This window comes from Ranitomeya imitator, chromosome 2 (assembly GCF_032444005.1).
Source record: "Ranitomeya imitator isolate aRanImi1 chromosome 2, aRanImi1.pri, whole genome shotgun sequence".
Taxonomy (NCBI): Eukaryota; Metazoa; Chordata; class Amphibia; order Anura; family Dendrobatidae; genus Ranitomeya; species Ranitomeya imitator.
The window spans coordinates 252,654,271-252,715,218 of record NC_091283.1 but is presented as its reverse complement, the minus strand read 5'-3'; the positions used below and the strand labels follow the sequence as shown (position 1 = coordinate 252,715,218).

General features: G+C 44.8%; 1 protein-coding gene across 1 annotated transcript; it reads right to left on the bottom strand.

Annotated features, from left to right (window-relative positions):
- Nucleotides 1-5,762: 5,762 nt before the first annotated feature.
- Nucleotides 5,763-28,467, bottom strand: LOC138662943 (oocyte zinc finger protein XlCOF8.4-like). Its single transcript, XM_069748956.1, has 7 exons — nucleotides 28,429-28,467; nucleotides 24,565-24,714; nucleotides 16,246-16,416; nucleotides 16,040-16,163; nucleotides 15,856-15,956; nucleotides 15,567-15,657; nucleotides 5,763-5,982 (listed from the first exon to the last, which is right to left on the bottom strand). Exons 3-7 carry the CDS (start codon nucleotides 16,267-16,269, stop codon nucleotides 5,849-5,851), a joined length of 474 nt encoding a protein of 157 aa, XP_069605057.1. The 5' UTR covers nucleotides 16,270-16,416; nucleotides 24,565-24,714; nucleotides 28,429-28,467; the 3' UTR covers nucleotides 5,763-5,848.
- Nucleotides 28,468-60,948: the final 32,481 nt, after the last annotated feature.

Genomic DNA, 60,948 nt, shown 5'->3' with positions numbered 1-60,948 from the left:
AGGCAGAACTGTCCCAAACTTGCTGTCCCCTGTGGACCCTGCATCCACAACATTCACCCAGTGTGCCGTGATGGACACGTAACGTCCCTGGCCATGCCTACTGGTCCATGCATCTGTTGTCAGGTGCACCTTTGTGCTCACAGATTGCCTGAGTGCATGGACGATGCGCTCTTTAACATGCTGGTGGAGGGCTGGGATGGCTTTTCTGGAAAAGAAGTGTCGACTGGGTAGCTCGTAGCGTGGTACAGCGTAGTCCATCAGGGCTTTGAAAGCTTCGCTTTCAACTAACCGGTAGGGCATCATCTCTAACGAGATTAGTCTAGCTATGTGGGCGTTCAAACCCTGTGTACGCGGATGCGAGGCTAAGTACTTCCTTTTTCTAACCATAGTCTCATGTAGGGTGAGCTGGACTGGAGAGCTGGAGATCGTGGAACTAGCGGGGGTGCCGGTGGACATGGCAGACTGAGAGATGGTGGGAGATGGTATTGTTGCCGCCGGTGCCCTAGATGCAGTGTTTCCTACTACGAAAATGGTGATTCCCTGACCCTGACTGCTTTGGCCTGGCAAAGAAACCTGCACAGATACTGCAGGTGGTCCAGAAAATGGTGGCCCTACACTGCCGGAAGGGATGTTGCGTTGATGACTAGCTTCATTGGCCGAGGGTGCTACAACCTTAAGGGACGTTTGGTAGTTAGTCCAAGCTTGCAAATGCATGGTGGTTAAATGTCTATGCATGCAGCTTGTATTGAGACTTTTCAGATTCTGCCCTCTGCTTAAGGTAGTTGAACATTTTTGACAGATGACTTTGCGCTGATCAATTGGATGTTGTTTAAAAAAATGCCAGACTGCACTCTTTCTAGCATCGGATACCTTTTCAGGCATTGCAGACTGAGTTTAACCGGATGGCCACGCTGTCCTCCAACAGGTTTTGGCTTTGCCACGCGTTTTGGGCAAGATACGGGCCCGGCAGATGGAACCTGTTGCGATGTTGATGCCTGCTGCGGCCCCTCCTCCTCCGCTTCAGAACTGCTGCCGCCTGCACCCTGTTCCCCCAATGGCTGCCAATCGGGGTCAAGAACTGGGTCATCTATTACCTCTTCTTGTAGCTCGTGTGCAACTTCGTCTGTGTCACCGTGTCGGTCGGTGGTATAGCGTTCGTGATGGGGCAACATAGTCTCATCAGGGTCTGATTCTTGATCATTACCCTGCGAGGGCAATGTTGTGGTCTGAGTCAAAGGACCAGCATAGTAGTCTGGCTGTGGCTGTGCATCAGTGCACTCCATGTCAGATTCAACTTGTAATGGGCATGGACTGTTAACTGCTTCACTTTCTAAGCCAGGGACGGTATGTGTAAAGAGCTCCATGGAGTAACCCGTTGTGTCGACTGCTGCATTCTTCTCTGTTGTTGTTTTTGCTGAAGAGGACAAGGAAGCGACTTGTCCCTGACCGTGAACATCCACTAACGACGCACTGCTTTTACATTTACCAGTTTCACGAGAGGAGGCAAAAGAGCTAGAGGCTGAGTCAGCAAGAAAAGCCAAAACTTGCTCTTGCTGCTCCGGCTTTAAAGGGACTCTGTCACCTGAATTTGGCGGGACTGGTTTTGGGTCATATGGGCGGAGTTTTCGGGTGTTTGATTCACCCTTTCCTTACCCGCTGGCTGCATGCTGGCTGCAATATTGGATTGAAGTTCATTCTCTGTCCTCCGTAGTACATGCCTGCGCAAAGCAATCTTGCCTTGTGCAGGCGTGTACTATAGAGGACAGAGAATGAACTTCAATCCAATATTGCAGCCAGCATGCAGCCAGCGGGTAAGGAAAGGGTGAATCAAACACCCGAAAACTCCGCCCATATGACCCAAAACCAGTCCCGCCAAATTCAGGTGACAGGTTCCCTTTAAAAGCGGTTTTCCTACTCCCAGAAAAGGGAGCGTTCGAGGCCTTGTGTAGCCAGATGACGAACCTGGCTCCACAGCTCCAGACTTAGGTGCAATATTTTTTTTCCCACGACCACCTGATGCTCTACCACTACCACTACCCTCATTACCAGCTGACAATGAACGCCCCCGGCCACGACCTCTTCCACCAGACTTCCTCATTGTTTTAAAAACGTAACCAAACTAACGGTATTTGTTGCTGTCACACAACTTACACGGTGAGCTATAACTTCAGTATGATTTAGCTACCCCTTTACAGGTGGGTGAGACCACAACGAAAATCAGGCACAATGTTACACACTCTGTTGTTGGTGGCAACAAATGAGAGAGATGCCACACACGCAGGACTGTCACTGAAGCACAAATGTAAATATTAATCTCCCACTGATTTGATTTGATTTTTTTTTCAGGGAGACTTTAGGAAAAAAAAATAATAGAATAAAATGATTTTTTCAGGAAGAATTTAGAAACCAAATAAAATAAAATGATTTTTTCAGGGAGAATTTAGAAAACAAATAAAACAAAAAATAGGTTTTCTATGGCCCACTGAGTGAGAGATGACGCACACAGGAGTCAGGAGTGGCACACAAGCCCAGAGGCCAATATTGTTCTCCCACTGATTGATGTAGTGATTTTTTCAGGTAGATTTTGGAACCCAAATCAAGCAAAAAAATAAATAGGCTTTCTATGGCCCACAATTGGAGAGAGAGAGAGAGAGAGAGAGATGGCACACCCAGGAGTCAAGACTGGCACACAAGCAGAAAGGGCAATATTAATCTCCCACTGATTTGATTTTTTTTTTTTTTTTCAGGGAGACTTTAGAAAAAAAAATAATAAAAAAAAATGATTTTTTCAGGAAGAATTTAGAAACCAAATAAAATAAAATGATTTTTTCAGGGAGAATTTAGAAAACAAATAAAACAAAAAATAGGCTTTCTATGGCCCACTGAGTGAGAGATGACGCACACAGGAGTCAGGAGTGGCACACAAGCCCAGAGGCCAATATTGTTCTCCCACTGATTGATGTAGTGATTTTTTCAGGTAGATTTTGGAACCCAAATCAAGCAAAAAAATAAATAGGCTTTCTATGGCCCACAATTGGAGAGAGAGAGAGAGAGATGGCACACCCAGGAGTCAAGACTGGCACACAAGCAGAAAGGGCAATATTAATCTCCCACTGATTGATTTATTGATTTTTCCAGGTAGAATTTAGAACCCAAATCAACCAAAAAAATAAATAGGCTTTCTATGGCCCACCATCTGAGAGAGAGAGATGGCACGCTTAGGACTGGCACACAAGCCCAAAGGCCAATATTAATCTCCCTTTTTTTTTACAGGGAGAATTTATAAAACCAAAAAAAAATAAAAAATAGGCTTTTTATGGCCCACTATTTGTGAGAGAGATGGCACGCTCAGGACTGGCACACAAGCCCAGAGGCCAATATTAATCTCCCACCTTTTTTGTTTTTTTTCCAGGGAAAATTTATAAACCCAATAAAAAAAATAATAAATAGGCTTTCTATGGCCCACTATCTGAGAGAGAGAGATGGCACGCTTAGGACTGGCACACAAGCCCAAAGGCCAATATTAATCTCCCTTTTTTTTTACAGGGAGAATTTATAAAACCAAAAAAAAAAAAAAAATAGGCTTTTTATGGCCCACTATTTGTGAGAGAGATGGCACGCTCAGGACTGGCACACAAGCCCAGAGGCCAATATTAATCTCCCACTTTTTTTTTTTTTTTTTCAGGGAAAATTTATAAACCCAATAAAAAAAATTATAAATAGGCTTTCTATGGCCCACTATCTGAGAGAGAGAGATGGCATGCTTAGGACTGGCACACAAGCCCAAAAGCCAATATTAATCTCCCTTTTTTTTCAGGGAGAATTTATAAAACCAAAAAAATAAATAAATAGGCTTTCTATGGCCCACTATTTGTGAGAGAGATGGCACGCTTAGGACTGGCACACAAGCCCAAAGGCCAATATTAATCTCCCACTGATTGATTTATTGATTTTTTCAGGTAGAATTTAGAACCCAAATAAAGCAAAAAAAAAAAAAAATAGGCTTTCTATGGCCCACTGAGTGAGTGATGATGCACACAGGAGTCAGGAGTGGCACACAAGCCCTGAGGCCAATATTTTTCTCCCACTGATTGATGTAGTGATTTTTTCAGGTAGATTTTGGAACCCAAATCAAGCAAAAAAATAAATAGGCTTTCTATTGCCCACTGACTGAGAGATGGCACACACAGGAGTCAGGAGTGGCACACAAGCCCTGAGGCCAATATTTTTCTCCCACTGATTGATGTAGTGATTTTTTCAGGTAGATTTTAGAACCCAAATCAAGCAAAAAAATAAATAGGCTTTCTATGGCCCACTGAGTGAGAGATGGCACAGACAGGGATGGCACTCTAGCAGAAATGCCAATCTTAATCTCCCACAAAAAAAAAAAAAGGAACTGTCCTTCAATTACTACCTCCCTGCAGTAATCTCAGCCAGGTATGGCAGGCAGCAATAAGGAGTGGACTGATGCACAAATTAAATAAAAAGTGTGGACAAACAAACAAGATAGCTGTGCAGAAAGGAAGGAACAAGAGGATTTGTGCTTTGAAAAAAGCAGTTGGTTTGCACAGCGGCGTACACACAGCAATGCAGCTATCAGGGAGCCTTCTAGGGCAGCCCAATGAGCTACAGCGCTGAGGAAAAAAAAAAATGTAGCTTCCACTGTCCCTGCACACCGAAGGTGGTGTTGGGCAGTGGAAATCGCTACAGCACAAGCGGTTTGGTGGTTAATGGACCCTGCCTAACGCTATCCCTGCTTCTGACGAAGCGGCAGCAACCTCTCCCTAAGCTCAGATCAGCAGCAGTAACATGGCGGTCGGCGGGAACGCCCCTTTATAGCCCCTGTGACGCCGCAGACAGCAAGCCAATCACTGCAATGCCCTTCTCTAAGATGGTGGGGACCAGGACCTATGTCATCACGCTGCCCACACTCTGCGTTTACCTTCATTGGCTGAGAAATGGCGCTTTTCGCGTCATTGAAACGCGACTTTGGCGCGAAAGTCGCGTACCGCATGGCCGACCCCGCACAGGGGTCGGATCGGGTTTCATGAAACCCGACTTTGCCAAAAGTCGGCGACTTTTGAAAATGAACGACCCGTTTCGCTCAACCCTAGTGGTGACAAATGTGGGTTTTTTATCCTCCTGTGTTTTTGGTCTTTATGGAATTTTACCAGGTCAGTTCTGGGGATTTTTTCCAAAGCCCAATTCTGATGACCTCTTTCCCTCCAGCGTGGACAGATGTCTACTCTCTCTTTCATATAGGATTCAGGGTCGCTGCGGATTCTTTTAGATCTATATAATTCTCTCCTAGGGATATTAACCCTCACATGTCAGGGATGACAGGAATCGGCTCTCAGAATGGTGTTGCCCATAGTTTCCTTGCGGAAAGAAGTAGGTAGTTTTTACCTTATTCCTGTCCAGTGTCAGACTGGAGTACCAAGGGCCCACCAGTCAGTAACATTGACTTTGGGGGGCCCACTTTTCACCTGCTTACAAATATTCAAATATTACACTAGCCTTGTTCACATATGTACCTATATCTCTATTTAATAATAAACCTGGAAGTTGGGTTAATAAATGATGAGATGCTGCTTTTTTTCTGTAGAGTGAATCAACTGAATTATTCCAAGTACTGTCCATACAATGGGGCTGGTGGTCCAGATCTGCACAGGGGTCCACCGGAGGATTCCCCTGCGGTCCAGTCTGAGCCTGTTCCTGTCATTCAGAGATCAATAGATCCAGAAAAACTGATGCTAGTTTTATTATGGGTGTGGTTAAAAATGGTTACAGTTATTATAGTTCAGATAACTCATGAATTTGGGAATCTCGGAAACGTCAGTGCCAATGCTCAGAAGCGATCCTGCTCTGGAGAGTATTCTTCAGGAGGGGGTTTATTCTCCACAAGGAGAGCTCCCACCTTCCTAGTCTGGTGATGGATGGTCCTGGTAGAACGTCCTGGTTGTCTACTAAAGGTTTCTTCAGCTGCGGGGGCAAATGTGAAGCATGTAAATAAGCAGGAAATACCAAGCAATATATTAAGTGAGGCCTGAAACAATGGTTATTGGTGACTTTATGACTTGCAGTAGTACATGTGTCACATACATGGTTACCTGCAGTATCTGTGATCTCTCCGGCAGCCTCAGTGAGCCTCTCAGGGATCAGTGACAAGAGACCTAATCCCTCTAATGTATTCAGACATTTTATCAGGTGCACGGCGGTGATCTGAGCGGTTTCCAGTTTTTCGGAATGGAAAGGGTCAGACAGCCCAGAAGGGGCAGAGCTTGGCAACAAAAACTCCTTAGCGGAGAAACCCATTGGATCCTGATGGAGACCGCCCGTCCCACCGGTGTAAATAAGCGCAGATAGAATATTGTGTTATTAATATTGTTCACCGACCTCTTGACTGTGTATAATGACAGCAGCAGATTGTTAAGTTTAAGTTTGTATTTTTATACTGGTGAAAGAGTTTTAATGTTTTGGGTGTGAAATAACTGAACCATGTGATGGGGCATTTTATATAAACCCTGACTGACTGCTATAACACTAGGTTATGACTAAGGGGCATATCTGGCCCTGAAACGTGTAAACCGGTGTCTGGGACCCCTGCTATTTATGCCATTTTTCTACTGTCGGTTGTCCAGGCTTTTAATGAAGATTTTGCAATAAAGCTGATTGGACTGCAACCTCTTGGTATCTCATTGAAAATCTTGTTTTTGGAAATATTGTCCCCGTCAATCCTTTAGAATCTGAAGATGTCAGAAGACTCACAGAGCGACATTTTATTGCCCTCATTCCAGCAACTGAAACAAGAAAGAACCCCAAGAGAAGATGTCGTGCATGTTCCAAGAGAGGAATGAGGCATGATACCCGCTATTATTGCCCACAATGCCCATCATTGCCGGCCTTATGCCTCCATGACTGATTTACAATCTTCCACACAGAACCACGTTTTTAAACTGTTTTGACATTCAAGCATTTGGTTTATTTAGTGATTTGAGTAGAGCTGGCTTAACAATTTCCGGGGGTAGGTGGGGCGATGTCTCCAGAGACACAAGCTGGGAACAATATATTGGGCACTACAATGACAGTTTTGCTCTAAAACTTCCACTACGTGTTTCTGGAAATCATCCGTATAGTGAAAATGGTCACTATATCCACAGATGAATAACCAGAGGGGTGTCATTTCCAAAATGGGGTCACTTTAGGGGGGGATTCTGTTTTTCTGGCACTTAGCAGCTCTCCAAAGTGCCATAACATCAGAATCCCCCCTGAAATGACCCCATTTTGGAAATGACACCCCTCTGGGAATTGGAAATGACACCCCTCTGCGAATTCATCTATGGGTGTAGTGACCACTTACCTATCTACCTACTTTCCAATGTAAAATCTGGGGTTAAAACAACATTTTAGTGGTTAAAATGTAACTATTTTTTATTCACTGCCAATTATATAATTTTCTATGGAGCAGCTGTGGTGTCAGTATGCTCACTGCACCACTAGAAGAATTCATTCAGGGAAGTATTGTGTAAAATGCAGTCACTTTTGGGGGCTTATGCTGTTCGGGCACCTCAGGGGCTCTGACAATGTGACATGTCACCCACAAACAATTCCAGCAAAATCTGCTCTCCAATATGGCGTTCCTTCCCTTTCGAGCTCTGCCATGCGCCCAAACAGTGGTTTACCCCCACATATGGGATGTCAGCATACTCAGGACAAACTGCTCAACAACTTTTGGGGTCCAAATTCTCCTTTTACCCTTTGGAAAAAAATTGAGGGTGAAAAGATCATTTTTTGTAGAAAAAACATGATTTTGTATTTTCACGGCTCTACGTAATTAACTTGTGTGAAGGACTTGGGTTTTCAAAGTGCCCTCCACACATCCAGATAAGTTCCCTAAGGAGTCTAGTTTCCAAAATGGGGTCACTTGTTGGGGTTTCCACTGTTTAGCCATGTCAGGGGCTCTGACCACGTGACATGTCACCCACAAACCAATTCCAGCAAAATCTGCTCTCCAATATGGCGCTCCTTCCCTTCCAAGCTCTGCCATGCGCCCAAACAGCAGTATTCCCTCACATATGGGGTATCGGCGTGCTCAGGAGAAATTGCACAATAAATTGTATGGAGCAATTTCTTTTGTTACCCTTATTAAAATGCAAAATATGGAGCTAAAAAATGTATTTGTGAAAAATGTTATTTCCACGGCTCTACGTTATAAACTTCTGTGAAACACCTGTGGGTTCAAGGTGTTCAATACACATCCAGATAAGTTCCCAAAAGGGTATAGTTTCCAAAATGGTGCCAATTGTGGGGGGTTTCCACTGTTTAGGCACATCAGGGCTCTCCAAACGTGACATGTCAACCGCTTATTATTCCAGCATATGTTACGTACATTCAAAACGTCAAATGGCGCTCCTTCCCTTCCAAACCCCGCTGTTCACCCAAACAGTAGTTTTCCCCCACATATGGGGTATCGGTATGTTCAGGAAAAATTGCACAACAAAATGTACAGACCATTTTCTCCGGTTACCCTTGTGAAAGTAAAAAAAAAAATAGGTCTAAAGGAAAATTTTTGTGAAAGAAAAATGTTTATTTTTTCCTTCCACATTCCATTCATTCCTGTGAAGCACCTGAAGGGTTAATAGGCTTCTTGAATGTGGTTTTGCGCACCTTGAGGGGTGCAGTTTTTAGAATTGTGTCACTTTTTGGGTATTTTCTGTCATATTGACCCCCCAAACTCACTTCAAATGTGATGTGGTCCCTAAAAAAATGGTTTTGTCAATTTTGTTGTAAAAGTGAGAAATCACTGGTCAATTTTAACCCTTATAACTTCCTAACAAAAAAAAAAATGTTTCCCCAAAATTGTGCCGATGTAAATTAGACATGTGGGAAATGTTATTTATTAACCCCTTCGGTGCCAATCCGACCTGTGACGCATATGCTGTGTCACAGAATGATCGCGTCCCTGCAGATCGGGTGAAAGGGTTAACTCCCATTTCACCCGATCTGAAGGGAAAGGGGGAGTGGTAGTACAGCCCAGGGGGGGGTGGCTTCACCCCCCCGTGGCTACGATCGCTCTGATTGGCTGTTGAAAGTGAAACTGCCAATCAGAGCGATTTGTAATATTTCACCTATTAAAACTGGTGAAATATTACAATCCAGCCATGGCCGATGCTGCAACATAATCGGCCATGGCTGGAAACACTGGTCTGACCCCCCACCCCACCGATCGCCCCCCCCCCCAAGTCACTGATCTGTCCGGTACACAGCTCCGCTCCCCTCCGTCCTCCTGTCCGCTCCCCCCCGTCCTCTTATCCCACCCCTGTGCTCCAACCACCCCCCCTGCACTCCGATCCACCCCCTTGCACTCCGATCCACCCCCCGGTGCTCCGATCCACCCCCCCGTGCTCCGATCCACCCCCTGTGCTCCGAATTACCCCCCCATGCTCCGATCTCCCCCCTGTGCCCCCCACCCCATCATACTTACCGAGCCTCCCGTGGCCCGTCCGTCTTCTTTTCTGGGCGCCGCCATCTTCCAAAATGGCGGGCGCATGCGCAGTGCGCCCGCCGAATCTTCGTTTCACCCCCATAGGTAGGGACAATAATAAAATAAAGAATTTTTTTTTTCTTCCACTAAGGTTGGGGTAAGAACTAGGGTTAGGGTTAGGGTTTCGGTATGTGCACACGTATTCTGGTCCTCTGCGGATTTTTCCGCTGCGGATTTGATAAATCCGCAGTGCTAAACCGCTCCGGATTTATGGCGGATTTACCGCGGTTTTTCTGCGCATTTCACTGCAGTTTTACAACTGCGATTTTCTATTGGAGCAGTTGTAAAACCGCTGCGGAATCCGCAGAAAGAAGCGACATGCTGCGGAATGTAAACCGCTGCGTTTCCGTGCAGTTTTTCTGCAGCATGTGTACAGCGATTTTTGTTTCCCATAGGTTTACATTGAACTGTAAACTCATGGGAAACTGCTGCGGATCCGCAGCGTTTTCCGCAGTGTGTGCACATACCTTTAGAATTAGGCTATGTGCACACGGTGCGGATTTGGCTGCGGATTCGCAGCAGTGTTCCATCACGTTTACAGTACCATGTAAACCTATGGAAAACCAAATCCGCTGTGCCCATGGTGCGGAAAATACCGCGCGGGAACGCTGCGTTGTATTTTCTGCAGCATGTCAATTCTTTGTGCGGATTCCGCAGCGTTTTACACCTGTTCCTCAATAGGAATCCGCAGGTGAAATCGGCACAAAAAACACTGGAAATCCGCGGTAAATCCGCAGGTAAAACGCAGTGCCTTTTACCCACGGATTTTTCAAAAATGATGCTGAAAAATCTCACACGAATCCGCAACGTGGGCACATAGCCTTAGGGTTAGGGTTGGAATTAGGGTTATGGCTACAGTTGGGATTAGGGTTAGGGGTGTGTTGGGGTTAGTGTTGGAGGTGAATTGAGGGGTTTCCACTGTTTAGGCACATCAGGGGTCTCCAAACGCAACATGGCGCCACCATTGATTCCAGCCAATCTTGTATTCAAAAAGTCAAATGGTGCTCCCTCACTTCCGAGCCCCGACGTGCGCCCAAACAGTGGTTTACCCCCACATATGGGGTACCAGCATACTCTGGACAAACTGCGCAACAATTACTGGGGTCCAATTTCTCCTGTTACCCTTGTGAAAATAAAAAAAAATGCTTGCTAAAACATCATTTTTGAGGAAAGAAAAATGATTTTTTATTTTCACGGCTCTGCGTTGTAAACGTCTGTGAAGCACTTGGGGGTTCAAAGTGCTCACCACATATCTAGATAAGTTCCTTGGGGGTCTAGTTTCTAAAATGGGGTCACTTAAGGGGGGTTTCTACTGTTTAGCCACATCAGGGGCTCTGCAAACGCAACGTGACGCCCGCAGAGCATTCCATCAAAGTCTGCATTTCAAAACGTCACTACTTCACTTCCGAGCCCCGGCATGTGCCCAAACAGTAGTTTACCCCCACATATGGGGTATCACCGTACTCAGGAGAAACTGGACAACAACTTTTGGGGTCAAATTTCTCCTGTTACCCTTGGGAAAATAAAAAATTGCAGGCTAAAAGATCATTTTTGAGAAAATAATTTTTTTATTTTAATTTTCATGGCTCTGCGTTATAAACTTCTGTGAAGCACTTGGGGGTTCAAAGTCCTCACCACACATCTAGATTAGTTCCTTTGTGGGTCTAGTTTCCAAAATGGGGTCATTTGTGGGGGATCTCCAATGTTTAGGCACACAGGGGCTCTCCAAACGCGACATGGTGTCCGCTAATGATTGGAGCTAATTTTCCATTTAAAAAGCCAAATGGCGTGCCTTCCCTTCCGAGCCCTGCCGTGCGCCCAAACAGTGGTTTACCCCCACATATGGGGTATCAGCATACTCAGGACAAACTGGACAACAACATTTGGGGTCCAATTTCTCCTATTACCCTTGGCAAAATAGGAAATTCCAGGCTAAAAAATCATTTTTGAGGAAAGAAAAATATTTTTTTATTTTCATGGCTCTGCGTTATAAACTTCTGTGAAGCACCTGGGGGTTTAAAGTGCTCAATATGCATCTAGATAAGTTCCTTGGGGGGTCTAGTTTCCAAAATGGGGTCACTTGTGGGGGAGCTCCAATGTTTAGGCACACAGGGGCTCTTCAAACGCGACATGGTGTCCGCTAACGATGGAGATAATTTTTCATTCAAAAAGTCAAATGGCGCTCCTTCCCTTCCGAGCCTTACCATGTGCCCAAACAGTGGTTTATCCCCACATGTGAGGTATCGGTGTACTCAGGAGAAATTGCCCAACAAATTTTAGGATCCATTTTATCCTGTTGCCCATGTGAAAATGAAAAAATTGAGGCTAAAAATTTTTTTTGTGAAAAAAAGTACTTTTTCATTTTTACGGTTCAATTTGTGAAGCATCTGGGGGTTCAAAGTGCTCACTATGCATCTAGATAAGTTCCTTGGGGTGTCTAGTTTCCAAAATGGGGTCACTTGTGGGGGAGCTCCAATATTTAGGCACACGGGGGCTCTCCAAACGTGACATGTTGTCCGCTAAAGAGTGGAGCCAGTTTTTCATTCAAAAAGTCAAATGGCGCTCCTTCCCTTCCAAGCCCTGCCGTGCGCCAAAACAGTGGTTTACCCTGACATATGAGGTATCAGCGTACTCAGGACAAATTGGACAACAACTTTCATGGTTCAGTTTCTCCTTTTACCAATGTGAAATCAAAAAAATTGTTGCTAAAAGATAATTTTTGTGACTAAAAAGTTAAATGTTCATTTTTTCCTTCCATGTTGCTTCTGCTGCTGTGAAGCACCTGAAGGGTTAATAAACTTCTTGAATGTGGTTTTGTGCACCTTGAGGGGTGCAGTTTTTAGAATGGTGTCACTTTTGGGTATTTTCAGCCATATAGACCCCGTAAACTGACTTGAAATTTGAGGTGGTCCCTAAAAAAAATGGTTTTGTAAATTTTGTTGTAAAAATGAGAAATCGCTGGTCAAATTTTAACCCTTATAATTTCCTAGCAAAAAAAATTTTTTTTTCCAAAATTGTGCTGATGTAAAGTATACATGTGGGAAATGTTATTTATTAACTATCTTGTGTCACATAACTCTATGGTTTAACAGAATAAAAATTAAAATTGTGAAAATTGCGAAATGTTCAAAATTTTTGCCAAATTTCCATTTTTATTACAAATAAACGCATAATTTATTGACCTAAATTTACCACTAACATGAAGCCCAATATGTCACGAAAAAAACAATCTCAGAACCGCTAGGATCCGTTGAAGCGTTCCTGAGTTATTACCTCATAAAGGGACACTGGTCAGAATTGCAAAAAACGGCCAGGTCAAAATAGGCTGGGTCATGAAGGGGTTAAAGGCAACCTGTCACCCCCAAAATCGAAGGTGAGCCAAGCCCACCAGCATCAGGGGCTTATCTACAGCATTCTGTAATGCTGTAGATAAGCCCCCGATGTATCCTGAAAGATGAGAAAAAGAGGTTCGATTATAATCACCCAGGGGCGTTCCGGTGCGTTCTGGGTCCGATGGGCGTCACCGGGCTTCTCTAACCTTTCCCGGCGCCTGCGCACTGCAGTACTTTGCTCTGCCCTCAACAGGGCAGACAAAGTACGCCTGCGTCGGAGCCGCAGCGTGAAGGCAAGGAGAGGACGTCATCGTAAGAAGATGGGAGGCGCTGGACCGGATCACGACTCCCATCGGACCGGACCGCAACGGGACCGCTCCTGGGTGAGTATAATCTAACCTCTTTTTCTCATCTTTCAGGATACATCGGGGGCTTATCTACAGCATTACAGAATGCATTACAGAATGCTGGAGATAAGCCCCTGATGCCAGTGGGCTTAGCTCACCCTCGATTTTTGGGGGTGACAGGTTCCCTTTAACTATTTTGTGTGATATGACTCTCTGATTTAAAGGCATAAAAATGAAAATTTTGAAAATTGCAAAATTTTCAAAATTTTCGGTATATACTGTATTTCCATTTTTTTTTTTTTTACAAATAAACGCAAGTTATATCAAAGAAATTTTACCAGTATCATAAAGTACAATATGTCACAAGAAAATAATCTCAGAATCACCAGGATTCATTGAAGTATTTTAGAGTTATGACCTCATAAAGTGACACTGGTCAGAATCCAAAAAATTGGCCAGGTCATTTAGGTAAAATCAGGCTCTGGCGCGAAAGGGTTAATATTTTGCTGCACAACCTTTTGAGGCAATCACTGCAATCAAACGATTCCTGTAACTGTCAATGAGACTTCTGCACCTCTCGACAGGTATTTTGGCCACTCCTCAAGAGCAAACTGCTCCAGTTGTCTCGTGTCTGAAGGTTGCCTTTTCCAGATGGCATGTTTCAGCTCTTTCCAAAGATGCTCAATAGAATTTAGGTCAAGGCTCATAGAAGGCCACTTCAGAATAGTCCAATGTTTCCCTCTTAGCCATTCTTTGGGTGTTTTTAGCTGTGTGTTTTGGGTCATTATCCTGTTGCAAGACCCATGACCTGCGACTGAGACCAAGTTTTCTAACACTGGGCAGCAAATTTCTCTCTAGAATCCCTTGATAGTCTTGAGATGTCATTGTGCCCTGCACAGATTCTAGACACCATGTGCCAGGTGCAGCAAAACAGCCCCAGAACATAACAGAGCCTCCTCCATGTTTCATAGTAGGGACAGTGTTCTTTTCTTGATATGCTTAATTTTTCCATCTGTGAACATAGAGCTGATGTGCCTTGCCAAAAAGTTCCATTTTGGTCTCATCTGTCCTTAGGACATTCTCCCAGAAGCTTTGTGGCTTGTCAACATGTAGTTTAGTTTATTTTACAGGTCGATGAACAAGGCAATCCTTGGGATATGGAAAACAGAGAAGATAGTGCCAAGCATGTTCATGGTGGAGATCTTTTGAGCTGCCAGTTGACCACGAACAGTGCTCCCAATACATTGTGTCTGCAAACTATTCCAGCTAGATCTGCAGTCAAACAGCTAAATGGCTCCTTCCCTTCTGAACACGGCCATGTGCCCAGAGACTAGTGTACAATCGTATGTAGGGTATTGTGAGAAGCTGGAAAATAATTTGTAAGATCCATTTGTTTTCCATTATCCTTTGTGAGTATTTCCAAAGTTATAACCACATAAAGTGACACACATCAGATTGTAAAAATGGGGCCTGATTAAGAACACAAAACTGGCGGCAAGAAGAGGTTAAATCAGAGGATTCTGGACACTACTGTAATCAAAAACTGACTATAGACAATAATATCTACTGAAATGCTCAAACTGAACAGTCTCCATCAGTAATAAATGAGTAGCTAGTGGTGAAACCTCTCTGGGGGAATTAGAGCACGGGGCTCGGTGACTTCACAATCTAAACTATCGGAAGCTCCAATATTTTCTGTCAGATGAGTTTCAAGAAGAAATATTACACATTTAAAGAGAACTGTGTATAATAGTGCAGAGCGGAGATGTCTTAAAGGGAACCTGTCAGCAGGATTGAGCTCAGTGACTACAGACACTGTCAGGTCGGTGCCGTTATACTGATTACACCGATACCTGGTGATGAAATCCGTCTTGTGGTTGTTGTTTAATCTGTATTTGTAGTTTTCAGCTGAGATTCTCGTGTTTTGGGGCGGGGCTTTATGTGGTGCTCTGGGCGGGGCTGTGGGCGGGGCTTTATGTGGTGCTCTGATTACATATGCATCCGTATTGGCTTATGACAGGTCACTGATCCCTCACTACATGGGCCGACAGCCTCTCTGCCTTTGGATCCTAGACCCCGTGGCATAACGCGTTGTCCTGATCGCTGCCATGGAGACCCGATGTCATCCTGACAACATCCGGGTTTCTAAGACCTGAGAGGCTTCCTGTCATGCGCAGTGATGATCAGGAAGTCTCTCAGGTCAGTGTATAGAAGGAGAATGTTGTGGTCTAGAGGTAAAATGGTGATCATAGGAATACGGCCGGACTACACCACCGATAAAGCGGCCACAGCCGGTGATGAGAAGAATCTGTGACCTCTCTGCATTTAGTGGTTACTACTCACCTGGGTAGTCATATGTGGGAATCTCCTCTTTACACCACTCATCCCCCCTCACATATGTCTCTGTAGTATTAATATGGGTCAGATCTTCACCCTGAAACAAATATTGTAAAAGTCACCGACAGATGGAGAAGTCACATCTATGATCAGCTCTAATCCTGCCATCTCCACCGTTCTCATTACACAAGTATAAAACATATAATACTGGTGGATAAAACAAGACTGAGCACAAGACCTTCACCGGCGTCTACACATCATAGGGGAGATCTCCTGACACCTTCTCTCCATCTACCTGATGATCCTGAGGAGCATTGGGATCTTCTTGGTTACAGTCCTGTGGAAGAAGAAGAGGACGGGGACATCTCTCTGGTGTTGTCCTCTTACTGGATAGATCTGGAGGAAACACATACAGGAGGTGAATTCATTCTTTACATACAGATAATTATAGGCCGTGTGTATTTAGTCCTGTCTATTACCTGGAGATGTGAGGGGCTGGGGAACCTCCATTATGACGTTCTTGTAGAGATCTCTGTGTCCTTCTAAATACTCCCACTCCTCCATGGAGAAATAGACAGCGACATCCTGACACCTTATAGGAACCTGACACATACAATGATACCGTCATCCCCCGATCCCTTCATAGTGTTACTGTATAATGTCCCAGCATTCCCAGCAGTGTCACCTCTCCAGTCAGCAGCTCAATCATCTTGTAGATGAGTTCTAGGATCTTCTGGTCATTGATGTCCTCATGGATCAGGGGGTGAGGTGGAGGCCCCGTGATTGGGCTAAGGGGTCTTCCCCATCCCTCAGACACAGGGTCCTGACAGCGATCACTAGAGGTCCTTCTTCACCACTGTGTAATTGTTAAAAATCGTTATTGCACAAAAATATCTAATCAAGACTTAACCAGGTGCGTTATTCTTAAAAGAAAAATGTCATGATATTCTGACAAAAGTATAGTGGTTTATTGAGTTATCCACCATCGCAGCAAAAACATAAAAGGTAGATGAAACAATTACAAACAGAGTGTCCATGTGTAAATATCAGCGCTTGTCTTGTTACTCATCTTTCCCAAGGTCCTGAATGGTAAAAGTCATCTGTCTGTGTGGAGTCTGAAGTCATCATGACATGGAGTAGCTAACAGCTGTTGTTCCTCGTGTCTTGTCTCATGTCCATGGAGAATGATGGTGAAGGCAGGGAGGTGACCGTCCCACGTGACAAAAGCCCCCACACCCTCCTAAGAGACGTTTATATATGTTCAACACAGATCACGTGTCTTCTGTATATGGAATTAACTTATACTCTGAGCTACATACACAGAAATAGCTTTTGATAGTGTCAGCAAGAAACCATGTGCTCAGTACAGAATAAAAATAAGAATAATTAATATTTAACAATTCCCCCTTTTGAGGGTGACAAACATTGATTGGAACCCTCAAATTAAAATATTAATAAAATCTACTTTCTTCTTTGGCAAAATGATGTAATAAATAGTAATATCAATAATATTGTTATATGTTCTCAATAATATAATGATATGTAACTTCATGTTATGGTAAGCCGTGACTAATATTCATATAAAATATATATTATTATACTTCCCTATATCTACTTGAAGCATCTCAGGTCTGATGTCATCTGATGTCATCTGGTCTTCATATTGATCTCTTCTTTGTTCTTTTAAACAATCTTTAATATAAGTCTTTTGAAATAGATGATAGCATGTAGATATGTAGAGACTGTGTGTCATGTGTCAATCAAAGTCCATAAAATCAAATGTTGATAAGGAAACAAAGTCCATAGATGAAATGTAGCTTTAATATCTGTGCAGTGTCACCTTTAGAGACCTGGACTTACATTGGCTCGCCTTGGAAATCATCTGGAATCCTCATATCATCCGCGCTGGTCTTGGGACAGGTGTGACGTCTTTGGTCAGCACAGCAAGGGTTACATTGACTCTTCCTTGCCAAATATAGCACCATAACCAGTCCTTAGTGCACAGGACACATGTCAGGATTGTAACGACCTGACAATTACCTGAGTGTTCACCAGCTTTCATGGAAGTCTTATAGGTGATAGGAAACCACTGGAACATAATAACACAGTTCATCTTTGATACTGTACTCAGTTGTCAGTGATGGATGCTGTAGTTGTGAATGGTGACATGAATTGCATTTGACACAGTCTATTATTACTCAGAAATCATAGCATTGTTACCTTGTGGAACTTCTGGATAACAGCTTTTCTTCTTGCAACTTTTAAGAATCAATTGAATTTAGAAAAATGAAAAGTCTTTATTAACGTATCTCCGGTATCTTGATTGAAGTCTTCATTCCCTATTCTATACCAAATCTGGTAATTTCCCTAACTTATAATATCACAGCGTACCATAGCAATCAATAATATCCATATAATTATTAAATGATATTAAAATGGAGTTTATATTTGGAAAAATAAAATAATAATAATAGTATATTATTAACCATATTCTTCATGTGATTGGACATTTTTATGTCATAGGTGTAATTTCTTTTTGAACCTATAGATGTCAGTGTGTCTTTTATGTAACAAGTGCTGATATTTAGTATTAAAACTTTATTAATTTATGTTCAGTAGACCAATAATATGTAAGTATGTATAGCCATGAACCAAAATAAGTATATATATGAATGAATGAATGAATGAATGAACGAGTGAAAGAATTGTTGTATTTAACTTAGAATAGAAACATTTCTTATATAATGAAACCATATGATCACTATATTTGATAAAGCAATATGCTTGTAGACATTACTTTATTAAATATTGATGTTTTCTTGAGATGAAAAATAAAAATTAAGAATAAAAATTGAAGAAAAAGTGAAAAAAATGAAAAATAAAAATAAGGCCTTCATTTGTTGATGAAAAACGAAAAATAAAAATGAGAATAAAAAATAAAAATAAGAATAAGGCCTTTATATGTTGATGACAAATGCTGAGGTTATGTCTCAGTAACACATTCCCTTAATATTTTCATCATCTAAATGTTGTCATAACCTTGGATCACCAAAATATTGAAATTATGCAACTTTGCATATAATACCCTTCATTAGAGAAAAAAATGATATTTATAATATTTATTGTTATTGTACCCAATAATACCTTATTAATATTTCTTATTTATTCAAATGTGAGAAAAAGAGGTATTGATGAAATGTGATGATGTGATCAGGATCAAAACACATTTCCCCCTTAATATCAAAAAATATTATTTTATGAAAAAATTAATTTGTAAAAACCCAAGTGAAAAATCATTATTTTTATAACTGTCATATCAACTTGTGCCATATATTTGTTTGAAGATGTGTACTCATCTATGTAACCATAAAAAAACACTGAATATCATAAAATTATCATTTGGAAAAATTATTCTAAATGTAGATTTTCTAGATAAACCATATTGATATGTGATTGTACTTATTAAATAATAATCACTAAAGGAATATATGTTGCATAATAATATTTAAATATATCTTAATATTCTAATAATTTAACTGAATGCTATTATTAAATTAAACACAAAGTTTTTTTTTTTCTTCTTCATACCATGAATCATAAGGCCTCTGTCAAACTGTGCATACACATTCCACATTCCACATACCACATACCACGCTCTGGTCACTCTTACATTACACACTCAGCATTAGGTTCACTCCCAGCAGCTGCCCATACACTTCTGTCATCTGTCACTTAGACGGTGACACACATAGACGTTCACAATGTATATTTCACATACAAAAAATACACATATATTAACCCAAAATATTGTATCCTAATTATCAATCAATGCGCATTGTAATCTATTAAATTTAGTATTCTAATATTCCTTTGAATATTCCCCAAATATTATCTAACACTATGTTTTAACCTATAGAAAGGACTCCTCCATAAGAAACTTGAGTTGAATGTTCCAACGCTATTTCGGTACAAGCCTGTAACTAAGACCCTTTGAATGTAAAGCTGAGGAAATTCCTAAACTAAAACAAGGCTATATGATATCCCTTAACTCACAGCTGTCACGTCATGCACCATGCAGGGGTAAAAACATAATGTTACAAAAAAACATGTAGTACACACATTTTTAGGTTATTAGATATATTATTTATTTTTAAGTGTTAAATATATAAAAATCATGCAGTTAATATAACTTCCTGTGTGAATAAGACATAAATTCATGAAACAGGTATTTTTTGTTCAATCCTCGCTTTGAAAGTAAAATTCTAAGAGAAAATGAAAGATAAAGGTTAATTTCATATTTATTTCAAAACAAAATAATTTAGATATCTTATACATATGTATATATTTAATAAATGTATTTAATTGTAATTCTAAATATTTTTTTTTTTTTTTTTTACTGGAGTAAATTTTAATTATTTCACTATACATATAAAAATGCAGTTAATATAATCTCTACTTATACAAATATGCTACAGTATTTACTGTATATTATATTAATATATTTAACTGCAGAATTATATTGAATAAAATAATTACATTAATAAATAATACATTGTATAACTCATCATATAATATAATTACATTTTTAGCCAATTCCTATCCCAAAATTTAGCTCATTGTCGATAATCTGTTGAAATGCTTTAGTTAATAAGGTCATTTTTAACCCTATGGACTCTTTGAAGAGCGGTGATAACAGAGTGTTCAGCTGAGCTCTCCCTGGGATACTCACCTGCTTCCATCTGTCAATTTCCGACAGATCTGAGCCTTCAGATTTTAACCTTTTCAAAGGAATTTCTTTGATAGATTCCTGAATCGTTTCATAGGGTTTGTAACAAATATGTAATTTTCTTCGTACTTCATAGATTTGATTTTGGATCAGATTTGAAGATTTTGATTTTGGCTTTTGATAAGATTGAATTCTGCCTGGTTTCAAAAACTTAGTAAAATGTGTTTTCCTTTCAAGATTCTCATGTTTTCTAGAAAAATCAAGGGATTTTGCGCATTCGTATAATGAATCTTTCTGTGACGCCATAACACGAGATACAGGATTTAAGAATTTAAACTTGTTTACAAAACAATTTATCATGGATTGTTGATTCAAATTCGTACAGACCAATTTATAAATCCTTTCAAAAATGGACATAAAAGTAAACGTACATTCTTCCCGGCCAATCTTCAATTTTAGAAGAATATCAAGATCTGGATAATTTTCTTTCAATCCACAGAAAATCAAAATTCTTAATCTTTCTACATCAGTCATCTTTTCATGGAACTCATCAGTCTGAATTTCTAATGAAAACCTTCTCATAAAATTTCCCGGAATCCAAATTTTAAACAAATTATTTATCTGCATATTAGTCAAATCAAACTTATCAGCAAAACTCTCAAATATCTCTGAATTTCTGCACACATGGATTTTGTCATCATATGCAGGAATGGTTTTGCATAATTTTAGCAGGATTTTCCTAGATTTAAGTTGGAGCTGTTGGGCCTCTGAGTCGTCTATTTTTAATGGCAATGGTACATCTGTCCCTCGTAGATCATCTTTGTCAGTTTCTCCTACGCTTCCTCCATCTTGTTTTTCATCTTGTGACACGTCAATGTCACCTTGGGCGGCCACACACACGTGTGTCACATCTTCCTCACTCTTCCCATTACAGTCAATCTTGGGAACATCATTAGTTTCCTTAGAAATTCTTTCTACGCTGTCTTTTTTGGACTTCTCTGTTACAAACTCGTTAAATACATAAACCATATGTAAAACATTTTTCAGTTGTTCTTTTTCTTTTTTCCTAGACATTAGCTTAGAATCTAATTTCAAATTCGAATTCGCTATTCTGCATTCTGCAAATAAATTAGACCAAAATATTTCTAAGCTAGATCCGTACAAACTTACAAATTCTATCTGACTTGATTTAGCATACGAATTAATCAAATCCATTTGTCTTACCTTGAAATCTCAGCTTGTAGTCCCTTTGCTTTTACAACGCTGGGCTCCGGACTTCAGCACGGCTATTTTTAGCACGTCTGTTCTTCAGCACTACCAGTGCTTGCTGTCAATCCGTCTGACACCTGTTAAAGTCTCCGTAATTCGTAGGTTCTTGTATGAGTTCTTTGTGACTTGAAGTTTTGATGTGGAATTCCTGAATACTTGCACAATCTAGCGGAACTCTTCTGTCTTCCCCCGTGTGCAAGAAGAAGGAAATTCACGCAAAAATAGCACAAAAAATCAAAACTGGCTGGCTAGGCCAATGTTAAAAATCGTTATTGCGCAAAAATATCTAATCAAGACTTAACCAGGTGCGTTATTCTTAAAAGAAAAATGTCATGATATTCTGACAAACGTATAGTGGTTTATTGAGTTATCCACCATCGCAGCAAAAACATAAAAGGTAGATGAAACAATTACAAACAGAGTGTCCATGTGTAAATATCAGCGCTTGTCTTGTTACTCATCTTTCCCAAGGTCCTGAATGGTAAAAGTCATCTGTCTGTGTGGAGTCTGAAGTCATCATGGCATGGAGTAGCTAACAGCTGTTGTTCCTCGTGTCTTGTCTCATGTCCATGGAGAATGATGGTGAAGGCAGGGAGGTGACCGTCCCACGTGACAAAAGCCCCCACACCCTCCTAAGAGACGTTTATATATGTTCAACACAGATCACGTGTCTTCTGTATATGGAATTAACTTATACTCTGAGCTACATACACAGAAATAGCTTTTGATAGTGTCAGCAAGAAACCATGTGCTCGGTACAGAATAAAAATAAGAATAATTAATATTTAACAGTAATCCTGGTAATGGAGATGAAAGAACAAAAGAAAAAGAGAACCACTCCAAACTACTGCACACCACAATGAATATTAAATTGTATAAAAAGGCAAACTTTATTGATGCAAAAGTAAAAACATTAAAAACAAGTGAACACACCACAAATCCCCACAATGATCCGTAAAGATTACAGTGGCCAAAGAGGGGCATGTGCCCTATGAGTGATACAGAGTAAAGTATCACCTAACCTAAGCAACATGCATGTCTAACCACCAAATCAATATGATAAGTATACATTAGGTATAACACATAAAAATAGCCCTGTGTGACTATACCTCCTAAATACCACAAGGTTCCCTAAATGGAAGATATGTATAATGAACGTTCAGGTAAGAACATGGACCCGGTCACAGAGTATAAACCAAAAATGGCAGAAATGATCAACACCTGTATGTCGGCACACAGTCCAATAGCCCTGTAAGGTAAATGCCAGATAACAGTCAAAAAAACAGGGTGCCAAAAGAAAAGGCGAATGCATCAAGTGCCCTACATATGGGGCTACAATGGCCACATACCCACAATATATGTGAAGGTCCTAGGTCCAGCCATGCGGAGCAAACCGAGCAAAACCGCCAGGAGAACAATGTGCAAGGAGGCAGGGATCAGAGTGGGGAGAGACCCCACGCGTATCGCCGTTACAAGGACGGCTTCGTCAGGGGAAGGGTGCCAGACAACCATCAAAATCAGTTTAAATACCTTCTGATAATGGGCGGAAGTGTATGAACGGCAGACGTCTCTGCCCATACTGCACAATGCGCATGCGCCGAAGATCTACAGCGCAGCGCATTGTGCACACAGTAACAAGATGCTAAGGATGAAGGGACATGTGCACCGCATAAGGGGTATATAAAAGGGATGTCCCCCACTCCCAGCCGCTACAGGGGAACCTAATAGAGTCCGAGAAAACAATAAACAGACACAGACAAACATGAAAGGACACAAAAGGAATGTGATACATAAGCAAGCAGGGAAAAATAATAAGAACAACAGACATTAGGATCTGAATAAATAAATAAAGCCGTCCATAAAGTGAGGCAGCTTAAATAAACAAAAAACGCGACCACCATACCCACTGAACCATATATTTATTGATAAGCACCAAACCCAGGAGGTTCATAGGACATGGGAATATATGAAAAGAGAGGTGGTGGTGGAGAATATGCTTACCCAGGCAGAACCATAAAAGGATATAAGTCCAGGGGGCAATTTAACGACTCTGAATACTCAACAGGTGATACCAAGCTGTAACATACAGGTGTTTGCCCTGTAACAACAGGGCTATAGACAATACGTGATGCAAGAGAACAAATGTATAGAGATGATCAATAGAGACAGCGGATAGACGGACATATGGCAGGAGCGCCACTCCAAGGGAAAACACCGAGACCTCCCAACAATATACTAGTTGTGAAGCGCCAGCTACCTTAAAGAGTTATAACAATAGAGCTATATAGGGTTGATGTACCTAGGAGCAGAGAGACCATTGTACGATACTGATAACGCACATAAACCAATTTAACCTCGAATGAGGCAAAAATATGTCCCCTAACTCCTGAGACCCTACATAAAGTAAACATGCGTAGTCCGGCAAATGCCTCCATTTGCAATGTGCGGACGTTGGTACTTAGTCCGTATCTTACAAGTTCCTCATCACAGTTGGCCCTCTCTCCAAGACCACACAATATGGACATACGTGGTCCAGCTGATATATCCATTCGCAATGTGCGGGCATAGAAATTTTGTCCAAATCTTCGGAATTCCTCATAACAATTGGCCCTCTCTCGAAGCTGGCAGAGATAAATATTGAGGCACGTGTATGAAAACCAGATCATGCTTGAGTCCCAGTTTCAGAACTGCTGTAAATTGTCCAAAAGGCATATAGATGACCAAGTACTGCTAGACCAACCTAAAAGGGGACATAAAACATATGGTAACAGGGTTGTTCAGCCTAGAAAGCCCATAAAGAGGAGGTCCTCATTAATACCTCGGGGTGCAGTGGAGTGTAGTAAAAAAATCCAACGGAGTGTAGTAATGGAGAGACACATCCTGGTAATGGAGAGACACATTAATAAATCTCACTACAGACATTTCCAGAGTCCTCACCTCTCCAGTTCTGTCCATCTGTTATTCCCATAGATAAGAATGATGTAATGTGACGTCATCAGAATATCTCACCTCTCCAGTAAGCCGGAAGAGGATCTCTAGGGTGAGGTGTGATATCCTCTCCGCCATCTTGTCTCTGTCCATATCCATCTTTGATGGGTAAATCTGGAAAATGTTCTTTTGTAGAAGATCTTCACTGAGAGGATCCGATATTGTAGAGACCTGAATGAGAAGATGAGCCGATGTAACATCATAAGAATCCTGTGTAATAATACAATTACTGGAGATAATAAGGGAAACATATGAGGAGATTTATTATTTTACAGTATTTAGTTTCCTTCTTTACATCTACTAATAAATCCTATATATTTAGGCCACAGACAACAAGCAGTTTCCTCCTCGGAGTCGGCAGCTGAATACGTTTCTCATAGACTCATCTTCAATAACGCTAATTCTCGTCTCATTTACCGACCCTGGAATCGGCATTAGCAATACTGCAGGAGATATTCATTACACGTGACATGAGAAATAACTACTTCATGATGAGGACGACATCTTCATCTTCTACTACGGCTCTATAAACAGATTTAGCCAGAGTCGGTCACTGACTCCATCACCACCGGCCTCTATATGAAGGTTTCCCGTCTTCCCCGCACTGTAATCTTCTATCACGTTAGATCTCAGCTCTGATTCACACACATAAGTTTGTTTATAGCCTAGGAAGGGGGTAATACCCATGGAGCTTTCCAGGCTAGTAATATCAGCTCACAACTGTATACTTAGCCCTTAGTGGCTATTAAAATGGGGGACTCCTCTAAAAAGTGACGTAGTTTGCCGCTATATTTAATAACCAGCAAAGGTTATGCAGACAGTTGCAGGTTGATATTAATAGCCTAGGAAGGGGCCATGGATACTGTGCCCCCAGGCTAAAAATATCAGCTCTCAGCCGCCCGGAAAAGGCACATCTCCAAGATGCACTAATTCTGGCACTTAGCCGCTCTCTTCCTACTTGCCCTTTAGGTGAAATTATTATGATGGGAAAGAGAGGGTGTCCAATACCGCACCCCACCGAGCCCTGTTAATTCATAGGCATCATAGCAACCGAGTGGGCTACCGTTTTGGATGATGCGCTCCTGCCTATCCAACTATCGTATGGTAAATATCTCATAGATCCTGGGTTCATTAGTATTCGCAACAAAAATGAGGCTAACTCAGTATTTATTCATTAACTGTCGGTGGTCGGAGGCAGTCAGTGAGGTGGATAGTACCATATTGTGCATGTAGGGGCAGTACTGTGGGAACATTAGAAAGTGGGGGGACGGCAGTACTGTGGGGACATTATACTGTGTCTGTGGGAAGCCACTATTGTGAGAACAAAATACTGTGTGAGGTGGGATGATGGTACTGTGGGAACATTATACTGTGTGTGGGGGTATGGAGGTACTGTGGGAACATTATACTGTGTGTGGGGGTACGACGGTACTATGAGAACATTATACTGTGTGTGGGGGGTATGGCGGTACTGTAGGAACACTATACTGTGTGTGGGGGTATGGCGGTACTATGAGAAGATTACACTGTGTGGGGGGGTATGGCAGTACCATGAGAAGATTATACTGTGGTGGGATGGAGGTACTGTAGGAATATTATACTGTGTGTGGGGGTATGGCGGTACTGTAGGAACATTATACTGTGTGTGGGGGTATGGCGGTACTGTGAGAACATTATACTGTGTGTGGGGGTATGGCGGTACTGTAGGAACATTATACTGTGTGGGGGTATGGCAGTACTATGAGAACATTATACTGTGTGGTGGTATGGCGGTACTATGAGAACATTATACTATGTGTGGTGGGTATGGCGGTACTATGAGAACATTATACTGTGTGTGGGGGTATGGAGGTACTGTAGGAACATTATACTGTGTGTGGGGGTATGGCGGTACTGTAGGAACATTATACTGTGTGTGGGGGTATGGCGGTACTGTAGGAATACTATACTGTGTGTGGCGGTATGGCAGTACTATGAGAAGATTATACTGTGTGTGGGGATATGGCGGTACTATGAGAACATTATACTGTGTGTGGGGGTATGGCGGTACTATGAGAACATTATACTGTGTGTGGGGGTATGGCGGTACTATGAGAACATTATACTGTGTGTGGGGTATAGCGGTACTGTAGGAACATTATACTGTGTGGGGGGGTATGGCGGTACTATGAGAACATTATACTGTGTGGGGGTTTGGCGGTACTATGAGAACATTACACTGTGTGTGGGGGTATGGCGGTACTATGAGAACATTATACTGTGTGTGGGGGTATGGCAGTACTATGAGAACATTATACTGTGCGTGGGGTATGGCTGTACTGTAGGAACATTATACTGTGTGGGGGGTATGGTGGTACTGTAGGAACATTATACAGTGTGTGGGGGTTTGGCGGTACTATGAGAACATTACACTGTGTGGGGGTATGGCGGTACTATGAGAACATTATACTGTGTGTGGGGGTATGGCGGTACTATGAGAACATTATACTGTGTGTGGGGGTATGGCGGTACTATGAGAACATTATACTGTGTGTGGGGTATAGCGGTACTGTAGGAACATAATACTGTGTGGGGGGGTATGGCGGTACTATGAGAACATTATACTGTGTGGGGGTTTGGCGGTACTATGAGAACATTACACTGTGTGTGGGGGTATGGCGGTACTATGAGAACATTATACTGTGTGTGGGGGTATGGCAGTACTATGAGAACATTATACTGTGTGTGGGGTATGGCGGTACTGTAGGAACATTATACTGTGTGGGGGGTATGGTGGTACTGTAGGAACATTATACAGTGTGTGGGGGTTTGGCGGTACTATGAGAACATTACACTGTGTGGGGGTATGGCGGTACTATGAGAACATTATACTGTGTGGGGGGTATAACGGTACTATGAGAACATTATACTGTGTGTGGGGGTATGGCGGTACTATGAGAACATTATACTGTGTGTGGGGGTATGGCGGTACTATGAGAACATGAGAACATTATACTGTGTGTGGGGGTATGGCGGTACTATGAGAACATTATAGTGTGTGTGGGGTATGGCGGTACTATGAGAACATTATACAGTGTGTGGGGGTATGGCGGTACTATGAGAACATTATAGTGTGTGTGGGGTATGGCGGTACTATGAGAACATTATAGTGTGTGGGGGTATGGCGGTACTATGAGAACATTACACTGTGTGTGGTGGTATGGCGATAGTATGAGAACATTATACTGTGTGTGGGGGATGGCGGTACTATGAGAACATTATACTGTGTGGGGGTATGGCGGTATTGTGAAAATACCTTTTTTACGAGAGATGCCAGTACTGTGGAAACATTATACTGTGTGAGCGCCATCATATATATTACATAAGGGGTGTAAAAAGGAGAGTCATAAAAAAGACTCCTCAGGGCTGTGCTGCATTTGTACAGACTGCTATCTGCCGTCCAGACGGGACCATGTGACATCAATGGGAAGAGGGAGGGTTTCCAGAGGGAAGAGTCTAGAGGGTGCACCTGGTCAGGAGACCTTGATGACGCAGTTACTGATATTATAAAGGCCGGAGCCCCAAAGGCAGAACAGATTTGGCTCCAAGCAAAGGAAAGGGGTGCGGGGAAGAATCTGAGGTACCAGCTCATGGTAAAGTGCCCGAGGCAGCTGGGTGTGGGGCAGAACCTGCTTACAGGGCATAATGGGGGCATTACACTGTGTGGGGCCAAGAAAGGGGCCCTGTACTAGGAGGACAATCCGCTCCCTCACTTCCTGTCCTCCATAGTTGGCTCGTATGTATCTATTACAGGAAACAGAACAACAACGTTATGATTCTTATAAAGAGTCTCAGTGCAGAAGGGGTTAATGTCCCCGCGCTCAGTAATGGGGAATCTCCACATACCTCCACCTGCAGAGCCGCACTCCACATATATGGCTGCTCCGTGTGCACAGGACCTGTGATGAGGTCACAGGGGGGAGGAGTCAGGGGTCACGTGATCCGCAGTGAAGACGCTACATGGAGACTTCTCCTCAGTCAGTGACATTTCCGCCATTATTCGCCCTCACTACTGGCACAATTACCTCGCGCCGCCTTTTCTACACAATGTTATGTGTGGAATGTAACGTGTGATTTCTCTGTAGACAAATAGACCCCACACATGAGGGGATTATTACCGGTTACCGGACATCTAGTATATGGCGGCATATGATTGTGCTATCGCCTCCACACCGGGAGCTAAAATGCCGAAATCTCGCTTATTTACCCCCTTCCAGTGTCCGGCTAAGGGTCATATACGGCCATGCCCCTCTCCAGTCGCTGTGGGGTTTTCGTAATAGGATGGAGGGCGGCGTCCATGCTTGGACTTCAGAGAGATTAATAAAATCACAGCTCACCTTCCCTGTCCTTTACCCCTTACACGTGGCCTGTTTAGCCAATTACCTGGAGATAAATGGTTTTACAGACTTAGGCCGGCGTCACACTCAGCGTAAGACAATACGGTCCGTATATTACGGCCGTAATACGCTGAAAAGTCCCCAAAATAGAGGTCCGTAGCTCCTCCGTAGGCAGGGTGTGTCAGCGTTTTTTGCGCATGGCATTCGCCGTATGTAATCCGTATGGCATCCGTACTGCCTGTTATTCTCGCAGGCTTGCAAAACCGACATACGGCTATACAAGGGATCCATGTGTAAAAAAAAACAAAACATATATACTGTCTATATATATATCAGTAGACACATATATGTATATACATTATTACTTCATACAGTGCTAGATAGCTTTAAAGCCGGTAATTCAATTGCCGGCTTTTGCTATCTCCTTCCTAAACCCGACATGATATGAGACATGGTTACATACAGTAAACCATCTCATATCACCATTTTTTTGCATATTCCACACTACTAATGTTAGTAGTGTGTATATGCAAAATTTGGCCGTTCTAGCTATTAAAATAAAGGGTTAAATTGCGGAAAAAATTGGCGTGGGCTCCCGCGCAATTTTCTCCGCCAGAGTAGTAAAGCCAGTGACTGAGGGCAGATATTAATAGCCTGGAGAGGGTCCATGGTTATTGCCCCCCCCCCCGGCTAAAAACATCTGCCCCCAGCCACCCCAGAAAAGGCACATCTGGAAGATCCGCCTACTCTGGCACTTGGCCACTCTCTTCCCATTCCCGTGTAGCTGTGGGATATGGGGTAATGAAGGGTTAATGCCACCTTGCTATTGTAAGGTGACATTAAGCCAAATTAATAATGGAGAGTTGTCAATTATGACACCTATCCATTATTAATCCAATACTAGTAAAGGGTTAAAAAAAACACACACACATTATTAAAAATTATTTTATTGAAATAAAAACAAAGGTTTGTGTAATAATTTATTCTATGCTCAATCCTTCTGAAGACCCTCGCTCTGTAACAAAGTAAAAATAATAAACCAACAATATACATACCTTCCGAAGATCTGTAAGGTCCCACGATGTAAATCCATCTGAAGGGGTTAAAACATTTTGCAGCCAGGAGCTCTGTTAATGCAGCGGTGCTCCTGGCTGCAAAACCCCGGGGAATGAAGGTAAAGTAGGTCAATGACCTATATTTACCTTCATTTGCGGTGAGGCGCCCTCTGCTGGTTGTCCTCATATGAACTTGAGCCTGGGAGCTTTCTAGGAAAGTTCCCACGCTCCAGGAACAGCCAGCAGAGGGCGCCTCACCGCAAATGAAGGTAAATATAGGTCATTGACCTACTTTACCTTCATTCTCCGGGGTTTTGCAGACAGGAGCACCGCTGCATTAACAGAGCTCCTGGCTGCAAAATGTTTTAACTCCTTCAGATGGATTTACATCGTGGGACCTTACAGATCTTCGGAAGGTATGTATATTGTTTGTTTATTTTTTTTTTTTTGTTACAGAGCGAGGGTCTTCAGAAGGATTGAGCGTAGAATAAATTATTACAACAACCTTTGTTTTTATTTCATTAAAATACTTTTAAATAATGTGGGTTTTTTTTAACCCTTTACTACTATTGGATTAATAATGGATAGGTGTCATAATTGACGCCTCTCCATTATTAATTTGGCTTAATGTCACCTTACAATAGCAAGGTGGCATTAACCCTTCATTACCCCATATCCCACTGCTACACGGGAATGGGAAGAGAGTGGCCAAGAGCCAGAATAGGAGCATCTTCCAGATGTGCCTTTTCTGGAGTGGCTGGGGGCAGATGTTTTTAGCCGGGGGGGGGGGGGGGGCAATAACCGTGGACCCTCTCCAGGCTATTAATATCTGCCCTCAGTCACTGGCTTTACTACTCTGGCGGAGAAAATTGCGCGGGAGCCCACGCCAATTTTTTCCGCCATTTAACCCTTTATTTTAATAGCTAGAACGGCCAAATTTTGCATATACACACTACTAACATTAGTAGTGTGGAATATGCAAAAAAAATGGTGATATGAGATGGTTTACTGTATGTAACCATGTCTCATATCATGTCGGGTTTAGGAAGGAGATAGCAAAAGCCGGTAATTGAATTACCGGCTTTAAAGCTATCTAGCGCTGTATGAAATAATAATATATATACATATATGTGTCTCACTGACATAGAATAGGTATATATATATATATATATATATATATATATATATATATATACCTATTGTATGTGTACACATTTATTCTACCTATTCTATTGTAAGCTGTCAGTGTGATTTTACTGTACACCGCACTGAATTGCCGGCTTTTCTCTCTAACAGCGCTGCGTATTTCTCGCAAGTCACACTGCTGGTCCGTGTGTAATCCGTATTTTTGGGGCTTCCATAGACTTTCATTGGCGTTTTTTTTGCGCAATACGGTGACAAACGCAGCATGCTGCGATTTTCTACGGCCGTAGAAAGCCGTATAATACTGATCAGTAAAATACGGCAGATAGGAGCAGGGGCATAGAGAATAATTGGGACGTTTGTTAGGCGTGTTTTACGGACGTATTTTATGCGCTCAAACGTCCATAAAACTTGCTAGTGTGACGCCGCCCTAAGGCTGCCGTCACACTAGCAGTATTGGGTCAGTATTTGACATCAGTATTTGTAGCCAAAACCAGGAGTTGAACAAATAGAGGAAAAGTATAATAGAAACATATGCACCACTTCTGCATTTATCACCCACTCCTGGTTTTGGCTGAGAAATACTGATGTAAAATACTGACCAAATACTGCTAGTGTGACGGCAGCCTTAACGTGAGAGGGGCATATAACCTTATACGTATCGCCATGGTGACGGATGAGAACGAGAGGACTCAAGTTCTTCGTTGGGGTCATGCCTCTAAACTGGCAGGCCATGTGGGATATAAGAAGACACTTGCACTGATTTCACGCCATTTTTTCTTCCAGATGTCCAAGGTTTTGTGGCTGCATGTCCTTCGTGTGCAAGGAACAGGGTTCCTAGATGTCTGCCATCCGGTCTCCTGCATCCACTTCAAGTTCCTTCGGCTCCATGGCAACATATTGCAATGGATTTCATTACCGATTTACCCCATTCTTCTGGTCATACAGTCATATTTGTGGTCGTAGATCGATTCTCCAAGATGGCTCATTTCGTTCCTTTGCCAGGCTTACCTTCTGCTCCAGAATTGGCAAGAATCTTCATTACTCATATCTTACGGATTCACGGTTTCCCGCTACACATTGTCTCTGATAGAGGAGTCCAGTTCACCTCTCGATTCTGGCGGGCTCTTTGCAAACTAATGAATGTTACTCTAGATTTCTCTACAGCTTACCATCCACAGACCAACGGACAAGCAGAGCACACAAACCAAATTCTAATGACTTATCTTCGTCATTTTTCCAACGGTCATCAAAATGATTGGTCTGATTTGTTTCCATGGGCCGAGTTCGTGTACAGTAACCATCTCAATGTTTCTTCTTCCAAGTCTCCCTTCTTTATCGTCTACGGGCAACATCCTGGTAATCCTCTGCCGGTACTTCATGTCTTGGGTATGCCGGCGGCCGATCTTGTGTCCGAGGAGTTCTCCAGGGTCTGGCGGGAGACCAAAATCGGGTTAGAACAGGCACAGGCCAGGACTAAGAGATATGCTGATAAGAGACGCCTGGATCCTCCATTATTTCAGCCAGGTGATAAGGTGTGGTTGTCTTCCAAGTTGGTCTTAAAATCACCTCGCATAAACTGGGTCCACGCTACGTAGGTCCTTTCGTGGTTTTGTCTCGTATCAATGATGTTGCCTACAAATTGAAATTGCCCACCTCACTTCGCATTCCCAACTCTTTTCATGTCTCCCTTCTAAAACCTGTCGTTTTCAATCAGTTCCATGTTTCTCCTGCTCAAACTCCTTTACCTGTCTCCGACCCAGATGTCTTTGAGGTTAAGGACATTCTTGTCATGAAAAAGTCTCAAGGTAAAACTCTCTTTTTGGTTGATTGGAAGGGTTTTGGTCCCGAGGAGAGGTCTTGGGAGCCCCGTGAGAACATACAAGCTCCTCAGATTTTAACCAGGTTCCTGTCTGGTCTTAGAAAGGAGGGGAGTAAGGGGAGGGGTACTGTCACGGCCACTCCTTCCGCTTATACTTACCCGCTGCGGCACGCTCCTCCTGCAGGTGCGCGTCCTCTCCTTCATTCTTCTCCGCTCCCTGGTTCTCGTTGGGTGCACGTGCGCACCGCCCACTCCAGCACTTCCTCTTTCTGATTTACAGGCGCTCTGTATCTCCTCTCTGTGATCCTGGAGGACCGTGACCCGGAAGTCCTTCAACACTCCATGTATATAAGGCGATTCCTCCCTTTGCTCCTTGCCTGTCTGTCATTTGTGCTTCTGTGTGTTGTGAATTCTGTGGCAGAGCTCCCTCCTATGGTCACAAGTGGTACTTCGGCTGATTCTCTCTGTGAGCTTCCGTTGGTGGAGGAAAGTGGTACTGCGGCTTCTGAGTTTCCTTCCTCAGGTGATGTGGTGAAGTCGTTAGGTGCTGCTCTATTTAACTCCACCTAGTGCTTTGATCCTGGCCTCCAGTCAATGTTCTAGTATTGGACCTGTTTCCTCCTGGATCGTTCCTGTGGCCTGCTGCTCTGCATAGCTAAGTTCTCTTTGCTATTTGTTTGCTGTTTTTTTCTGTCCAGCTTGTCAATTTGTTTTTTTCTGCTTGCTGGAAGCTCTGGGACGCAGAGGGTGTACCTCCGTGCCGTTAGATCGGTACGGAGGGTCTTTTTGCCCCCTTTGCGTGGTTTTTGTAGGGTTTTGTGTTGACCGCAAAGTTACCTTTCCTATCCTCGCTCTGTTCAGAAAGTTGGGCCTCACTTTGCTAAATATATTTCATCTCTACGTTTGTCTTTTCATCTTAACTCACAGTCATTATATGTGGGGGCTGCCTTTTCCTTTGGGGTATTTCTCTGAGGCAAGGTAGGCTTATTTTCTATCTTCAGGCTAGCTAGTTTCTCAGGCCGTGCCGAGTTGCATAGGGAGCGTTAGGCGCAATCCACGGCTGTCTTTAGTGTGGTTGGAGAGGATTAGGGATTGCGGTCAACAGAGTTCCCACGTCTCAGAGCTCATTCTTGTTTTTTGGGTTATTGCCAGGTCACTGTATGTGCGCTGACCTCTATGTCCATTGTGGTACTGAATTACCTTTCATAACAGTACTGGAGGCCCAAAGTACTAATGATTCTCAATAGAGGGAAAAAAGAAGTTCTGAGACCATTTTTTTTTCTCTGCACTGTGTTTTGCCTTTTTTTTCCCCTAGACATTTGGGTGGTTCAGGACACAGGTGTAGCAATGGACATTAAAGGTCTGTCTTCATGTGTGGATCAGCTCACGGCAAGAGTAGAAAGTATTCAAGACTTTGTGGTTCAGAATTCTATGTTAGAACCGAGAATTCCTATTCCTGATTTGTTTTTTGGAGATAGAACTAAATTTCTGAGTTTCAAAAATAATTGTAAACTATTTCTGGCTTTGAAACCTCGCTCCTCTGGTGACCCAGTTCAACAAGTTAGGATCGTTATTTCTTTTTTGCGTGGCGACCCTCAGGACTGGGCATTTTCTCTTGCGTCAGGAGATCCTGCATTAAGTAATATCGATGCGTTTTTCCTGGCGCTCGGATTGCTGTACGATGAGCCTAATTCTGTGGATCAGGCAGAGAAGAATTTGCTGGCTCTGTGTCAGGGTCAGGATGAAATAGAGGTATATTGTCAGAAATTTAGAAAGTGGTCCGTACTCACTCAGTGGAATGAAGGTGCGCTCGCAGCTATTTTCAGAAAAGGTCTCTCTGAAGCCCTTAAGGATGTCATGGTGGGATTTCCTATGCCTGCTGGTCTGAATGAGTCTATGTCTTTGGCCATTCAGATCGGTCGACGCTTGCACGAGCGTAAATCTGTGCACCATTTGGCGGTATTACCTGAGCTTAAACCTGAGCCTATGCAGTGCGATAGGACTTTGACCAGAGTCGAACGGCAAGAACACAGACGTCTGAATGGGCTGTGTTTCTACTGTGGTGATTCCACTCATGCTATCTCTGATTGTCCTAAGCGCACTAAGCGGTTCGCTAGGTCTGCCACCATTGGTACGGTACAGTCAAAATTTCTTCTGTCCGTTACCTTGATCTGCTCTTTGTCATCGTATTCTGTCATGGCATTTGTGGACTCAGGCGCTGCTCTGAATTTGATGGACTTGGAGTATGCTAGGCGTTGTGGGTTTTTCTTGGAGCCCTTGCAGTGTCCTATTCCATTGAGAGGAATTGATGCTACGCCTTTGGCCAAGAATAAGCCTCAGTACTGGACCCAGCTGACCATGTGCATGGCTCCTGCACATCAGGAGGTTATTCGCTTTCTGGTGTTGCATAATCTGCATGATGTGGTCATGTTGGGGTTGCCATGGCTACAAGTCCATAATCCAGTATTAGATTGGAAATCCATGTCTGTGTCCAGCTGGGGCTGTCAGGGGGTACATGGTGATGTCCCATTTCTGACTATTTCGTCATCCACCCCTTCTGAGGTTCCTGAGTTCTTGTCTGATTACCGGGATTTATTTGATGAGCCCAAGTCCGATACCCTACCTCCGCATAGGGATTGTGATTGTGCGATCAATTTGATTCCTGGTAGTAAATTCCCAAAAGGTCGACTGTTTAATTTGTCTGTGCCTGAGCACGCCGCTATGCGGAGTTATGTGAAGGAGTCTTTGGAGAAGGGGCATATTCGCCCGTCATCGTCGCCATTAGGAGCAGGGTTCTTTTTTGTAGCCAAGAAGGATGCTTCACTGAGACCTTGTATAGATTACCGCCTTCTAAATAAGATCACGGTTAAATTTCAGTACCCCTTGCCATTGTTATCTGATTTGTTTGCTCGGATTAAGAGGGCTAGTTGGTTCACCAAGATAGATCTTCGTGGTGCGTATAATCTTTGGCTTGGGTGCCTCCCCCTGGGTATCCGAGTTCCGCCAACGCCAGGCGGTCCTTGGTAGTGCTTTTAAGCGCGGGTACCTACAGCTTAGTAACCGGGTTCCAGCACCGCCAGCTGGTTCTCGGCAGTGTTTTTGTCACGGGTACTCCCTCGTGCCCAGCCTGGTCCCAGCACCGTCAGCTGTTTCCGGGTAGTGTCAAGCTCACTGAGACGCCTATGCTTGCCCCGTCGTGTTGCGGTCGGGTTAGCCAACTCCAGGGTGCCTCCAGTTTAGGAGCTTCCTATGTGGGCTGCGTGAATTGATAGTCAAGGCTGGTTCTGTAGTGCCAGTAGGCCAAGCTCCCCCTGTAGGACTGTTGGGGTTCGGTAACTGCGGCTGCCTCGCGGCCTAGCTGTTCTCTCCTCTCCTGTGGACCTTCTGGTCCACCACCTGGTTCCAGCACCGTCAGCTGGTTCCGGGCCGAGCCTTTGGCTTAGGTGCCTCCTCCTGGGTATCCGAGTTCCGCCAACGCCAGGCGGTCCTTGGTAGTGCTTTTAAGCGCGGGTACCTACAGCTTAGTAACTGGGTTCCAGCACCGTCAGCTGGTCCTCGGTGCCATTGGCTCTTGCACACTGGGGCAACGCATCTGGGTTCCAGTACCGTCAGCTGGTTCTCGGCAGTGTTTTTGTCACGGTAATCCCTCGTGCCCAGCCTGGTCCCAGCACCGTCAGCTGTTTCCGGGTAGTGTCAAGCTCACTGAGACGCCTATGCTTGCCCCATCGTGTTGCGGTCGGGTTAGCCAACTCCAGGGTGCCTCCAGTTTAGGAGCTTCCTATGTGGGCTGCGTGAATTGGTAGTCAAGGCTGGTTCTGTAGTGCCAGTAGGCCAAGCTCCGCCTGTAGGACTGTTGGGGTTCGGTAACTGCGGCTGCCTCGCGGCCTAGCTGTTCTCTCCTCTCCTGTGGACCTTCTGGTCCACCACCTGGTTCCAGCACCGTCAGCTGGTTCCGGGCCGAGCCTTTGGCTTAGGTGCCTCCTCCTGGGTATACGAGTTCCGCCAACACCAGGCGGTCCTTGGTAGTGCTTTTAAGCGCGGGTACCTACAGCTTAGTAACCGGGTTTCAGCACCGTCAGCTGGTCCTCGGTGCCATTGGCTCTTGCACACTGGGGCAACGCATCCGGATTCCAGTACCATCAGCTGGTTCTCGGCAGTGTTTTTGTCACGGTAATCCCTCGTGCCCAGCCTGGTGTCAGCACTGTCAGCTGTTTCCGGGTAGTGTCAAGCTCACTGAGACGCCTATGCTTGCCCCGTCGTGTTGCGGTCGGGTTAGCCAACTCCAGGGTGCCTCCAGTTTAGGAGCTTCCTATGTGGGCTGCGTGAATTGGCAGTCAAGGCTGGTTCTGTAGTGCCAGTAGGCCAAGCTCCCCCTGTAGGACTGTTGGGGTTCGGTAACTGCGGCTGCCTCGCGGCCTAGCTGTTCTCTCCTCTCCTGTGGACCTTCTGGTCCACCACCTGGTTCCAGCACAGTCAGCTGGTTCCGGGCCGAGCCTTTGGCTTAGGTGCCTCCTCCTGGGTATCCGAGTTCCGCCAACGCCAGGCGGTCCTTGGTAGTGCTTTTAAGCGCGGGCACCTACAGCTTAGTAACCGGGTTCCAGCACCGTCAGCTGGTCGTCGGTCGTGCCATTGGCTCTTGCACACTGGGGCAACGCATCCGGGTTCCAGCACTGCCAGCTGGTTCTCGGCAGTGTTTTTGTCACGGGTACTCCCTCGTGCCCAGCCTGGTCCCAGCACCGTCAGCTGTTTCCGGGTAGTGTCAAGCTCACTGAGTCGCCTATGTTTGCCCCGTCGTGTTGCGGTCGGGTTAGCCAACTCCAGGGTGCCTCCAGTTTAGGAGCTTCCTATGTGGGCTGCGTGAATTGGCAGTCAAGGCTGGTTCTGTAGTGCCAGTAGGCCAAGCTCCCCCTGTAGGACTGTTGGTGTTCGGTAACTGCGGCTGCCTCGCGGCCTAGCTGTTCTCTCCTCTCCTGTGGACCTTCTGGTCTACCACCTGGTTCCAGCACCGTCAGCTGTTTCCGGGCCGAGCCTTTGGCTTAGGTGCCTCCTCCTGGGTATCCGAGTTCCGCCAATGCCAGGCGGTCCTTGGTAGTGCTTTTAAGCGCGGGCACCTACAGCTTAGTAACCGGGTTCCAGCACCGTCAGCTGGTCCTCGGTCGTGCCATTGGCTCTTGCACAGTTGGCCAACGCATCCGGGTTCCAGTTCCATCAGCTGGTTCTCAGCAGTGTCTTTTGCTCTTGTACCTTCTGCTCCCCATCCTGGTTCCAGTACCGTCAGCTGGTTCAGGGCAGAGCCTTTGGCTTAGGTGCCTCCTTCTGGGTATCCGAGTTCCACCAACGTCAGGTGGTCCTTGGTTGTGCTTTTTAGCACGGGTACCTCCTGCTTAGTAACTGGGTTCCACTAATGTCAGCTGGTCCTCGGTAGTTCCATTGGCTCTTGGACCTTCGGCTACCCATCCGGGTTCCAGTAACGTTAGCTGGTTCCGGGCAGAGCCTTTGGCTTAGGTGCCTCCTTCTGGGTATCTGAGTTCCGCCAACGTCAGGCGGTACTTGGTAGTGCTTTTTAGCACTGGTACCTCCTGCTTAGTAACCGGGTTCCAGTAATGTCAGCTGGTCCTCGGTAGTTCCATTGGCTCTTTGACCTTCGGGTAGCCATCCGAGTTCCAGTTCCATCAGCTAGTTCTCGGCATTTTCTCAGCCTTCTTGTACCTTCTGCTACATTTCCAAGTTCAAGACCCTAAAGACGACGACCCAGAAGACCACCCCTAAGATGACGACGACGGCGGAGACGATGACGACGACGGCGGAGACGACGACCCTGGAGACGACGACATGGAAGACCGAGAAGCAGAAGAACAAAAGGCTGCAGAACAAAGCAGAAGAACATTAAGCATAACACTTAATATCAGAGCAAAAGATATTATCTAAATTATATGCAGAAGAAGACTAAGCAGTGTATGGGGGTGAGTCCGTTCCTCCTCGTGGTGCCCCTGGATAAAGCCTGATGCTGCAGGCCAAACTGAACGCAGACAAATGTAACTTTTGTGACAGGCAGAACGGAAGGTGTAATCTTCAAACTTTTATAGATAACAACTACCGCAATGCCTGTCACAAATGAGGATATGATGAAGAAGTAGAATAGGAAGAATAATAATAGTTGAATAAAATTAATATGAAGAATGTAATCCAAAAAAATAATAGGTAGAAGATGAAGAAGAAGATGAATAAGGTGAAGAAGATGTTGATGTCAAAGATGCTGATGATGATGAAGATGAAAGTGTGGGAAAAGTAAAAAAAAAGAAGGGGAAGGGCGTGGAATAGTGAAACATCAATATCGGACAAAATAAAAAAAAATGTACATAGTCAATATCTTTGTCACTCCGAACGTCTTTAAAAAAAAAAAAAAAATCATGCTATTCTATTTGATTGGGCTAAACCTCTATGCCTTTAATGTCTCCGCCACCTCCCCAAATACATCCTACATTATTCTTAGTTGTTTTCCTTCATGTAGAATGAACCTACAAGGAAAGAAAGGGTTTATTTTAATTCCGATATTTTGGTCCCATTGACTTGCATTGGGATCGGGTATCGGTATCGGCGATATCCGATATTTTTTGAATATCGGCCGATCCAATCCGATACCGATACTTTCCGATATCGGAAGGTATCGCTCAACACTAGTGGACAGACATTGTGGGATTCTGGTTAGTAGGGTGGTGATATCTGGTCCAGAGATGTAGATCTGTGTGTCTTCAGCATAGAGATGATACTGAAAACTGTGAGATTCTATGAGCTGTCCCAGGCCAAAAGTGTAAATGGAGAAGAGCAGGGGCCCTAGAACTGAACCTTGTGGGACTCCGACAGATAGGGGGCAGCAAGGTGAACAGGTGGTGTGTGAGTGGGAGACACTGAATGTTCGTTCAGGTAGGTATGACGAGATCCAGGATAGGGCAAGGTCTGTGATGCCAAGGGATGAGAGGGTCTGTAATAATAGGGAATGGTGCACTGTGTCAAAGGCAGAGGACAGGTCTAGGAGGAGGAGGAGAGTAGTGTCGCTTGCTCTTGGTGGTTAATAGGTCATTGGTGACCTTAGTTATGGCAGTTTCAGTGGAGTAGTTTGACCGGAAGCCTGATTGTAAGCGGTCGAAGAGGGAGCAGGAAGATAGATGGGAGGACAGTTCAAGATGGACGTGTTGTTCCAGTAGTTTTGAGGCATAGGGAAGAAGTGATATAGGGTGATAGCTAGATACAGAGGATGGGTCAAGAGAGGGCTTTTTGAGGATAGGTGTGATTGAGGCATGTTTAAAGCTTGAGGGGAAAAATGAGAATTACTTACCGGTAATTTGATTTCCCAGATCCATGACGGCACCTAACATGAGAGATGGTCCCAGCTCCCAGGAACAGGAAACCTGCATAGGAGATAAAAGATGGGGGCGGCACCTCTCTTCCTCAGTTTGTTGACAGAGTATGTAAGGTAACCGCTTCATTAGTTCATGTTTAATGTAATATCACATTTATCTCCATGACTGCTACAAGGTGTAGTTATATTTCCCCCATCAACTTTTTATCATCTGTATATGCTTATCTTATATACACACACATTTTCTTTTTTTTCCTTTAATAATTTTTTTTTTTTGGTGTCACACTCAACCATCACCAAGATAGGGCGGGAGTTAATACGGTGCCGTCATGGATCTGGAAAATCAAATTACCGGTAAGTAATTATCATTTTTTCCCATCCCCATGACGGCACCTAACATGAGGAGAAAATAGAAGAAGACTCCTAGGGTGGGACAACCGCCGACAAGACTTTCCTCCCAAAGGCAAGACTTGAAAGCCCCAAGTTTAACCTATAGTGTCGAAAAAAGGTAGAGAGTGAAGACCATACTGCCGCATTACAAATTTGTTCTATCGACGCATTAGCCCTCTCCGCCCATGATGTGGAGATAGCTCTTGTGGAGTGTGCTGTCACCCCTAGTGGAGGGCATTACCCCGCAGATGAGTAAGAAAGTGCAATAGCCATGCGGATCCAGCGTGCAATAGTAGATTTTGTGGCTTTTTTACCCCCGTTTGCTCCCTGAAAGGAAACAAAAAGGGCTGAAGACCGACGCCATAATTTTGTCACCTCCAGATATTGGATTAGGCAACGTCTAACATCAAGGCAATGAAAGGTTTGTTCTCCCTGGGATTTTGGATTGGAGCAAAATGAGGGTAAAACTATCTCCTGGTCCCGATGGAATTTTGAATTGACCTTTGGTAAGAAGGCCGGGTCCGTTTTGATTATTACACTGTCCTCCAGGATTGTAGTGTATGAAGGATCAATAGAGATAGCCTGGATCTCGCTAATGCGACGGGCCGAAGTCAGGGCAACCAGGAGAACCGTTTTAAGGGTTAGAGATTTTTCAGATATGGAGTTAAGAGGCTCAAAAGGAGGAGAGGTTAAGGCCTGGAGCACTAAATTTAGATCCCAGGGAGCAACCTTTGGCCGATGTTTAAATGGTCTGGCTGTGAAGGAGGCTCGGATGAACCTGTGAACCCAGGGGTGATCAGCCAATTTTTGATCAAATAAGGCGCCAAGTCCTGAGACTTGCACTTTTAGGGTGCTGGTAGACAACCCGCGTTCCAGACCTTTTTGGAGGAACTCTAAGACTTCCCTTATTGGGACTTTTTGGGTGGTGGTGGATAGGCGACGCCCTGAGAACTCTAGAAATTTTTCCCAGATTTTTTGATATTTATTGGATGTAGTTTTTTTCCTGCTGGATAGCAGAGTAGAAATTAACGGAGCTGAGAAACCTTTAGCTAACAAGAGTTCCCTCTCAAGTTCCAGGCAGTGAGATGTAGACTGTGTACTTGAGGATGGAACACTGGACCCTGGTGTAGCAGATTCGGCATATCTGGAAGGATCCATGGGTCCGATATGGACAAACGTCTGAGCCAGGTGAACCAGGCCCTCTTCAGCCAGAAGGGTGCGATCAGTATTATTCGTGTCGCGTCCTCCCGAATTTTTTTCAACACTGTTGGAATTAGTGGAATCGGGGGAAAATGCGTAAGCCAGTTGGAACTTCCATTGGTGTAACAGCGCATCCACTCCTTCTGGGTTCTCTTGTGGATTTAGGGAATAGAACCTTTCTACCTTCCGGTTTTGTTTTGCGGCAAAGAGGTCTATCTGTGGAATACCCCAGAATGCACAGATTTCCCCCAAAATTTCCTGGTTTAGAGACCATTCGTTCTGATGTAGTACATGCCTGCTCAAGAAGTCCGCGACAAGGTTGTTTGTTCCTTTCAAATGTGTACTTGTCAATGATAGGTGATTTTCTGCCAATGAAAACAGCCTTCTGGTTTCTTCTAACAGAGATCTTGACCTTGTTCCTCCTTGTTGATTTATGTAGGAGACTGTCGTGCTGTTGTCGGACAAAACCACTAAGTGTTTCCCTTTGATAATCTCTCCTATCTGCAGAACTGCGAGTCTTACTGCTGTTAGCTCCTTTAGGTTGGAGGATGCTAGCTCCATCTGAGGATCCCATCTGCCCTGCAGAATCTGATCTTCCAAATGTGTTCCCCAGCCGAGAGGGCTCGCATCCGTGGTTAGCACCACTGGGTTTTGAACTGACCATGGCACCCCATTTTTTAAATTTCCTATTTTTAGCCACCAATCTAAAGAGTCCTGCACTTGTGGCCATAGAACAATCTTCCGGTTTAAATAGTGGGTTTTTTTTTGTTTGTTCGGTAAGTATTTGCCATTGTAGTTCCCTTGAATGCAATTGTGCCCACCGAACTGCTGGGATTGTGGTTGTTAACATCCCCAGAAGGGACATTGCTTCTCTTAACGAGATGGGCCGGTCTGGCCGTGTTTGATTTATTTTTTGTCTTATGGTGTTGATTTTCCTGTCCAGAAGGATACAAATTTGCTCGGTTGAGTCCAGTTGAATTCCCAGGAATTCCTGTTTCTGGACTGGAAGCATTTTTGATTTTTTTAAATTGATCAACCACCCTAACCTGGACAATAGGTCCCGTACTTTTGAGACTGCCATTATGCATTCTTCCTGGCTGTCCGCTACAATGAGAAAGTCGTCTAGATAAGGTATTAGTAAGACATTTTCCTTTCTTACTAATGATGCCACCTCTGAAATTATCTTTGTAAAGATTCTGGGAGCCACTGACACTCCGAAAGGGAGACATTGGTACTGTAGATGAATAGGGACTTGATTTATTTCTACTACCAGTCTTAAGAATTGTTGATGTTCCACACAAATGGGAACATGATAATAGGCATCTGTGAGGTCTATTACTGCCATGTAACAGCCTGGATATAGTAGTTTTGTTGTAGTTTTTAACGTATCCATTTTGAATTTTTCTACTTTGATATATTGATTTAGGGATTTTAGATTGAAAATTGTTCTTAGTGAACCATCCGGTTTTGGCGTGAGGAATATTGTACTGTAAAACCCTTTCCCAATTTCTTGTGTTGGTACTTCTACAAGAACTTGTTTTTCCCTGAGGAGATGGACTTCCCTTTCCAATGTTGCCTGATTTCTTTTTGCGACATGGGTAATTTTTACCCGATGAGGAGGGAGGGAGGTGAAGTTTAGACGCAGGCCTTCGGTCAAAAGGGATATTACCCACTGTGATGTTTGTAGTTTTCCCCATTGGTGGGCAAAATATCGAAGCCTCCCTCCCACCCGGATATCGGCGTCATTGCTGTTTGGGGTCTGTTTTCTGAGGGGGCTTATTAAAGAGATATCCCCTTTCTCTCCTCTCACTCAAGGGCTTCCCACGTGTAGACCTATCTCCTGGCCTACCATGTCCTGTTTTCCCTGTACCTCGAAAGGAACGCCGGTTATCATTCCACTGTCTTGAGAAGGGGGGAGGTGGGAAGTGTTTTTTCTTATCCGCAGCCTTCTCTAGAATCTCATCTAGTGCCTTCCCAAATAGATATTGGCCCTCACAAGGGACTGCACACAATTTGACTTTAGACTGAAAGTCCGCCGACCAATTTTTTAGCCATAATGCCCTCCTACCAGAGTTGGAGAGGGCACATGCGCGGGCAGAAAACTGCAGAGTCAATGGCGGCTTCTGCCAGGAATCCTGCCGCATTTTGAAGTGAGGGTATTACCTCTAAGAGTCTCTCCCTTGGACATTTGTCCCTTATTTGCTCACTCAATTCCTCTAACCACTTTATCATGGCCCGAGCTGTATAAGTGGCGGCCACTCCCGGCTTATATGCCCACGTCGATGCTTCCCATGCCGATTTTAAGAAGGCGTCCGCCTTTTTATCGAGAGGGTCTCCAAGAGCCCCCATGTCTTCGAAGGGGAGCGCTATGCCCTTAGAAGTGCTTGCAATTGCTGAGTCCAATTTAGGAGCTTTTCACCACTTTTCACAGATTTCTTCCTCAAATGGATATTTGCGCTTAAGGGCCTGAGGAACTGACATTTTTTTTATTTGTTTTTTTCCATTCTTTTTTAATTAAGTTTAACACATTTTCGTGACAGGGAAAAACTCTGCGTTTTTTCCCTTCTAAGTTGCTGTTATGCTGTAAGAATCAGGCTGCACTCAGATGTCACCCGAGTGCAGTCCTATTTAAGTGTGAAGATACAAGGAGGGAAAACGGAGAGTGGACCCTCTAGACTGCGACGACGAACCCCTCACGGACGAGCTGACCAGATAGACCGCCCCTATACAGGGAGAGTTAGGGGCAGGCCTGTGAGGGACTATCGCCACGGAAGCTGGAGGACCAGGACGGGAGAAGACCAAGAAGAGGCGGAGATAGTAAGACCACAGGATAGGTGAGTACTGCAGAGAAACAGGACTGATGGGTAAAACAGGACTGATGGGTAAACTGCAGCAGTACAGGGACTGTCGGAGGAACTGAGGAAACGCAGAGGCTAGCAGGTCACAGGAAATACAGGATAAACCCAAAGTCAGAGGGAAAACGAACTTCACAGAGACTAAAGGTACCGTCACACTGAACGATATCGCTAGCGATCCGTGACGTTGCAGCGTCCTGGCTAGCGATATAGTTCAGTTTGACACGCAGCAGCGATCTGGATCCTGCTGTGCCGTCGTTGGTCGCTGCAGAAAGTCCAGCACTTTATTTCGTCGCTGGACCTCCTGCAGACATCGCTGAATCGGCGTGTGTGACGCCGATCCAGCGATGTCTTCACTGGTAACCAGGGTAAACATCGGGTTACTAAGCGCAGGGCCGCGCTTAGTAACCCGATGTTTACCCTGGTTACCATCGTAAAAGTAAAAAAAACAAACACTACATACAGTGGGGCAAAAAAGTATTTAGTCAGTCAGCAATAGTGCAAGTTCCACCACTTAAAAAGATGAGAGGCGTCTGTAATTTACATCATAGGTAGACCTCAACTATGGGAGACAAACTGAGAAAAAAAAATCCAGAAAATCACATTGTCTGTTTTTTTAACATTTTATTTGCATATTATGGTGGAAAATAAGTATTTGGTCAGAAACAAACAATCAAGATTTCTGGCTCTCACAGACCTGTAACTTCTTCTTTAAGAGTCTCCTCTTTCCTCCACTCATTACCTGTAGTAATGGCACCTGTTTAAACTTGTTATCAGTATAAAAAGACACCTGTACACACCCTCAAACAGTCTGACTCCAAACTCCACTATGGTGAAGAGACCAAAGAGCTGTCAAAGGACACCAGAAACAAAATTGTAGCCCTGCACCAGGCTGGGAAGACTGAATCTGCAATAGCCAACCAGCTTGGAGTGAAAAAATCAACAGTGGGAGCAATAATTAGAAAATGGAAGACATACAAGACCACTGATAATCTCCCTCGATCTGGGGCTCCACGCAAAATCCCACCCCGTGGGGTCAGAATGATTACAAGAACGGTGAGCAAAAATCCCAGAACCACGCGGGGGGACCTAGTGAATGAACTGCAGAGAGCTGGGACCAATGTAACAAGGCCTACCATAAGTAACACACTATGCCACCATGGACTCAGATCCTGCAGTGCCAGACGTGTCCCACTGCTTAAGCCAGTACATGTCCGGGCCCGTCTGAAGTTTGCTAGAGAGCATTTGGATGATCCAGAGTAGTTTTGGGAGAATGTCCTATGGTCTGATGAAACCAAACTGGAACTGTTTGGTAGAAAAACAACTTGTCGTGTTTGGAGGAAAAAGAATACTGAGTTGCATCCATCAAACACCATACCTACTGTAAAGCATGGTGGTGGAAACATCATGCTTTGGGGCTGTTTCTCTGCAAAGGGGCCAGGACGACTGATCCGGGTACATGAAAGAATGAATGGGGCCATGTATCGTGAGATTTTGAGTGCAAACCTCCTTCCATCAGCAAGGGCATTGAAGATGAAACGTGGCTGGGTCTTTCAAAATGACAATGATCCAAAGCACACCGCCAGGGCAACGAAGGAGTGGCTTCGTAAGAAGCATTTCAAGGTCCTGGAGTGGCCTAGCCAGTCTCCAGATCTCAACCCTATAGAAAACCTTTGGAGGGAGCTGAAAGTCCGTGTTGCCAAGCGAAAAGCCAAAAACATCACTGCTCTAGAGGAGATCTGCATGGAGGAATGGGCCAACATACCAACAACAGTGTGTGGCAACCTTGTGAAGACTTACAGAAAACGTTTGACCTCTGTCATTTCCAACAAAGGATATATTACAAAGTATTGAGATGAAATTTTGTTTCTGACCAAATACTTATTTTCCACCATAATATGCAAATAAAATGTTAAAAAAACAGACAATGTGATTTTCTGGATTTTTTTTTCTCAGTTTGTCTCCCATAGTTGAGGTCTACCTATGATGTAAATTACAGACGCCTCTCATCTTTTTAAGTGGTGGAACTTGCACTATTGCTGACTGACTAAATACTTTTTTGCCCCACTGTACCTTCAGCTGTCGGTCCCCCGGCGCTGTGCTTCTCTGCACTCCTCCTGCATCCTGTGTCAGCACCGGCCAGCCGGAAAGCACAGCGGTGACGTCACCGCTCTGCTTTCCGGCCGCTGTGCTCACAGTCAGTGCAGGAAAGCAGAACGCCGGGGACAGACAGCTGAAGGTAAGTATGTAGTGTTTGTTTTTTTTACTTTTACGATGGTAACCAGGGTAAACATCGGGTTACTAAGCGCGACCCTGCGCTTAGTAACCCGATGTTTACCCTGGTTACCGGCATCGTTGGTCGCTGGAGAGCTGTCTGTGTGACAGCTCTCCAGCGACCAAACAGCGACGCTGCAGCGATCAACATCGTTGTCGGTATCGCTGCAGCGTCGCTGAGTGTGAAGGTACCTTAAGAGCGGCCAGGAACACCTGAAGGAACAAATGATAACCAGGCACAGAGGGACGACAGGAAGCAGTTTAAATACCTAAAGGCAGGGTAGCACTTCCAGGTAACAGACCTCCAGAACCATAGAGAGGACAATATGGAGGACCGACTTCCGGGTATTAGTCCTCCAGGACCATAGAGGAGATCAGAAGTGCACATGTGCAGCACCGAACCTGGTATGCGCGCGTGCGCGCAGGAGAAGAAGAGGCCGGGAGCGAGCGGGGAGGGAGAGACGCTGCAGAAGGAGAGGCGCGCCGGGACGCCGAATGACAGGACTGCGGAGACGGCAGCAACGGTATGATAGTTGCTAAACATAGAATCTTGGGTTGTTCTATGTTCTTTTGGCGTTTCAATTCCCAATGTTGCTCTAACTAGTTTAAGTAGTTTCCTCACGTCCTCAGATAGTACATACGGCCGACCATACTCTTCATCTGAACAGTCTAAATCGGAGTCATCATAAAGGTGGAAACTCCCCTGGTTTGCCTTCTGATTCCACATCTGAGGTTTGGGCAGTTTTAGGAGGTGGATTTTCAGAGCTATGTAACCCATGCTTTTTCATTTGCTCCTTTACTGTGATTTTTACTTCATCCCTAACGATGGGCTTTTATATTTTGGAGTAATAATGAAGACTCCTCGGCCACAGTCTTTTGTATACATAAGTGACAGATCCGTTTGTCATAAGCTTTAGGGAGAGCTTTATCACAGAGTGCGCAGACTTTTCTCCCCTGCACAATATAATACAGAGATACTGTGTTACTGTCATTTCATTTTGCCTTACAAAGGCACTCACCCCACCGAACCTTTATTACCATGGGGGCTTGTGGAACGTCCACTGATACCGGCGATTCCGCCATGTTGGAGAGGCTATTGGCACTGCTGTTCATGCCTTGCCACTTAATATAGCACAGGGGAGGGAGTGGTGTGAGCGTCCCTGAACTTCCTCCCTCCAGGAGTGTCAGCACACCGCTCTCCTCGGCGTGTGACGCTACTTCCGGTTGAACCCGGAAGTACTCCCATTCACCTCGGCGCCAGCCTAGTGATGGTGCACTCCTCCGGCCAGGAGCAGACACCGGGGAGCCCTCAGCGGAAAGGACACAACCAACGCAGCGCCTCACCCCACGCAGGTGAGAGATGCGGCCAAACACGCCACCAGCTGCTCCTGCCGCAGGCCTCGGTCTCCGGACCGGCACCTCAGAGAGAGATCCCTCTGCGACGACGTGCAGGTTCCCCGCAGGAACAGGAAACCAAACTGAGGAGAGAGGTGCTGCCCCCATCTTTTATCTCCTATGCAGGTTTCTTGTTCCTGGGGGCTGGGACCATCTCTCATGTTAGGTGCCGTCATGGGGATGGGAAAAACACCAGTTGTTAGTGATAGGTTGAAGAGATGGGTTAGAGTTGGGATGAAGACTGTGGCGAGGTTTGGGATGAAGTGGGAAGGGATCGGGTCAAGTGCACAGGTGGTGAGATGCGATCTTGAGAGTAGAGTGGAGAGTCGATCTTCTGTAATGGTGGAGAAGTTGGTTTTGGAGGTGGAGGGCTGGGTAGTTGGGAGGAAGGGCTCTGAGTGCTGTCGAATAAAACTGTCTCTGATGTTCTCAATCTTCTGCTTGAAAAATGAGGCAAAGTCTTCAGCTGAAATGAGTGGGGAGGGAGGAGGTGCTGGGGGACGGAGGAGAGAGTTGAAGGTGTTGAATAACTCTTTAGGGTTGTGAGACAGGGAGGAGATGAGAAGTAGGTTTGTTTTGCTGTGGCGAGTGTGGTCTTGAAAGTAGTGAGGGACTGTTTGAATACGATGAAGTGCTTGTTGGAGTGGGATCTTTTCCATCTCCGCTCTGCAGCCCTGGAAGCTCGCCTCAGTTCTTTGGTCAGGCTGGTGTGCCAGGGCTGTCTATTGATTTTGCGAGCTTTGGTATGTGCGAGAGGGGCAAGAGATTCCAAAGCTACAGCTATTGTGGTGTTATATACAGCGGCAGCAGCATCCGCATTGTGTATGGGACTTATGTCTGTGAGAGGGAGGAGGGATTCAGAGAGTGAGTGTAGTTCAAGATGTGATATGCATAAAAGTGGTCAAAGAAGTGGATGGGTGAGCCTGGGGGGTCGGTATATGACTGCTACTCTCAGGGACTGGGGATAGAACACCCTGAAGGTGTGAACCTCAAAAGAAGAATGGCGTCCAATTGGCCTGTATTTATTTATTTGCTTAAAAACAGGATTATTGTTGGCGAGGAGTGTCTGGTTATTGTGTCATTAGCAGTGATCATACGGTGGGATATACACATATTCCATGTGTTCTATTCTGAGGTCGATAAGCCATATGGTCACTATTACTTTTCAGAGAACTAATTATTGTGAACAGCCTACATCCTCCTTGGATGATCGTCACCCAATCATGTCATTGTCTGGACGATAGGGGCCAGCTGAGAGCTATTCACTACAAAGATCACAGCGCTTGTTTCTGTACGACTCATGGCCTGTGATTATTGCATGGTCACTCCAATCTGTTGGCCAAGGAAATGCAGCCTTTCCGCCTTGTGGATGCAGACTGTTCCTAAAAGCTGATGGCCATCGCTGTCCCCCAGTACCAGTTGCCCGGTCACCATTAATCCTCTAAGAAAGATGTGCCTGCATTACAGCAACAAGTCGCAGACAACATGAACCTTCCCTGAAAAATTACCGCATATACTCTAGTATAAGCCGACCCCCCTAATTTTGCCACAAAAAACTTGGAAAACTTAATGACTCGAGTATAAGCCTAGGGTGGGAAATGCAGCAGCTACTGGTAAATGTCAAAAGTAAAAATAGATACCAATAAAAGTAAAATTAATTGAGAAATCAGTAGGTTAAGTGTTTTTGAATATACATATTGAATCAGGACCCCCATATAATGCTCCATACAGTTCATGATGGCCCCATAAGATGCTCTATATTAAAATATGCCCCATATAATCCTGCATAAAGGTTAATAATTGCCCCAAAAGATGCTCCATACAGACACTTGCCCCATATAATGCTGCACAAACATTGATTATGGCCCCATAAGATGCTCCACAAAAGTTGATTATGGCCCCATAAGATGCTCCTTAAAGATATTTGCCCCATATAGTGCTGCACAAACCTTAATTATGGCCCCAAAAGATGCTCCATACAGACACTTGCCCCATATAGTGCTGCACAAACATTGATTATGGCCCCATAAGATGCTCCACAAAAGTTGATTATGGCCCCATAAGATGCTCCTTAAAGATATTTGCCCCATATAGTGATGCACAAACCTTAATTATGGCCCCAAAAGATGCTCCATACAGACACTTGCCCCATATAGTGCTGCACAAACATTGATTATGGCCCCATAAGATGCTCCACAAAAGTTGATTATGGCCCCATAAGATGCTCCATACAGACACTTTCCCCATTTGCTGTTGCTGCGATAAAAAAATAAAAAAATCACATACTCACCTCTCGTCGCTCAGGCCCCCGGCACTTTCTATATTCACCTGACTTCGTTCCGGCGCAGCTCCATCTTCAGCGTCTTCTGTACTGACGTTCAGGCAGAGGTCGCGCACTAATCACATCATCGCACCCTCTGACCTGGGCGTCACTGCAGAAGACGCTGAAGACGGAGCGGCGCCGGAACGAGGAGCAGGTGAATATCGCGCACTGCTCCCCTCCCCATTATACTCACCTGCTTCTGGCGCGGTGCAGTCCCTGTTTCCCTGGCGCTACAGCTTCTTCTTGTACTGAGCGGTCACTGTTACCACTCATTACAGTAATGAATATGCGGCTCCACCTCTATGGGAGGTGGAGCCGCATATTCATTACTGTAATGAGCGGTAACGATGACCGCTCAGTACAGTTAGATGCTACAGCGCTGGGGAACCAGGGACCTGCAGGGACCGCGCCAGGAGTAGGTGAGTATAATTAGACAGCCCCTGCTCCTCCTCCCCTGCCGACCCCTGGGTATGACTCGAGTATAAGCCAAGAGGGGGACTTTCAACCCAAAAAAATGGGCTGAAAATCTCGGCTTATACTCGAGTATATACGATATGTGACTTCCAGTGTGCATTTCAACACTGACACTTGGACGAGCCATCATGGACAGGGGAGTTACATCTCGATGACTGAAAAAAAACTAGGAGGAAAAAGACAGCACAATAGGGTTTTTTCCAAGGGAAATAAAGCTGTTTAAATAAGGTTGTACTAACCTGATTTAGTTGTGTATACACAAGATTTCAATCAATTTTCAGTCCAAGGGGTCTTCAGACGAGGAAAACACAGAAAATGGGTTTTAGACCTACTGGTAATTCGGTTTCCAGGAGTCTTTCCTGACAGCACCCTGGAGGACGTCCTCCTCCTCCTTTCAGGGACAGGAAACAACACACGAGAGATTAAAAGGTCCCACTCCGCCCCCTTTCCTTTAGTGTTTTGACAAGTACCACACCATGGATAGATGCAATTTGAATTCTTTTAATTAACCAAATCATATTACAGCATATGAAATGGTATACACAGGGGGGGGGGGAAGTAACGGTGCTGTCAGGATGGTCTCCGGGAAACCGAATTACCGGTAGGTCTAATACCCATTTTCCAGGATGTCCCCCTGACAGGACCCTGGAGAATACCAAAGAAAACTCCCTTACGGTGGGATTACTGCTTGGAGAACCTTTCTCCCAAATGACGTTTGCTGACCTGCTACCACATCAAGTTTATAATGTTTACAGAATGTATTCACCCTGGCCCAGATTGCAGCTTTGCAAATCTGTTCTAATGAGGCTCCTGCACGTTCAGCCCATGATGCTGACATGGCCCTAGTAGAATGTGCTTTTATCCCTACTAGGCAGTCTACCCCTTCAGATGAATAGGTTTTAGAAATTACTGTTGTGATCCAACTAGCTATAGATGCTTTGCAAGCTTTTTTACCCCTATTTTTACCCGCAAAAAGGATAAATAGATTAGGGTCCCTCCTCCAGGTACTAGTGGCCTCTAGATAATCTATTACTGCTCATCTAACATCCAAGGAATGTAAAGACTGCTCATTTGCATTTGAGGCGTTTTCGCAAAAGGAGGGTAAAATTATTTCCTGGTTCCGATTTTGCACTGATGCTGTCTTGGGGATAAAAGATGGGTCTAGTCTTAAAATTATGTGGTCATCGCAGATCTGTAGATATGGATCTCTAATAGATAGAGCCTGAATCTCCCCCACTCTTTTAGCTGTTGTAATGGCCACTAGGAAAGCTGTCTTCCAGGTGCGAACAGAGATGGGCATATTTTCATCAAGGGTAAAAGGCTCTTTACAAAGAGCCCTAAAGACTAGGTTTAAGTCCCAGAGGGGAGACAATTGCCTAATAGTGGGGCGCAATCTCTGGATGGCTTAACAAACCTAATTACCCAAGGGTGAGAGGCCAAAGGATAGTCCAAGTAAGTGCTGAGGGCCGAAATCTGTACCTTAAGGGGACTAGGCCTAAGACCCATGTTGAACCGTGCCTGAAGAAAATCCAGGACTCTAGGGACATCAGGGATCTCTGCTACAACGGCGGACCTGCCACCCTCCATGCAGTACTATGTTACTATTTCTTTGCGTCTGGAGGAGAGGTTTTTCCACCAACATAGAAGAGGATTCTTTACTGTTAGAGCAGTGAGAATCTGGAATTGCTTGCCTGAGGAGGTGGTGATGGCGAACTCAGTCGAGGGGTTCAAGAGAGGCCTGGATGTCTTCCTGGAGCAGAACAATATCGTATCATACAATTATTAGGTTCTGTAGAAGGACGTAGATCTGGGGATTTATTATGATGGAATATAGGCTGAACTGGATGGACAAATGTCTTTTTTCGGCCTTACTAACTATGTTACTATGTTACTTTTTCCAGATCTTGTAGTAGATCGCTGAAGTTACAGGTTTCCTACTAGCTTGCATAGTGGAAATGACTTGATCCGATAAACCTCAGGCTTTCAAGATGCCCCTTTCAGGATGCATGCTGAGAGATGTAATCTTCCCGGGTTCTGATGTAAGACCAGACCCTGATGGATGATGTCCTTCCACAGAGGAAGCTTGATTGGGTTCTCTAAAGCCATGGATCCCAGCACCGGGAACCAGCATCTTTTCTGCCAGAATGGAACAATTAACAGGACTCTTGCTTTGTCTTCCTAGATTTTTTTTGAGTACCACCGGAATAAGAGCCAACGGGGAAAAGGCGTAGGAGAGAGGTTCATCCCATGTCTGGCTTAGGGCGTCGACTGCTTCTGGCATGTCTGAAGGATTCAGAGAATAAAATTTGGGCACCTTTGAATTTTTCCTTGTGGCAAACAAATCTATTCTGGGAGTTCCCCAATGGTGGCACAATAGTTGGAAAACTTCCTGATTTAGTTCCCACTCTGTCGAACAGATTTCTCTTCTGCTCAGATAGTCGGCCAAGACGCTTTGTGATCCTTCCAGGTGCACCGCTGTTATGGAAAGAACCGTATTCTCCACCCATAGAAATATTTTGTGTGCTAGATCTTGTAGCTCTCTGTGTCTGGGACCTCCCTGGTGTCTCAAAAATGACACTGCTGTTATGATGTCCGTCAGAAATTTCACATGCTTGTTTTTTTTTTTTTAAATCTGGAACAATTTCTCCTTAAGGTTTCCCAGACTGCATAAAGTTCCCTGAAGTTTGATGACTTGTAGCTGATGTCTTCGGGCCACCTGCCCTGAAAGAAGTTTCCTTCTAGGTGTGCTCCCCATCCCCACTGACTGGCGTCTGTGGTGATTACCACACAAGGGGACGGAATCCACAAGACACCTGTTCTTAGGTTGCTGAATTGGGTCCACCATAGTAACGATCTTCTCACTCCTGTTGAAAGTCACATTGACCTGTCTAAAGACATCCGCCGACGATCCCATACTGAGAGTACTTGTCTCTGTAATGGTCTTAAGTGGGCTTGGGCCCACCTGACACAGGTGATACATGCTGCCATTATTCCTAGAATTTTCATGTCTGATCTTATGGTAACCCGATGCTTCAGGAACTCTAACTATCTTCCTTACTGATTCCTATTTTTCTCTTGGTAGAAAAGATTGTCTGCAAGTCGAGTCCAGAAGTACTCCCAGGAATACTTTTTGAAACTCGGGCTTCAGGTGTGACTTCTTCCGGTTGACCACCCAGCCAAGGTGTTCCATCACCGTAATACTTCGATCTCTGTGTAGGATTAAAGTGTCTGCAGATCGGGCCACCAGGAGAAAATCATCCAAATAAGGAATTATTGTAATTCCCTGGTTTCTTAGGTAGGCAACTACCTCTGCGACCAATTTTGTAAATATTCTTGGAGCAGAGGCCAAGCCGGATGGGAGGCATTGAAATTGGAGGTGGCAGGTGGGGTCTGGTAGGCTTACAGAGAATCTCAGAAGTTCCTGAGAAGTTGGATGGATCGGAACCTGATAGTAAGCACTCTTCAGGTCGAGAGTGCACATTACTGAGTTTTTGTCTATGAGGTGGATGGTTGATCTTATGGATTCCATCCTGAACCTCTTGTATTTGACCCAAAAAAGTAACGATTTTAGATTTATGATTGTGCGCGATTTCCCTGATGGTTTTGGGATTGAAAAAAAGGGATGAGTAGTGACCTCTGCCTATTTCTGATGAGGGAACCCGTACTATAAATTTGGAGCTGACTAGCTTCTGAAGGTCCGCCAACATTGAGGAGTCGGCCGTAACGATGGTAGGTGAGATATATCTTTGAGGCGCGGGAGAGATAAGTTCTATTTTGTAGCCTTCTGATATTATATTTAAGACATATTCGTTGTCGGTGATATCTCTCCAGTTGTTCACAAAACAACTGAGTCTGCCCCCTATGGCGTCATTGCCTTCTAGATCTTGAGCTAGATCCAAAAAGGGAGTTTTTTCCCCTTGTGCTCTGAGTATAGGAACTCCTATAGGTCCCTCTATTGGATTTCCATTGTTCTCTATAATCAGGTTGCTTGCGAGGCAGTGGCCTCCTCCAAAAAGGCAGACTTTTTTAGGTTTCTCCTCCGGAAACCCTTTCTTACTATCAGACACAAACTCTAGGATGTCATCTAAAGCCTGGCCAAATACCCTGGACCCTGAGAAGCGTATGGCACATAATTTATTTTTGGAGGCATTATCCCTTGACCAAGATTTAAGCCAAATAGCTCTACGAGTTGCATTAGACAAAGAGCTGTTCCTGGCAGCAAATCGCACAGATTCAGCTGAGGTATCAGCCAGGAAGGTGGTGGCAGATTTTATAATGGGAAGAGAAGAAATTATTTCAGTCCGCGGGGTCTTATTAACTAAATGTTCTTCTAACTGCCCCATCCACAGGAACATGGATCTGGCCACCGAAGTGGACGCTATATTAGTCAGTATCAAGGCTGCTGATGCTTCCCAAGCTCGGCATAGGAGAATATCCACTTTCCAGTCCATAGCATCTCTGAGACTTGACGAGTCCTTGAAAGGAATGGATGTCTTTTTTGTAACCTTAGCTACGGGCACATCAACCTTAGGGACTTCTTCCCACATCTTGATATCATCTGGGTCGAATGGTAGACGGCCTTTTAACTCCCGGGACATCACTAATCTCTGCTCTGCTTCCTTCCATTCTTGTAATATGAGACGGATATGTTCGCTTACAGGGAACACCGTCTGCCTCTGAGATGTAAGACCTCCGAACATTAGATCCTGCCTGGACTGTGGAAGCGGGACCTCCTTCATCTGCATGGTATTTCTCACTGCCTGCACCAGGTCTTCCGTATCCTCCAGCGGAAAAACATACTTTCTGCTCTGATCCTCTAATGGAAGTTCACCTTCTTCTTGGTTAAAGTCCTTAAAATCTGACTCGTCATCTGAGCATAGATCCAGATCTCTCTGCTCTGGGTCCCATCTAGGTCTTTTACGTCTCGGGCCTGGACTGGAAGGGCGCTGCTGTGATATAGTAGCTAAGGAAGCTTGCACTTCCTCGTGGATTAAGCTCCTCATTTCAGACAGGGGGGATGGTTGTTCCTCTTGTACGACGTTGGAGATGCAGAGGCTGCAGAGGGCTTTTTTGTAGGCATCTGGCAGTTTTACATGGCATATGGAGCAATGGTTAGGCCTTGCCTGGCTTTTTTGCCATTGGAGGGCGTGCCTGTGGGATATCCTTATCCTAGATGACACAAGAATAGGGATAGTCAGGACTTGGCTGAGTGTCTAAGTGCATGTCCCGGTGCATCTGCGCTATGCGCACTTACCCCCGTGTCCTCACACCTGTTCTCCATATCTTCTTTTGTTTCAGGCATCCGAATCCCGCAGGGCAGATTGTCCTGCAATGTCTGCAAATCTGATGTCAGCGACGCTCACCCCTTGATGCAGAGTGCTCTCTACCATGGGGAATTTGCGCCGGATCGATCGCTCACGATACCGGAAGTAGCGCTGCAGATACTTCCGCGTTAACATGTGAAGACGGCGGCCGGATGTAGGTGCCGACGTCACCGGAAGTGACGCTTTACTGCTTCCGCCGGCCGCTCCGCATCTCTGCAGGGAAAGCATGGTTTCGGGCACCTCTTCTCTCCAGACATGGTGCCTGAGCCGAGAGCCTCCCACTGGGAGGAGCGGCTCTTACCCAGGAGCCTGTCCGCTCACTGGTCTCTGGGGCAGAGGGACTCCCCACCGGGAAGTTTCAGCCCTGGGCCACTTGGAAGCTTGGTTGCACATGTACCACACTTGCGGCTGGATTTTTTAGGGGCAGAGGCCTTGTCTCCCTAGGAGAGAGAGAAAGGCTGGACTAAGTCATTTAATAACAAAAAGCTGGACAGCAAGGGACCTCATCCTTTACTTACAGTTGGAGGGTGAATGCTGGGCTCTGCAGAAGCAGAGTACAGGGGTTTGTCGCCGTCCATAAGGTCAGTCAGTCACCGGTCAGAAGGCATACAGACAGAGGCCTTACCTGGAGGCTTCCCCCGACCAGGAATATATAGACATCGAGGTTGCCAGCTAATTCTATGTTCCTCCTCCTAGGGTCCGTAGGGGGTGCTGTGATCGAACTGCCTGTCATGGCTGCCACAGGCTTGGAACGCTGGCCGGCGCGCGCGAAGGCTCTGGAGTATGGAGGCCTAAACCGGAAGTTCGGCACCTGCAGCTGAAGCGTCACTTCCGGTGTGCGTCGCGCAGCCTCCAGTGGCAGCGAAGTGGGAGGAGGAGAGCCGGGGAGCTACAGGATGACCCCGGAGAGCTTCACCACCCTGCTTTGCCCCATGAGGGAGGCGCAGGAAGGGCGGGATGGAGGGTCCCAAGTCACACAGTGCATGCGGAGATGGGAGCAGTCACCGGGAAGGAGAGCAGAGCCCCCCCGACCTCAACTGCCCGGCTATTCAGGTAACAGTGCTCCGATTACCGGCCACAGCAGCACTATCTGAGAACCTCTTCATGCCCCACAGGGGACAGGAAAAACACTGGTGGTTGCAGGAAGGGGAGGGTATTTAACCTCTCTGATTTCCTGTCCCCTATTAGGGCGGGGAGACATCCTCCGATACTGCTGTCGTAGAAGGTGACTGGAGAAACAATGTAATTTATGAGGTGGAGTGAATCCATGAAAGCAGGGCTGGAGCCAACACATCTCCTGCAGGCGGGAATACATGTATATTCCAGCCATCAGCCGCGCACAGCTCAGAGATATATCATGGCACCGGTGTGATGGGTTTATGTAGATTATCACAATCCTCCTGGAAGTTAGTTGGTTTTAATACAAATTGAAAAGTCAGGATAAAGGGAAACTGTTATTGTGCAGAAATTCACACTTGGCCTCACTGTACATTTAATGTTGTCGATCATAAAAGTGAAATTTGGCCAGAAAGACGGGACCTGGTCTTGTAGGGACCATATGATCACATTCAGCAGCACAGAAGGGACAGAAGGGAGATTCATCCGATAAGATCTCAGGGTTCTAGGAAGCCAACAGCATCATTACCCTCCGCTTTCTCTTACAGCCCATCAGAATATTTTTCTTCAAGTGATTTTCTATCTTGTCAGCACATTCTACGTATGCCGTCATTTGGCTTTATAGTTCACAGATCTGGGCAGGTAATAACGTCTCCTAAACCCAGGGGGGAGGTGGATCTACCAGGTTGTGAGTTCTATAGAAAAGGGCTTTCAATGACCAAAGTCGTTAGAACAGTTTTGGGTGGAGGAGAATGTTGTGGTCTAGAGGCAAAATGGTGATCATGGTAATACGGCCGGACTACACCACCGATAAAGCAGCCACAGCCGGTGACTGAGAAGAATCTGTGACTTCTCTGCATTTAGTGGTCACTACTCACCTGGGTAGTCATATGTGGGAATCTCCTCTTTACACCGCTCATCCCCCCTCACATATGTCTCTGTAGTATTAATATGGGTCAGCTCTTCACCCTGAAACAAATATTGTAAAAGTCACCGACAGATGGAGAAGTCACATCTATGATCAGCTCTAATCCTGCCATCTCCACCGTTCTCATTACACAAGTATAAAACATATAATACTGGTGGATAAAACAAGACTGAGCACAAGACCTTCACCGGCGTCTACACATCATAGGGGAGATCTCCTGACACCTTCTCTCCATCTACCTGATGATCCTGAGGAGCATTGGGATCTTCTTGGTTACAGTCCTCTGGAAGAAGAGGACGGGGACATCTCTCTGGTGTTGTCCTCTTACTGGATAGATCTGGGGGAAACACATACAGGGAGTGAATTCATTCTTTACATACAGATAATTATAGGCCGTATGTATTTAGTCCTGTCTATTACCTGGAGATGTGAGGGGCTGGGGAACCTCCATTATGACGTTCTTGTACAGATCTCTGTGTCCTTCTAAATACTCCCACTCCTCCATGGAGAAATAGACAGCGACATCCTGACACCTTTATAGGAACCTGACACAAACAATGATACTGTCATCCCCCCGATCCCATCATAGTGTTACTGTATAATGTCCCAGCATTCCCAGCTGTGTCACCTCTCTAGTCAGCAGCTCAATCATCTTGTAGGTGAGTTCTAGGATCTTCTGGTCATTGATGTCCTCATGGATCAGGGGGTGAGGTGGAGGCCCCGTGATTGGGCTCAGGGGTCTTCCCCATCCCTCAGACACAGGGTCCTGACAGCGATCAATAGAGGTCTTCTTCACCACTGTGTAATCCTGGTAATGGAGAGACACATTAATAAATCTCACTACAGACATTTCCAGAGTCCTCACCTCTTCAGTTCTGTTCGTCTGTTATTCCCATAGATGAGAATGATGTAATGTGACGTCATCAGAATCTCTCACCTCTCCAGTAAGCCGGAAGAGGATCTCTAGGGTGAGGTGTAATATCCTCTCCGCCATCTTGTCTCTGTCCATATCCATCTTTGATGGGTAAATCAGGAAAATGTTCTTTTGTAGAAGATCTTCACTGAGAGGATCCGATATTGTAGAGACCTGAATGAGAAGATGAGCCGATGTAACATCATAAGAATCATGTGTAATAATACAATTACTGGAGATAATAAGGGAAACATATGAGGAGATTTATTATTTTACAGAATTTAGTTTCCTTCTTTACATCTACTAATAAATCCTATATATTTAGGCCACAGACAACAAGCAGTTTCTTCCTCGGAGTTGGCAGCTGAACACGTTTCTCATAGACTCATCTTCCATAACGCTAATTCTCGTCTCATTTACCGACCCTGGAATCGGCATTAGCAATACTGCAGGAGATATTCATTACACGCGACATGAGAAATAACTACTTCATGATGAGGATGACATCTTCATCTTCTACTACGGCTCTAGAGACATATTTGTCCAGAGTCGGTCACAGACTCCATCACCACCGGCCTCTATATGAAGGTTTCCTGTCTTCCCCGCACTGTAATCTTCTATCACGTTACATCTCAGCTCTGATTCACACACAGAAGTTTGAGGCTTTTAGAAAAGATTTTTTGTTATGATTTGTATATGGGCACGGGACTATGGGATGGAGGATGTGTGATGGGTATATGGGAACTGGACTATGGGATGGAGGATGTGTGATGGGTATAATGGCACTGGACTATGGGATGGAGGATGTGTGATGGGTATATGGGAACTGGACTATGGGATGGAGGATGTGTGATGGGTATAATGGCACTGGACTATGGGATGGAGGATGTGTGATGGGTATATGGGCACTGGACTATGGGATGGATGTGTGATGGGTATATGGGCACGGGACTATGGGATGGAGGATGTGTGATGGGTAAATAGGCCCTGGACTATGGGATGGAGAATACGTATGATGGGTATATGGGCACGGGACTATGGGATGGAGGATGTGCATGATTTGTATATGGGCACTGGACTATGGGATGGAGAATATGTATGATGGGTATATGGGCACTGGACTATGGGATGGAGGATATGTATGATGGGTATATGGGCACTGGGCTATGGGATGGAGGATGTGTGATGGGTAAATAGGCCCTGGACTATGGGATGGAGAATACGTATGATGGGTATATGGGCACGGGACTATGGGATGGAGGATGTGCATGATTTGTATATGGGCACTGGACTATGGGATGGAGAATATGTATGATGGGTATATGGGCACTGGACTATGGGATGGATGATGTGTGATGGGTATATGGGCACTGGACTATGGGATGGAGGATGTGCCATGGGTATATTGGCACTGGACTATGGGATGGAGGATGTGTGATGGGTATATGGGCACTGGA

Coding starts and splice junctions, on each gene's coding strand:
- LOC138662943 (XM_069748956.1), bottom strand. CDS start 16,269: ATGATTGAGCTGCTGACTGGAGAG. Junction 16,164..16,245: donor TTGAGCTGCTGACTGGAGAG/GTGACACTGCTG, acceptor TGTATGTGTCAG/GTTCCTATAAGGTGTCAGGA. Junction 15,658..15,855: donor ATGCTCCTCAGGATCATCAG/GTAGATGGAGAG, acceptor TATTTGTTTCAG/GGTGAAGATCTGACCCATAT.